At 39.3% G+C, this 72,089-nt stretch overlaps 2 protein-coding genes across 3 annotated transcripts in view; both read right to left on the reverse strand.

Annotated features, from left to right (window-relative positions):
• Positions 1-1,193: 1,193 nt before the first annotated feature.
• On the reverse strand, positions 1,194-38,920 carry ptprb (protein tyrosine phosphatase receptor type b). The gene is made up of 32 exons (XM_042335186.1): positions 38,682-38,920; positions 37,948-38,224; positions 34,228-34,506; positions 33,032-33,289; positions 32,372-32,635; positions 31,136-31,405; positions 28,649-28,909; positions 27,834-28,100; positions 26,464-26,727; positions 25,690-25,953; positions 24,155-24,412; positions 22,678-22,941; positions 22,011-22,280; positions 19,154-19,420; positions 17,734-18,000; positions 14,012-14,296; positions 12,432-12,713; positions 11,288-11,437; positions 10,345-10,588; positions 10,123-10,229; positions 9,509-9,614; positions 8,549-8,623; positions 8,419-8,436; positions 8,213-8,294; positions 7,992-8,082; positions 6,701-6,777; positions 6,425-6,559; positions 6,138-6,260; positions 5,685-5,848; positions 4,446-4,581; positions 3,120-3,240; positions 1,194-2,979 (listed from the first exon to the last, which is right to left on the reverse strand). Exons 1-32 carry the CDS (start codon positions 38,736-38,738, stop codon positions 2,957-2,959), a joined length of 6,006 nt encoding a protein of 2,001 aa, XP_042191120.1. The 5' UTR covers positions 38,739-38,920; the 3' UTR covers positions 1,194-2,956.
• Positions 38,921-53,939: 15,019 nt separating this feature from the next.
• Positions 53,940-72,089, reverse strand: part of LOC103185322 (protein tyrosine phosphatase receptor type R) — a 71,327-nt gene continuing 53,177 nt past the window's right edge. The window contains exons 8-14 of one of the 2 annotated variants that reach the window (XM_007903754.2): positions 71,763-71,847; positions 65,835-65,917; positions 65,122-65,259; positions 61,452-61,562; positions 60,732-60,889; positions 58,729-58,842; positions 53,940-54,107 (exon numbers count right to left, since the gene is read on the reverse strand). In XM_007903754.2, coding sequence (XP_007901945.1) covers positions 54,014-54,107; positions 58,729-58,842; positions 60,732-60,889; positions 61,452-61,562; positions 65,122-65,259; positions 65,835-65,917; positions 71,763-71,847 — 783 coding nt within the window. In that variant the 3' untranslated portion in view covers positions 53,940-54,013. Of the gene's footprint in view, positions 54,108-58,728; positions 58,843-60,731; positions 60,890-61,435; positions 61,563-65,121; positions 65,260-65,834; positions 65,918-71,762; positions 71,848-72,089 lie in introns of those variants that run through there. The other variant, XM_042335965.1, reaches the window with a different exon arrangement.

Genomic DNA, 72,089 nt, shown 5'->3' on the forward strand with positions numbered 1-72,089 from the left:
AAGCTACAAATTAAGTTAACAATATTAAAAAGCTCATGCTGCCTTCCTTATAATTGTTTTTGATTTCATTTGAACAAAAGCAAAATGTTTCTTGGGTCTTGTTCTTTACTTCTTAAACCCTGGTGTGATGCTCAGTCTTGTGCTTTTATTAATAATAATAATCATCTTTGCTTTTGATACAGCACCTTATCACATCTTCGAGACGTCTCAAAGTGCTTCACAGAATAATAGCTACTCTCTGGAATGCCCCAAGTAAGCTCAATGAGGCCTGCTTCCTGGAAGAGTCTTAAAAGTTGTTTTACTTTGTCTTTGTTTTGCTGTCAAAATGGGAGATTGTAAGTTAATAGAAATGTCATCTTGTATAATAGCCCGTGTCCAAGCCCCATATATTTGGTTACAAAATAGGAAGGAATTTCATCCTAAAACTGCATGATGAGAAACAGCCTGATAGTTTTGTGTGTTTATTTATAGGAACATAGGAACAGGAGTAGGCTATTCAGCCTCTGAAGCGTGTTCCGCCATTCGATTAGATTGTTGCTGATCTGTACCTCAACTCCAAATTTCCTCCTTTGCCCTATATCCCTTGTTACCCCTACCTAACAAATATCTATCCACTTCAGTCTTGAAAACTTGAGTGGATTCAGCATGCATAGCCTTTTGGGGGAGAGTTTCAGATTTCCACTACCCTTTGCGGGAAAAAAATGCTTCCTGATTTCACTCCTAAATGGCCAAACTCTAATTTTAAGATTATGCCCTTTTGTTCTGGATTGCTCTACCAGAGGAAATAGTTTCTCATGGAAACTATTCAGTTGAGAGGCCTTGAATTGAAAGTCCAGCCAGATTGAAGTTCAGACACTCATCTATTTGCCAGAGGATTGTGCTGAGTCAAGGTCTTGGCAAGTCAACTGAGAGATAAAATAGCTTAGAGGATTCCTGTTATACTTTACAAAATGACAAAATTGACTTTAATTGACAGTAGATATGGAGAAATTGGCAACCCAGACTGATAACAAGAAACAGAACTGTGCATTTAGAAAGAACTTGCATTGTTATATTGCCTTATCCATTGAAAGATCTCAAAGCGCTTTAAAATAATTATTGCCAAGTGTAGTAGTGTCTGTTTTTGTAGACAAATGTGTGAGAATGAAAGATAGACGGATAAAGTGGTAAAGAAATACTGTCTTTTCAAACTATTTTAAACATGGTTAAACAATTATCCGTATTTTATTGAAACAACCTTTTGTAAATCTTAGTGGATGATATAAATATAACAGGTTAATTAATAAATCATGGAGAAATTCTAGGTTGGCCAGACAGGCTCTTGGCTGTGCGAACATGGATGGAATTAAAATGTAACACAGATTTATTCTTTATTCACCTATACTTCTAATCCTTTGCTAAAAATGTCATATCTCCTTCATCTAACACAGTCTTTCTTTTCAAGAAATGGTGGTTTATTTCAAATAGACTCAGTCAAAAGACATAAAAGCTGGACTACAAAAGGTAGTGAGGCTTGATAGGTGAGTAAGTTATCTTAGATCTGCCTGTCTGTCAATGGAGCTTTTAAAGAGGCTGTTTATTTTACGATTTAGCAGGAATGTAAGTGTGCAGTTTTTGGTGGCTTTGTGGATTAAACTCCGGCATGAATGTGCTTAATGACCAGTCTCATTAAAACCAACCAACTAAGCTTTAATTTTATTTTCTTCCCTTTAGATGACTCTCCCTACGCACCCATTCCCCCCACCCCCCAACCTGGGTTGATCTGTGGCTGTTTTTTCTGGGTCCATTCTCTAATAGCTCTCCAGGAGATATGTGCATCTGACTCCTATTTTCTGCCTGCTAATTTGCCATCTTTGACTGCTGGGAGGGGCAGTCTCACCTCTGCTCTGTGCCTCTCTAATGACTCCTAAGTGCTATCAAATTACTAGCAAACATTTTGTCCATCGTTATTCCTGATACATGTGGCAGTGATACATGTGGCATTGCAGTATCATAGAATCATAGAATTATACAGCACAGAAGGAGGCCATTTGGTCCATCGTGTCTGTGCCGGCTCTTTGAAAAGAGCTATCCAATTCAATCCCACTCCCCCACTCTCACCCCATAGCCCTGCAAACTTTTCCTCCCCGAATAATTATCTAGGGGTACTTTACAGTAGGTTTAATTTTACTTTCCTGGGTCAGGTTATCCTTTCTTAAATAAGACAATTACCACTGTGCACTGCACTTTCAGAACGGATCTAACATATCTGCTTCATATGACTGGCAGATGTGAAGCCAGGCAGTGCTGAGACTCTTAACACACAGCCACAGGAATGTGAGGTGAACGTTTCAATAACATCAATACTTGCCTCAAGGCAGATCTCACTTTAAAGAATGATTAAACTACTATCCTCAAAGGCTGATCAAAAGTGAAAGTGTCTGATATTACAGTAAATAATATTTTAAGTGAAACAACAACAAATTGCATTTATATAGCGCCTTTCACATCATAAATCTGATATTACCCTTTGAAGTACATACAGCTAACAATATCCCGTATAAAATATAATATATTAAAAGTAATAAGAAGAACATTTGGCATATAAAAACATTAAATGTAAATATATAAAATAAAATAAGATCATAAATATATATACAGATTATTGTTTTTTTTTACATACAATAAACATACTTCATTATAGGTAATAATAACTTTTTAGAAGAAAAAATAAAAATAAGTTTCCGGCATTTTTAAAAATACGAATACATATTTACATAATCTAGAGAATATTTATTTGACATATAAGTATATACAATAATCTTTGGTGTAGTTAAATTACAATAATTTCCACAAGGAATACCAGGCAAATAAATTATACACACCATGAAATGCTCTATCTGGTATTTATTTAGTGCATGTTTAGCAGTCCTGCAGATGACATTCCTTCCTACGGATGAATATTTGTCCATGTTCTTTAGTGTCTTCCGAAAAGAAAATCTACGGAATCAGCAAATGCAAAAGTTCATTAATTAACTACTGCAATTAACTACTGCATGACTTAACTTATATGTTACGTGACAGAATGAATCACCCAGAACGTTCCTTGGAAAAGCCACCTGTAGAGATTATTTGCTTACCTCTGTGATATTCTGGATTCACATTTTCGTATATGGGAAACAATGGGTTTTCTTGCTCACATCGGAGCTTCCTAGCTCTTAAAACATCTCTTATGCACAAATGTAAATAGGAATATTGACACTGAAAAACAAATTCAGGTAATTAATGATTGTTCAGAACCACAGTGAATCAATGGTGCAGAGACTGCATAAAGGCTGCAGCGTCCTTTACAACTACAGATTTTCTATTTAAAGCTTATAAAGTACAAAAGGCCATTCAGGTGGGTTCAGCTAGCCTTGCATTGTGCCTTTCACTCTGAGACAACCTCCTGAAGTGAAAGGTGATAAATAAGTGTAAACTGTACCATAAATTGTATTGTATTGTTCTGTAGTGGATAGCTCCTTTTCAGATCATTTATTGTATTCTCTTCTTCCTGCCTTATATATTAAATCTCAATTATTCAATCACATATTTAGGCAATAGTGAGTGAGAGAGGCATATCTTTTTAACTTTAGGGCATCGCATTTTAAGATTATTTTTGTTTGTACATTTAGTTTAGGGGATTAGGAGAGGTGGCGGAGGTGGGAGTATAATATAAGCAGCACTATAGATGAATTGGGCAAAATAGCCTGTTTCTGTGCTGTACCATTCTATGTAGTCAATTATTGTCTATTTTAAGATAAAAAGGTTGGGATTGATAAATTCTCCCCATCTCTTTAGGTTTTCCTGGGCCATGTCCCATTGCTTGATGAGACTTGGGTATGACTTACTCCCATGTCTGTAGCTGTGGTACTCCTGAAGAGAGGAGAGCACTACGGAGAAACCTGGAAATTTCAGCAAAAATGTAAGCCATTTGGCCCATCGTCCCTGTGAGAATTTTCATCCAACCACTTGAGAAACGCTTGAGATCTGATCAGCTCACCTCCTGCTGAGCTCTGATTAGAAACTTGTGTAATGTGAGGAATTATCAATCCATGAGTCATTGTGTTGGAGTACCAGTGTGCTCCACTTCTGAAGTGCCACCTACTCTGAGCTCCTTGTTCCCATTAGGCTGAGGTGGGTGTTAGGGGGAGGTATTATGACATCCATATAAACTGAAATGTTTCCATGTTTTTTCCAGTGTTGTTTGTGATCTCTAGATAGCAGCAGATGTTCTTACGTAGATCACTGAAATATTCTAATCCTGACTAAGACAGTGAATTTATCATTAGTTTTAAACAGTCGTTCTGATTGTTGCTTTATGCCTTCCCGCTGGTGTAGAGGTGTAATGCCTGTTTTATGTTAAATCTTCATTTTGACATTTATTAAACAGGAGAAACAATCCAAGAAATAAGAAATCTTATTACCTCAGTTTGGACCATATGAACCCTGTGAAGCCTCAGATCATAAAGGGTTCCGTAAATGTCGACAGAATCCTTGCTCTCCAACTGTTGAAGGACTCTGTCGAGAGCAATAAAAGTGCCTGTCCGGCCAACTCCAGCACTGAGTAAAAACAACAGAGCAAGGAAGTAAGACATCAAGGAGTTGAATTAAAGAATCAAAAGGTGATTTGCAAATCCATTCATAACTAAAACATCAGGGGGTTGGTTGGCTAGTGTGATGGTCCAACCTTTCATTTCTAGGAGCTGGATGCAAGTCTCAGGATACAGTATATAGTTTGGGACACGACATGTCAAGCAACTGCCAGAATGGAGGAAGGTGAACTAAATGGACCTCGGTCTTTTTTCGCCTAGCAAATTCTTATGTTCAAGTCCATTCCAGTCTGAAACATATCTCCTCTCTGCTATTTAATAGGAGTCTGTGCCAATCTCAAATCGATTCCTATTCGATGTTTCAACAATTGACCATTTCAGTGTCACTCTCAGACATCGTAAGAGTGGAAGTTCACACTGGTACAGTAAGCAATCAGGAGCTCTACTTATTCTCCTTTTGAGATTTGAGTTAATGCTGTTGGAAGCAGTGTTGCTCATCCTTAACCAGCTTTATTATGTGCTTCATGTGTTGTTGTTCAAATGCACCTGAGCTGGGGGTGTTTGATGCTGACAAGTACTTGACCCACCACTGATATCCTTCATCTTCATACACACCAAGGAAGTCAGGAAAGAACTAATCAGTAAAATAGCTAGGAACAAATTATAAAACCTGGATCAGATGATGCACCATTGATGATGCCGTGGTGTGAAAGGTATTGAAGTCACAAGTGCCTCATTCCTTCTCACACCAACAATGATGTGCAGTTGTCCTTATTCTCTATGTGTTGCATTACATATAAAGGTATAAATACGGCATATATAAATATGCCCACAAATATACGGTCAATTCACTTTATAGCATATTCTGTGAAGCGCTTTGAGACGTCTAGAAGACGTGAAAAGCGCTATATCAAATGCAAGGATTATTATTACATATAATTATGTTTCATACTGTGTATATCATATAATTACCCTATTTAGTGAGACATTAGTCTTTTTGCTGCAGGTATTAATTCCTGTTCCTGTTGATCAATAAATCTATAACGTCTCTAGATTAAAGTTCTAAGTGTAAAATCTTAATGCAAGATAACTGCACAGTTGAATGGTTTGTACCTGCAATGTACCACTGTGGGTCCAGAGTTTGGCGATCTGTTAATATAATCTCTGACGGTTTTAACAAACTGTATTAGAGACTGTGTTGTTTCTGGCACGCCATGATCCGGCCAAACCGTGTAGTGAAAGTGACGAACAATTCGAGCACAGTCAAGCTGGTCCTCCTGAATAACAAGATCATAACTTAATAACAATAGCCAAAAAAGTATCTGCGTGCATTCCTTTATTACGAGGGGCTGCGAATGAAAGCCCTGCATGCAAATTTACATAGAGAACTGTTTAATTTGATTTAACAAGAATTTTGCTTTGCCAAATGAAAGCAACACAAGTGGATCTTTCTACATGGTTGAGGAATGGTTTGTACAAGTAAACCATTCCTCAACCACTTATAGAGATGCACATTATTTTTTAAAAGCAACTTAAAGAGAAATAATAAAAAATGTGCATCTTTACATTGCAAATTTTAAACTCTCTGATGGTCCATTCTGGTAACACGGATTCTGACAGCAACTGAACTATGAGATCTCCATAATATAAGGCATCGTGGTCAAAAGGCCAGTAATGATCGCATTTTACCTGTTTGTGAGAGAGCACAAAGGAAACTTTGAAGCTTGAACATCTGAATGAATCTTTACATAATGCAAAGTTTTATTTTACAAACAGATTCTAATCGTTCAGCACTTAAAATTATTTATCAATATCACAATTGATAAAATGGGACAGTAATGTTAAATACTTACCCTTCCCTTTTCTACACATTGCGTTACCATCACAATATTGTGAATGTTTTGCTCCCAAGCCATTTTCCAGAAGTCATCTTTGGTGCCAGGCAAAGGACCCTGAGTGGCAATGTATTCCCTGCGAAAGCTGCAACCCTAAAATTCCCCCAAAAAGCAGGTTATTTCAAAGGTTACACAAAACTGTGGCATCTTGAATCAATAAATTCAGGGAATAACGTCACTGAATTAAATAAATATACAAATATAGTGACTATGGAAAAAAGTGACAGGACATACTGGAATGTAACTGGCATTGATGTAGTCTGAGCAAGGGTCATCATCAATGTAAGATAACTTCACTCGGGTTGGATCATCTGGTGGGAAGCAATAACAGACCAGAATCACTTTATATTGCTTACTACAAAGATCTTCAAAGAATATACAACACAGAAACAGGCCCCTTGGCCCAACCAGTCCGTGCCAGTGTTTATACACCACATGAGTCTTCATCCATTCCTTAATCCCTCCCGCACTTTAGGAAAGATGTTAGGGGATTGGAGAGGGTACCAAGGAGGTTTACCAGGATGATACCAGAAATGAAAGACCTTAGTTATGAGTTATTAGTTATTAGCTTAGTTATTAGCGAAACTAGGATTATACTCCCTAGAGCAGAGAAGATTATGAGGGGATTTAATAGAGGTTTTCAAGATCATGAGAAAATTTGATAGGTTGAAACAGTAAAACTGTTTCCACTGGCACGTGGGTCAGTAACCCGAGGATACCGATTTAAGATAGTTGTTAAAAGAAACAGAGGGGAGGTTAGGAATTTTTTTNCACCAGCGAGTTGTTCGGATCGGGAATGCATTAACTGAAAGGGTAGTGGAAGCCGATTCAATAACAACTTTTAAGAGAGAAGTAGATGGGTATTTGGGGAGGATAGGATTGCAGGGCTATGGAGAGAAAGCGGGCCAGTGGGATTGAGTTGGATTGCTCTTTTAGGAGCCAGCGCAGACGCTATGGGCCGAATGGCCTCTTTCTGTGCTGTATGATTCTATGATTCTATGATATCCTTTTATTCCCCTCTCCCTCCTGAATACATCTATACTATCTGATTAAATCACCGCTTCAGGCAGTGAGTTCCACAATCTCATTACCCTCTGTGTGAAGTAGTTCTTCCTAAATTCTATTTTAGATCCCCTAGCCGTTACCTTATACCTGTATTCCCTGGTTACAGACTCCTCTAACAGTGGAAACAACTTATTTATGTTAACCTTGAACCATTTTATAATCTTATAGTTTAAGAAGCAGCACAGCAGTCTCTACCTTCCTCAAACTTGTTAAAAATTATTGAGTTCTCAACTGGACTTATAGCCAAACCCACCTCCAATTATTTAAAAGTAGATGGCAAGTTGAAAGTATCATTTTAAAGTCTAAGCTATAGACATGGCAAGTTTAGTGTCAGAATGTGTCATTTAACCTGTGGTGGCAAAAATAACTTACAGGTGATATTTTAGAAATAGTTCTATCAGTTTCTATTAATCATTGACTAACAGTCTGCTCAGATTTACTGAAATGATATTATACTTACAAGGCAGAATATTGTTGTATCGATTTTTCCCTCTATTCTCAGGTAAAAGTGCTGTGTCAAAAGGCTGGTTTCGTCCAATTTCTTTTAAATCCTTTTAAATGAGCAAAGAGAAATAATTTAGAATAATATATACAGGCAGATTTCAATTAGAACTCTCAGCATAACCAGAATAGAAAAATTGTTTTTCAGCAATTCCAAATACATAAGTCGTTCAGTCGTACCTCATATTCCTCTGACAAGAGATAACTGGAATCTGCTTGCAGTTTGGTAAAATGAGTTTCAAACTGGTTTGCCTTTATTTCTCTGAAATGAATTTGAAAGTATTAAATCAACAGTATAGATTTGGAAGCAAATGAGAAATCATAATCTTTTCAAATAACTATCCAATGATATATATGTATCATTGATAAGCAACATTGAAACTAACCTGGTGATTGGTGGTTTTCTGTAAAAGAGACAGAAAAAATGTCCCAGTGAGTACTCTTGCGGGAGCCTTAATTCAAAATGTACTTGCCTAAATAAAATATTCTTGTACAGTGTTTTAACCTCAGTCTTACCTTCCCTGTACAAGAGGGACATTAACTGATGAGGGTCTGTCCTTTGGTTTGGATTGGCTTCTGGCTTGAATGTTCCTAGAATCACAACGAGATTGGAAATTTACGAAACATAATTGAAAAGTGCTAAAATTTATATTTAACCTGTTGGATCCCAGTAATAAAATAAAGCTAGTTGTGTAAGACACTGCACTCTAGATAAAAGTCAGTGTCTTGCTCTCCTCGCTTCTTGGTTACAATATGGTTACAATATGGTACATTTATTTTCTGGTTCCTATCTGCCACTTGAAGGAATTGCCAGAATCCAATCCATGGGATTCTGAGCAAATAGTGATCTCACATGAAATAGACTGGAGTGTAATTTCTGTCATTCACTGTGTCCACAAAGAGCGTGTATTCTCAGATGTATTGCAACTGATCTGACTTAAGCTGAACTGCACCAGCATTTTATATTTATGTAACAGCTTCTCTCCCCACAGTGACACACTTTAATAATGACTGGTGTGCATTATCTAGTTTTTTGAGCTTTTTAAACATTTGTACATTGATAACACTTTTCTTTTATAGAAGTGTACATATAACCATATTTATTTTAATCATATTCTTGCATTGTTATGTGCGATCTCTGAATCTAATAGTGTGTAGGGAGCTTGATTGTCGCAAATCAAATGTAATAATAATAATAATAATAATCCTTGCATTTGATATAGCGCTTTTCACGTCGGGAGGACGTCCCAAAGCGCTTCACAGAATATACTGTAAAGTGAGTTGACTGTATATTTGTGGGCGAACGCGGCAGCCAATTGCGCACAGCAATGTCCCACAAACAGTCATAGATTGAAAATGACCAATTTAATTATTGTTTTTGGTTTTGGAGGGATTATTATTAGGCGTGTGGAGTAAGGAAACTTGCCCAAGGTTTCGCCCTGCCTGGAAACTGCAACAATGGATGTAAATACTCACGCTGGCTCCACATTTCTTCTGCACACTATTATAGCCGTAACCAAAATGAGCACAACAATCAGCAAAACTCCAGCACTTGCTCCTTCTATGACACCGAAGAGGGGTTCTAAGGATGGGATACATAACTCTGTGAGACACTGAAAGAATCATAAAGATCCTGTCACATCTGATCCAATTTCTACTGAGGATCCAGGAAAGTCATCTCTCTACATTCTAAAATGCAGTGATTAACAATGAGATTCCTTATTAGAGAATATGAATCAGAATTCCTTCTGGTAAGTGGAAGTATGGGAATGCTGGCATATGGGAATTTGGCTCTTAGAGAAGAGTGTATTGGGAGTGGAGTTCCCACAGGTCAGGATGGCATACTTCCGTTTTCTGTATTAAAAAGTCCCACTACAAATGATCTTTAAAATAATGTAAGAACATCGGGAAATACACATATTACAAAGGTAGAATAATTTGAACATTCTCAGAAATTGAAAAGGGAAAACACCAATATAGAGGAATGATATAATGTAAAGACTGTTAAATTAATGAAAGACAAGGATAAAAGGATCTGCCCACTAGATATGTTAGGGTTTTGAATCAAGATATCAGAAGGAATGGATTACCTGACTCGGTGGTTATAGGTAAGGAGAAATAAGTGTCTGAAAACAAAGGACTGGGGACCTCTGTTACGTCTTCATCAAACAGCTGGGTGAAAGCCCGTACGCTAATTCTAAAAGAATAACCCACATATTATTCCTATTGCATTGGACACAATAGAAAAAAAGACTTTCTGGTTAATACTGTGTGAGAACATGTCCGGAGACGATTCTTTCAAGAAGTCTGACCTGTATGATGTTCTGGGTTTCAATGGTCCATCGCAGAATGTCTCATGGTCCTTTTCGCACTTCCCTCCGAGTTTCTCCATCTCATCTCCAATTTTTATTTCAAAGGTTTGAAATGTGCCGTCAGGGTTCTCTCCACATCTACTTGAAAAATAATCTGTCTGATAGATTTGAATTGAGTTGTTGTGTTTGTATTCCAGATAGGATGGCAATGGGTGTTTCCTTTCTGGTTTTGAACTGTCAATGCCTAAAATAGTATTAAAAGAGTTGGTGTTAACGTAAAATTCAGTACTATATAACATCTATACAAGCTGCTACACCCTTGTAGGTTCTTCATTGGCCACACTTCTTGCTCCACATAGTAAATGTGGCTGTATGACACTAAGTGTCAGAATCTCAGAGTATAAGAATCAGATTTTTTGGTATTTTATCGGTTATTTTCAATGATTGTCTTGTGAGGAATTATGCATGAAATCTTGGTTGCACTGAAGTTTTATAATACAGAAAATTGAAAGTTGACTTTTGTATCAGGAATATGATGTTGTAGGAATAGGACAGGACGGTGCGTGAAGGATCCATGGAGAGCGGCTAATGTTAATGTGAAGGAAAACACAGGTGGGAGTGGGCAGTGGGAACACTTCCCAAAGCCCACAAAGATGGTTTCAACAACAGCAACTTTATATTTATACTGTGCCCTTCACTCAGGACAGCATCTCAGAGTGCTGCGCAGTACTTAGGTTTGATGTTGAGCAAAGCAGAAAGCGCAGGTGACCATAAGCGTGGTTGAAGGTGTGTTAAGGTACATTCTCATCAAAGCAAACTCCATGAAAATCCTCTCCAATATGTCTGTGTATGTCACCAATGATACCATATGTGTACATTTATTGGATCTTATTCGTTAGAGTGTCTATAGAATCACACAGTAAAAATTGGGATGAACACTTACCGTCTGATTCACACATTATCACAGTGAAGTATTTTATGGCTCCGTTTATATCACTGAACCAGCTACAATTAAAATTGAAATATATGGTTGATGTGGTAATGGAAGCTGCTTTGTCATTGACTCGAATGTATTGAGGTGGAGTAGGTGGACCTGGGGGAAAAGGAAAAAATTATAATACTTTTTATTAACTTTTATAAGAAACTTTAACATTGGCACTGAATGAAAATGATCAGCCAGAGAGCTACTCTGATCAGCTGTAGAGCTATTCTGCTGCAATATGTTTGTTCAAATTATGGTGTCTGGAAATCACAGTTTGTAATGATTTTCAACTACCGATTCAGATGTACAAAATGAAAACCCTGCTTGTCACTGACAATACCTCAGTGCAGTCTTGTGGAGTGCCATTTCAAAAATGCTAGAAATAGTTCACTGGGTTTCTGTAAGTTAGCCATAATGTACTGCCAGATCCCCTGGTCGTGAATCTGAGCTGTTATTAGTGAATCCTGTTAACCACCTCTTTTTAGACCCTATCCCCCCAAACAAAAACGCTTAAAGACTCTTTATTCAAACATTCCACAAAAAACAATGGGTGAACTTCTGATAAAACTTTCAGTTGAATTATTTGCCTACAAACACACAGTCACTACACGTTGTACTAATTCCTGTAGTGATTTCATGTGTCCTCCCGATGTGAAAAATGCTATACCAAATGCATGTATTATTGATTATTATTTGTGCGTTCAGAGACCAAGTATGACTCCACAAGCATCTTGACCTCAAACCAATAATGTAGCTCTCTTAAGAGGGTACTACAAGTGCCATGTTTCAACTCAAACTAGCTGTTTGAAATAGGTCAGTTGAGAATCAGTTTGATAATGGTGTTTCAATAAACAATTGGCTAAGCAAAAGGAATATTTGACCATTTCAGTTCATCTATCTTTACAACCTTAATCTGAAGCCTGAAATTTCCCACTGTCATAGTCTTAAAACCATTGTGTTAAATGTACAATCATTCAGAATTTTGAAAACATTTTTAAATCTTTTTTTTACAATATTAAGATGTGGTTTTACAGCTCAGGTCATGAGATATTTTGAATCTCAGATCATAACGTTTTATAAAACAAGACAATAATGGGATACATACTGTCAATCATGGTAATAACACTGTCCTCTACAGCGTCACTGGCCATTTTATCAGAGACAACCTTTATAGCTACTAAATATTTCTTGTGTGGCTCCAAATCCTCAATGATGTGCTGAACTGATTCCTTCTCGATTCTTCTTGAATACACAATGTCTTGATTATTGCTATCATGGTAGCACTCGATGTTATAGCTGTCATAGTCTGAATCAGGGTTCGCCCAAGAGCAGGAGACGGCAGTTGAGCTCTGCGGTCGACAGCGGATATGCTGCACTTTGTCCGGCTCTGCAATTTTAAAGGAAATTGTAAAATTAACTTTGATATAGCATGGAATACAATTTACATGGATAGCTATTTACCAAAAGGGAATGTTACATTCTGGAGAGGTGCATCCAATATATCATTTTGACTCTGTCATTGAAAACGTAGTATTGCTTGAGGCTTGAATTATGATGAGAACCAAGTCTTGAATGGTTTGGAGTTTTTATTTTGCATTGAAGAAACAAGATCTGCATCAAATGCAGAGAGGATACTGATCACTATTCATCTCCTTGCACAATAATCCTTGCATTTGATATAGCACCTTATCACGTCTTCGAAATGTCTCAAAGCGCTTCACGGAATATGGGCAGTAAATGAGAGACCATTAGTCAACAAGACTTTGGATTGCTGACAGTAATATCCAAGATTCAAGCCTTTTTTTAATATAGTTTTTCAATGAGAAATTACACTGAAAGAATGACTCTCCTGTGCTCTCGCTGACTAACACATCTGACTATATAAGTAATCCTACATTTACACTACAAATTTGCAGTTGGTAACAGGGGTAAACTGATAATGTAAATGAAGCAACATGTGACATGCCTGACATCCAAAGAAGTGATTTTCATTGTTTATGAAGGTTTGAAGGTTTTCAAATCTATGTGAGATTTCCTGGCTAAAAACACCCAGGAAAAAGGTGAGATAGAAAATGAGACTTGCTACTGGAAAAGGAGGTATCCATATACATATATTCTGCCAGTTGTATATTCTTGTAGTGTGTATTGTATTCAATCAACTTATTAACGTATTCATTTGCATTTCTAAATCTCTCTTTCATTTTAATTTCTCTTCAGTACTATGTATCCCTCGTGCGTCAATTTTAATTACTTGACTTTTTATTTTTGGCTTTCCTTCACTCTTTTAACACTGCAAATATTGCTGGCAGGTTGATGATAACAACAAGAGTGCTGTTCTGGTGCATGTTTGGCACTGCGTACAGAAATACAGAAGATTCACATAAAACAATCCACATTTCTTTAATCCAGCTTTCAATAATCTGACAAATTCTATCTCTGGGAAGGTTTATCCAAAAATCATTACAATAATCCAGCAATTCATTAATCCAGTAAAAGAAAAACAATGATGCAACAAATGTTTTGACTTAGAAATGCATTTGACCTAGATTTGAGTTGCTGGTGAAAAGGTTTCATTGAGTAGATCTGCTTCAAATATAAATGTTCCAGAGGGGAATGTTCAAGGCATTTAAAGGTATAGCTGCAATTTAACCAGGGGAGTTGAAAAGATTTTGTGATATTACTTACTTGTTCTAATATCTGCTAGAACAGATTCACTGAAAGATTTCAATATCGTCCCACTGACAGTACGGAGACTGAAGGTGTAGTGGCGGCCAGGATGGAGCTTCTGTACTATGCGCCCTTTTGATTTAACCGTGTTGTAAGGATTAAAAACGACAACTCCAGCATCTCTCGGGGTCCATTGTAGCTCGAAGTCATCGTAATCTGTCTGCTCTGGAGGACCAAGCCATGTGATAACCAGTGAAGTATTTGTAACATCAGCAAAGGACATTGTTCCTGGAGGGTTTGGAGCTTTAAGAGAATCGGAGATTAGCAGCACACGTTAGTCAAAACCATTAAGTAAGGCATTAAAAACTTATTAGATCAACAACAACAATTTGCATTTATTGAGTGTCTTTCATGTTGGGAGGATCTTTCGAGGTGTTTTACGCAGCTGACTGTGCACCTGAGTGCAAAATGGGTGGGGGTCGGAGTGAGGTAGAGCAACTAGTGGATGGAGTTCCAGAGAAGGGAGACAGAATGACATTTTCAATTTTTTGGTAATTAAATATTGGGGTTCACACTCCAAGTGTATTTAGGAGCCAGCCGGAATTGTAACCACGTGTGTCATAATGAGGGTTCAGCTATATAATGTACAGTCAGATCCTTAAACCGTGATTGAAATAGAAAAGCATTATCTGATCAGGGGATAGTCATCACCGATTTTGTAAAGAAATGCTGACTTTTGTTCCATTTATTGTGCTGTATATTGAATCTGATCAGGATAGTGAACAGAAGCAATTCTGTATGATTTGCGGTTAGGCACTTTGGAATTCACAATAAAGTACCACAATAACAAAACTGTAGCTCACAAAAAGGATTTGTGACCAGTGAATCCTTCAGGTACAAGGTCAATCCTCCAATGTGGAGTGTTATTTATAAGTCAAAATGCTATTGAAGTAATTTATAAAGGTGCAGGCATCAATTTGTGAAAATTACTGAATGGAGCAGGATAGCACATAGCGCACGGCAGTGAATTTACATTTTGAGAGCAGGGATCCAAATAAACCCAATTATAAGTGTAGATATCATTCTGATCTCTGCAAGTTTTTCAATGCATTCAAAATCCATTAATTTGTTTGCTAAATATAACATTTTCTTTGCAACTTGCAAACAATTAGCAGATTTTCTTGTAAGACTGTGGTTTTGTTTGGTAGAAGCTATTCTGCCTGAGGCAGTGAAATCTGTTTCCATCCTCATTAACAATGACTGTTTCCCTTTAAGTCTATAGCTGTTTCTGACTTGCTCTAAATCTGCTGCTGCACTTAACTGAGCTACCATGGAAATGGAATGCCTTTACACCAAGGCAATGTTATTGGGATAAGGTTGAATCTCCATGTGTGGAAGGAGGGCCTTTTTTGATTAAAAAAAAATCCTTATTATCTTAATCTGCAACAACATTGATTCTTATGAGAATATTGGTAAGGATAAAATCATAAAATCAATTATCTAGCCTGCTCCTTCAATAGACCGCTCACAATCTGCCTTATTGTCAAGTGTATTTAATATCTCGAAGAATGTTCTGCATTAATTATACTGAAGGTATAGATATCCAATAAATCTCCAAAATACCAATTCATCCAATATGTTCCATGAAGTATTTGATTGTGTATTTACTTAACTGTGGTGTAAGGCAAAGAAAGTGATGCTATTGCCTCCAGAAGTACAAAGTGGGAAGGCTAAATTAGCCTTGACCTTCCCGGTATGTGAGATTTCAACTGAGTTCAAGCACCTAACAAAGATGCCTAGACTCAACTGATGAATTTCTCAGTAGTTCAAGCATTAAATGACTAGTTGAGTCCAAGTTGGAACATCAGTCTCGACTAACCTGCTCTCTATAAAAGAGTATCACCAGCTCCTGCTTGGATTAGCAGAAGGAACACTCTGTGGTTGTGGACTGCTCTGTTAATCAGGGAGGGCACAACAGGGAAGAAGTGCAGAAGTGCACCCCTCCCAGTCTACCATGATCTGGACTCCATGATGGGGATTTGCTGCTGCTAATTACAATAATAATCCTTTCCTTTGTTATAGTAATCTTCACACTGGAAAGGTGACTCAAAGAGTTTCACAGAATTTATTGTAAAGTGTAGTGACTGTAAATTTTGTAGCTGAACTGCATCAGCTAATTTGTGCATAGCAATACCCAAGAGCAATAGGACGAAAGCAAATTCACATAAATGGAGGAGAGTTAAAGGGAATAAAATATAAATTTTATGTATAATAGAGCCATTTTCTATTTGTGAGATTTTCTGATTTTTTCCTGGAATTAAGTGCAGTACTACACTGAGCAATACTGTATAAAGAATATAGAATGTGTTTATATGCTGTTGTGGTTGCTGCTTTTATCCTGAGTGATACCAGCTACTAACATCTGAACTTTAAATAACCATGAAATTGAAATTTAGTTTCACAGATTATAGCTTTTACTGTCCAATTATAGTGATGCAGAATTCAATAAATAGTTGATGCAGTACAGATTACTAACTGAAATTTTTAAAAAAATCTCTGATTTAACATATGAATGAAAGCAGTGCAATTTATTTCCAGGTCTTCAATTCCCTGCTAAGTACATTTTTTGTTGAAACATTTAAGAAATACCAGGAGAAATGTCATTTCAGCGAATCATTTTGTCTGCTATTCTGTAGTTTCCACTCCTACAATCCTGTCCACAGAAGTTGAAAGGAGATTGAAATTTGAGAGAAGAGCGAGTGAAGCGATTACAGGAGTCGTGGGCTCAGCTCCATTGTAAAACGTATTCAAATGGAGCAACCGGTCTTAATTTAGCCTTCTCCTCTAGTTTTTTTTCTCTGTCATTATTGATTTGTAAAATTTATCAGTACCATTTAGTCTTTTTAAATAAACCGGAGAGTTATTAATTTTTCATTATATCATCAGCTATCGATTACTGCTCTACTGTCTGTGGATAGTTTAAACTTTCTACGCTCGCAACCAAAAGATCCAATATGCAATGTAGATTTACACACAGACAGACATTTTGTCTTTATCTAGTATATATTCTTCTCCATCCATCCATCCATCCATCCATCCATCCATCCATCCATCCATCCATCCATCCATCCATCCATCCATCCATCCATCCATCCATCCATCCATCCATCCATCCATCCATCCATCCATCCATCTTCTTATCTATATACTAATAAAACGACAATGTCTGTCTGCACTTCAAGAAGGATCTCAATAACCCATTGACATGATTTATACCTCATTGAAAGATCTTGCATCTGGGAGTGACATGGGCATATTTGTTTTTGGGTATCTCCTATCATCCATGAGTTATGCATTTTACACTGCAGTTACAGTGGGAGGACTTGGTGCTTTAAAAATGTAATTTTGTTGTTGTTGCCATGGCTTAGCTTCATCTGTGCTCTTTATTTTATTTCTGCCACTTGACTACGTGTGCGCTCTGTGATGCAAAATGCCACAGTGCTGTTTGACTCGGCAGCCACCAGGTGTAACTGCAGCATAAAACTCAAAACTAAAAATAACTCATGAATGATAGGAGATACACATATGCCCATGTCACTACCAGGTGCAAGCCATTTCCGATGAAGTATAAATCATGTCTCTACATCAATCGGTTATTGAGATCCTTCTTGAAGCACAGACAAACATTGTTGTTTTATTAGTACATAATAGATATATATGAAGAAAAAGTCAGTCTTTACCTGTTCTGCCTTCTATAGATGCTTCGTTGCTTAGTTCTCCACTTTGTGTCACAATGACCATGTGATAAATCCTACCGGGTATTAAACCTTCAAAATGGCATTCTTTGAGTTCTTTTGTCCCAAATCTTTTGTCCCGCATGGTGCTGTTAGGATTATAAAGTGATATGTTGTAGGAATCAAATTCCCCATCTGATGGGGTCCAGGTGAACCTCAGGCTGTCTGTCAAGTTTATGTTCATCCACTGCAGTTGAGTCACCTGAGCTGGAACTAAACATATCAGAATTGGTTTAATTTTGCTAAATTAATAGGATAAAACAGCACAAAGAGTAAAGTCATTAAAGAGCTACTTGTATACTTTCTGAAATTTGTAATCATAAATCTACGAACAAAGCATTGCAGTGACAGCTTTTAATATCCTCTCCCATTTGATCAAAGCTCTTTTGTCTTTGCTCTATCTTATATATGATCTGGGTTAGCAATTTTGAATCATTTGCTGGGGTGTGAGGGAGTATTCTATTTGAACAGCCCACAGCAGCTAACACAGTATGTGTGGCCTAAAATTCCAGGGGTCATGTGTATCAGCTTTGGCGATGCATGATTATAATGGGGAAAATCCGGTTAGCAACTGACATTATCAAAATACAATGCATAAAGCCTTCTGGGTTTCAGGACAAATGTCATGTAATGGCTTTTTAGCTTCAAAGGTGCTACTAACTGGCTTTAGAATCCCTGAATTTGAGAGGAAAATTCAGATAGTACTATCCCACCTCCCCCACCTTCACATTCCGTTGAAAAGGGCAGCACAGGCTGTCTCAGCTGCGATATTGGTGCCATCGCTCACTATGTGAGCTTTATAGAATAGCAGAGGTACCAGGGGTCTGCTGATGCCTGTGAAACTGTACCAGGCCTTTAGAAGAGAAAGAGTGAGGGAAAAGATCTGGATGTACTGGTGCTCGGCACACCCCCCCTCTGCGTGGAAGGGAGATTAATTCAGATTTGTCCTTGTTCCATCTACCCTGGGAGCCATTATGACAGGATATAAAATTTTCAGGAGTGGGGAGGGAAAGCTTTGGGCATCTAAACGCTGACGTTATTCCTGTCTGATTAATAATAATAATAATCCTTGCATTTTATATAACGCTTTTCATGTCTTCTAAACGTCTCAAAGGGCTTCACAGAGTATGCTGTAAAGTGAATTGAATGTATATTTGTGGGCGAAACGTGGCAGCCAGTTGCACACAGCGGTGTCTCACAAACAGACTTAGATTGAGTGACCAATTTATTATTTTCTTACACTATGAATGTATCAGTGCAACATATCATTAATAACTTGGAACTAGCAGAATGATAATGAATATATCATCATGCTGCTAAAGCCTTTGACAAACAGATTGGTATATTTAATGAAGTATTGTTTTACCTGTCCTTGCAAAAACCGAAGATTCATTTGTTAAGTCTCCACTATGAGTGACTATCACCAGCTTATACATTTTGCCTGGTGTCAGACTCTGGAATGAGCATTTCTCAAGGCTCTGTTTGCCATGAGACTTCCTGTCATGAAGGGTTTTATCTATATTATACAGGAATATTTCGTAAAAGTCACATTCGCCTTCTGCTATAGTCCAGCTGAATGAGAGCGTGTCCGTGTTGCTCTTTTGTACCTTCAGATCCGTGACTGATGCTGGAACTGAACACACAAACACATAATGAGCACATCTTTTATACGAGAGAAAAAACCAATGGAACAAGAATGACAACAGTTGTACATCTTCAACATTTCACGTTTCTGTAATAATCCCTTTTCAGTTCAACTTGTACTTTCCAGAGGGATTTGATTTTAACACCTTTCTCTGGGATTTTGATAGTACAGGCTCAGTACTAAAATGAAATGTTTCAGAAATTGCTCAAAGATTAATAGACTTGTAATTATGTTTAGAAAGCATTACATTTTGAAATGTCTGAATTCAGAAATTCGATCAGGAAATAATCACAATTGAGAATTGGATAAGAATGATAGCATTGACTTTAATTGTAAGCAACATTCAGTTTAGTCTCACAATTGCAATTTAATGTGCTTTATTTATCATGCAGTGTTTAATTCAGCATCATAATGGTGTCTAATATCCAACAATTCCTGCCAGTTACTGAAAATACATCATACTAGCCCATTCTATAGCACATCACATAGGAGTAGAATTCCCGATTTGATGCACTTCCAATCACCAGAAGGAGATTGTATTTGCAACTCCTGTTATGAATGATTACATAATATGTATATATTGCTTTAATTAATATACTTCTGATTTGAGGGCATCTTACTGTTGAAAGAATCATTTCGAGTTATGTTAACTCAGTCTACATATTTGATATAGTTACAATGGAAATATTGGTATTCTGTGTTTTTTTACTACCGCGCTTCAATGAATTTCTCGTGTTCTAGAGATGGGCAACAACGTTTCTCAAGGCTTAGTGGAGACCAAGTGGAGCTAATTGTCTGGCTTAATCTCAAAGATAAGCATTTCATATATATTTGCGGTATATCACAAATAATTTTTATTTACATATAAATAAGAATATCAAAAATATATTTATTATAATAATACTCCTTGCATTTGATATAACGCTTTTCACGTCTTCTAGACGTCTCAAAGTGCTTTACAGAATATACTATAAAGTAAATATTAAAGTATATTTGTGGGCAAAACGCGGCAACCAGTTGCGCACAGCAGTGTCCCACAAACAGTCGTGGATTGAGTGATCAAATTGTTATTTTATTTATTTCCTTGAGGGATTATTATCAGGCATGTGGAGTAAGGAAATTTGCCCAAGGTTTCGCTTTGCCGGGAATTGAATCCAGGTCTCTCACTTGCGAGGTGAGTGCTCTAACCACTGAGCTACAGACTCCATAATGGGGATGGGGAGCTAGTGGAGCTGGGCGAGGGTGGTGTGATGGAGTCACAGAGCCTGGTGCGGGAGAGGACACAAGATGCAGAGTTCTGGATAATCTGCAGCTTGTGGAGGGAGGAGTTGGGAAGGCTGACAAGCAAGGATTTGATGTAGTCAAGCCTACAGAGAGTGAGAGAGACCGAGGGAGAGAGAGAGAGACAGAGAGACAGACTAAGAGTGACTGAGAGAGACACTGAGAGAGAGAGAGAGAGAGAGAAAGAGTTTCAGAGTGACTGAGAGAGCGAGAGACAGAGAGACTGAGACAGAGAGACTGTAAGAGCAAATATATTAAAGGAATCCTCCCACTGAGTCCTCCCAAAAGGAGTCCTCCCACAGGTCTGCCTTTGTGTCTGACTGAGGGAGAGACTAAGAGAGTGAGAGAGAGAGACTGAGAGAGACAGAGAGATTGAGAAAACGAGATAGAGAGACTAAGAGAGACTGTGAGAGAAAATATATTAAAGGAGTCCTCGCACAGGAGTCCTCCCAGCTGAGTATAGATAAAGATGAAATGTCTGTCTGTGTGTCAATCTACATTCCATATTGGATTTTATGGTTGCAAGAGAAGGTGAAATGGATATAGCTAGTTTATATGTATCTATAAAATCTCTGCAACTATTGTATCTGAAAACACAACAGGAACAAAGTATTGTAACCTTAATGCAAAAATAAATGCTCCTGATTCTGGTTTTGGTTAAAGTAATGAACTCTGTAATATATTCCCTTTTTGAGTTGCTGTACTCTTACAAGTACATTAGTTGTGGAGGCTGCCTTGTAGTGATATGTACAGAATACTGCTTTGGGTGAGGAAGCTTACTTATGAGGTTATAGCCCATGTGGTTCATCTTAATTTATTGGAGATTATGATATGAAGGCAGGAGGGGAAACAATATTTTCTTTTTCACTGACATGACCTGTGCTTCTGAATATTTGATTTCCCTTTCATCTCATCCAACATTCAATGCATGATGCCTGGAAATAAGAAGCATCAGCAGCGGGCAGTAGGCAACTTGACTTTGATGTGTGTCGTTCAAACTAATGTCATTTGAACTGTAACGTACATAAGTGTAAAGCCTTGTACTGAGATGTTGGCATGCCTATTTGCAGACTGTGACCCAATTATGGCTGTTGAGCGGCCAGGCTGGACTCGATGTGTCAAAGACTCCAGTGAAATCTAATTTTTATTTCAGCAAAAAAGTAGATATAAGAGATCTTGGAATCTTGGATTCAATTTGCTTGCACACCATGGGAGCTGCTTTATAAACTCAACGGCCATTGTAACCTGTGGAATCTTTCTGTTAAAAAAAACTTTTACCATTAAATATGAGTTATACCTGTTCTCCCCTCGATGGTTGCTTCAGTGCTACTCAGCCCTCCGCTGACAGTATAAACACTGATTTTATACTTTTTCCCAGGGATCAGGTCTTCGAACTTGTGCCCCCTGATGGATGGCAACACAGATACGTTTGTGATCAGAGTTCTCTGCTCACTGAGGAGTTGCAGGCTGTAACCTTCTGAAACACCAGTGGCTGTTTGCCAGGACACCACCAGGGTAGAGGTTGTGTGTTTGTTATCAACAGTCAAACCTGTGACTGAAGCAGGGGCTAGACAAGAAAGAGAAATGAAACAAATCAGCAGGAATTTTAATGTTACATAAAATGTTGGGTTTATTGGTAAATTTACCAATTTGTTTATTAATAGATATAAAGTGTCAGGTAACCTATGGATTTGATTACTAATAGGTGTAAAGCGATAGGTATATTTATCTAGTAGGTGTAAAGTGTTGGATACATTTATCTTTTAATAGATATATAGTCTTTGGTATATTTATCTATTGATAGGTGTACAGTAATGGATATTTTTATCCATTAATAGGTCTAAAGTATTGGGTATACTTATCTATTAATGGATATAAAGTGTTGGGTAAGTGTATCAACTTGATATATTTTGTACACCAGAGAAGATAAGCTAATTACAGGAGACCTGTGAGCATTGTCTTACCAGTGCGTCCAAATGCTGTTGAATTATTGTGGAGGTTACCACTGTTTGACTGAACGGTAATTTGATACAGGTCTCCAGCCTCAAGGTCATTGAAGATGTACTCGTACACATGTTTCAGAACGCTGTGGGTAGAGATCTGGCGACCATGGTGAAACAGAATCACAGTGTAGCTGTCCACGTCACCTCCTCCGTGAGACCAGTTTACCTTCAGGTTCTTGGTCATTCCATTGTTGGAAACGTGGATGTCTTTGACTGCACTGGGTACTGTAAGAATCAGTTGCAGAGGATTTTAGTAGTTACACAAATACATGATACACTAACACATATCCAAATAATAAAACATGTTTTGTGTTGGCATTTTTCTAACTTTGTTTCCTGAAAGTGCAAATTCTTGCTGAGGTAGTTTCATGATTTTGGTAAATCTCACTTAAATAATTATCCTTTGTGTGTGAGCACAGTCAATCGACATCAAAAGACTACAACAACAACAACTTGCATTTATATAACGCACTTCACATGGGGTAGCTTCTCGGAGTGCTTAACAGTGGTGGAATGGAAACATGATAAAGGTCTCCAGCCTCAAGGTCATTGAAGGTGTACTCAAACACATGTTTCAAAACCCTGTGAGCCGACATTTGGTGACCCTGGTGAGATAGGATCACAGTGTAGCTTTCTGCATCACCTTCTCTGTGAGACCAAACTATTGGAAATGTGGAGGACATCAAGACTGAGGTCATTTCCACTCTCACCCGACCTCTACACATGTACTTTGCAACAGGAATTCACAGATGATGATCAGTTATGGGAAATTTGGCAGGTCCTAGATATTACTGTCTGCCAAATTTCGACTGATCTCCTTTGAAGTAATTGCACCTCCAATGTCTCTTTTGTACTACATGCTTTTCAGCAATTGTGCAAATTGAAATGAACCATCATGAAAAACACAGCGTTAATCAGGTTCGAGACTCATAATTTGCACTGGTCTCAGCAGGGCATCAGTTCATAACTGCTCCAGTAAAAATGCAGGTCATGCAAATCACTTCAGCCTCTGCTAGACGAATTTTTAAGAGACCACTGTTAATTACTATCAAAGAGCCAGTTGTACAACTGGTTCCTTAATAACATTAAAAACTCACCAGTTCTAGTTAGCAGAGTTCTGAGCTGCATTTAGTTGTGCAGAAAGCAGAAATTTTCTCTGCCCTTGGCCAATTTGATTTCAGAGTGAAGCATAAATCAAGCTTCTCACTCTGAATCAATGTGTTTTTGGAAGTGATAACAAATCACACCAGCAGTATAAATTGAACATAATTTGGAAAACAAATCCCCTGCCAATAGACCTACCATAGCATGCCATTACTGCTAACACATGAGACAGAATCACTCTGTTGCAAAATTAACACAGTTCCTACAGTTTACATTTATATAAGGTAGAGATACAGTTTTACGTTAGCATAGGGTGTCTGTGCATTCTTTTTACCTGTCCGTCCTTTTGTAAAGGAAGCAACGTGCAGATCCCCAATCAGGGTCAAGACTAAGATTTTGTAGAGACGCCCAGGAGTTAAGGAAGTAAACTGGTGTGCTGTGCCGCTGAGTGTTATCGTAGGGAAAACCTTCATGTCATTGAAGAGCAGTTCAATCACGTAGCGATCCACATCCCCAGCGGCTGCCTCCCAGGTAACGTTGAGAGTGTCAGTGCTCCTGTCAGCCACAGTGAGGCTCTCAACAGCGACTGGAACTGCTCAAACAACATAACATTTTCATTGTGGACGTCAACACTCTTAAAGTTACATAATTAAAAAGGCACTTTAGAAGCACCAAACACCAAAGGCTAATCACTTTAAAGGAACATTAATTCAAGGACTTGTACGAGGTGCAAACAAATTAGATTGAATTTAAACTTGACAAGTACAGGGTGACCAAAATGTCGTGATAATTGCCCTATTATCCAAAAAAACTCCCCAAAATATCATTTCTTGAAGACTTATTAGACACTGTAATGGTATCATGACTTTTTGGTCACCCTGTATTAAGCTGCTGAAGGGAAAGGGGAGGATCAATATGCTGGTGGCTTAACCAACTGGGTAGCAAATGCACGTCATACCAGCAATTCCCCACCTGCTCAATTTCAAACAGTGAGGCCAATTCACTCCAGCCACTCTCACTGGATGAACGCAACTCAATCGCCAACGGACAGCAGCAGAGATTAAGATGCTCTCACCCGCCAAGATTGATACATTAACACAGAAGAGAATCACCTCTCCTCCCCCACCCAACCCCCCCCCCCCACACCCGATGGCAAGCCCGAAGCAGGATTGCCTAAATGCTTGACTAGGAAATAATACAACGCATGAGATGGGCTCCTTAGAGAAGGTAAAACATATTTTTTTTTAAAATGAAGTGGTAAAGGAAGCATTAAAATAAAATGTATGGTGATGTCATTGAGATTTGCCATTAGAACCTTTCCTTACTTTCAAAACTGTTGCAGTTGAATCGTAGGTGAAACATTGCATAGAGTGGCTATTATTTTCTCTGCAGGAACGCCATCAGCACGGCAGTTACTGATAGTCTTCACGTTTGTGTAAATTGGATAATGCACCTTTATAAAAGTGGTGCTAGAATATCTCTCAGTGTGCACTGAGAACTATAAGCATCTGCTTTCCATGAATGTAGGTTTCGAAATAAATAGATGAGATGATGATGGACTCTAATTTAGGTAATAAAAAAGGTAAATGTTTGGGGGTTCTCTAGTGTATCTTTTCTAAGGCTGATGTCATATGAAGGTAGGAATATGTCATCTCTGCCCAGGGTCATACAAAGCCTGTTGACATTTTTTAGTTTTTGTGCGTGTGTTTCTGCTCTACCTCTTCAAAAATGCAAACAAAAACCAACCATTACGTGAAATTGAAATAATCTTATAGCAAAATGATTCCAAGGATAAACTGAACTTGAACATTTAATATTCTTGAAAGCTGATGGTTCTGTCGATGGACTACAGGGGGATTTCATACTTACATGTCTGCGAGGTGGTTGAGTCATGTGCTTCGTATTCCCCACTCTTAGTGCTGACTGTGATGCTGTAAACCCGTCCTGGAGTTAAGTTGAAGAATATGCATTCCTTTTCAGACTTGGGCACAATTAAACTTTTGCTGTAGTTGTAACTGTTCTTGATTGTTGCTATGTATTTGTCCAAATCTCCCGTTGCGTCCAACCAAGACACCTTCAGGTAATCGCTCCTCCCGGAATTGCTGACGGTGATTCTTTGCACAGCCGCAGGTTCTGCATAAATCAGAAGATTTTACAAGGCCACTTGCTAACATCCATAAGTGAGAGTCATATAGGCTGCTCTCTTGCACCTCCTCGTAATAGTTTTACACAGCAACATATGCAGAGGCCTAGAAATGGTGCAGGGAGATTTAAAGGGAAAGTACCACATAATCTATCAACATAATAGGGTAGTACTAAAGTGCAGTGGGAGCACTAGGGGCTGTGACTTGACAATACAATACAAAGTTACTTTTGTATAGTGCCTTTCATTTTGGGAGTACATCCCAAGGCGCTGGGGCAGACACATACCTTCCTTCCTGCACCCTTTGGAACAGTGACAACCCAAAAGAGCCCAATAAATACTTAGAAAGGAATTGACGAGAAAAGATTATCCAATGCCTCGATTCCTCCCCCTTGCCCCCCACGCCATATGTTGGAGCTTTACAGTTTCTAATAATAGATAACATCTGAGCATTTTGAAATTGATTTCCGAGTGCACTCAACAGTGGAGTAGCTACCTACTTGTGCGCTCCTGTGTAACTGTGTAGTTGTCGTACTTCCCAATTCTGGTGGTGACGTTCACATCGTACAGCCTTCCCGGGATAAGGGAGCTGAATGAAGACTCAGAACTGGTTTTGGAGACAGTGTGAGACTGGACAACATTACCGTTGTGGGACAATGTCACTAAATAATTGTCAACATCCCCAATTGCCGACAACCAGGACACGTGAAGGTAATCACTGCTTCCACGGTTACTCACTCTCACCATGGACACACTTGAAGGAACTGTGCAGAGATGCAAAGGAAAAGGACAGAAAGATCAGCAAGCACCATTATAAGCTGTAATGGAATTTAACATAATAACAATACAATAACATGCCTTTGTAATTCTCACACATGGGGGAAAAATCTGATGTTTCATAACATTACAGATACAATGTGATTATCACATATATTCTGAAGCATCACCTTGTTAAATTTTTCCTCTCTAGAATTATAATTATTAATATATCTTAGAATAAAGAGGGATTTTAGTGAACTGTAGAATAATTATACTACCACGCGTTTGAGTGCATTACTCTAGTTTGCCTCAATTCGGTGTAAGAAATTCAATGGAAAGATAACACCATTTTGCTTTAAACATTACGCTATGTTTACTTGATTCAATGAAAATGAATTTAGGTCATTTTGTGACCAAGACATCCTTCACTGAGCACTGTGCCCTCTGGTGGTGGTAATTGTGAGTTTTAGCTTAAGCATTTTGAAGAATCTGGATGGTATTTATTTTATTTTCTCTTAAGGAATTGATTTTGAAATGTGGCAGGAACATTAATATTCTAGCTGACCACTACTAATCTGTCACATCAAAGATATAATTAAAACATGTTTTATTTCAAGTGGTATTGTATTTCTGCCACCCTAAAAGGGCTGTTATTGGCATTGTGGACAGGCTGATGAAACAACCACTTCATCTTCCCGCCCACCTATAACCCTAGTCTGTTTCAGAGACAGCCCTGCACCAGTGACATACGTCTTGGGAGGACGTCCCAAGACACTGGACAGTCAAGGATTTGCACTCAAGCTGGGGCTTGGTATCAGGAGCGGTGGAGGGCAGGGAAGGTGCGGGTAGGAGGGTGACCGAAGGTACGGTCGAAGAGGAAGGTCTTGAGATAGGCCTTGAAGGAGGCCCCGGGATTAAATAGCTTGGAATAACAGTCAAACTGAACAATTGTTACATTTTATTTAAGAAAAAGGCACAAGGCTTCAGTAAGACCCTAATTTAAAAATAAATGCACATGAGCCAGATGATTCAAAGCAGCTCACTGCCCCTTCACACAGATATGGTTTATCGAGAACAGTTCATTTCCAGAGTCACAATCCCTGTTTCATACCTGTTCGTTCTTCAGCGAGCGATTGCCTTGAAGCAATGCCTCCACTGACTGTAGTAACAACCACTGAGTACAAGCCCCCGGATTTCAGCGAGTGAAACAGGTACTCATCCGTTACATTCGAAACGGTTTCGTTTTTGATGACTATCTTTTCATGAATGAGATGGATCTGGTAATAGTCAAGGTCTCCAACGGCCCTGGTCCAACTGGTGTGTAAGCTGTTGATTGTGCCCTGGTTTGTCACATGGAGGCTAGATACTTGGGCTGGGACTGAAACAATCAAGATCAAAACTGGGTTAGAGAATCAATGAAAAAGTTTCTTATGTCATCAGTTAATTTTATGTGGTTATGTGTGTGTATGTGTGAGTGTGTGTTGTTTGCCTTAAATGTTTTGTGTTGTTCTGATGATGATGATGAAATTCTAATTAAAAAAAGCCAACTGCAAAAGAAAAACCACATGCTTAGCAAGTTTAAAAGGAAAGGCCTTGCTCAATTACAGTGTCTTTATACTATGGTAAATTCTGCTAAACTGCTGGTGAAACCTGCAGGTGTTACATCAATTGATTACCGAAATCATTCCATTGCACCAGCGTGTAAATTGCACCACAAGCTTTGTTGATCATGTAGATTTGAATGAAGGAACGTAATTTTTCAATTACAAGCTGATGAAATTCTTCAAATGGTAGGTTGTATTCTGTGCATCTAATACTATTTTATACCATAATCAGTTGTTTACTGTTGTATTTGAGGAATCAGTTATTGTTCATGTAAATGTTAAAGAAAAGGCCATGCATTTGCACAATCTGGCTTTTGTTTACCTGTTCTTCCTTCTACTGAGGCAGATGTGTTAAGATCGCCACTAATGGTGGTAACAATGACTCTGTACTTGCGCCCAGGCACCAGATCAGAAAAGGTGCACTCTTTAACGTCTTTTGCTAGAGTTTTATTCCTGACTGTCATTTCTCTGTCCTTTAAGGATATAAGGTAACTTTGCCATTCAGCCACCGGGGTTGCCCACACGACACTGAGTGTGGATTCATCTGTCTGCTTTATTCGAAGGTCAAGCACTGGTTGAGGAGCTGTTCAGTAACATAAGGCGAAAAAAGTAAAGTCCAAATATTGTGGAATTTCAAAAAGGAAATGTTGTCAAGTGAAAACATTTATAATTACAATAATCTTTGCATTTGACATAGCGCCTCATCACATGATCGATAGGTCTCAAAACATTTCACTGGCTATACTGTAAGTTAGTTTAACAATGTATTTTGTGGGCGAAACAGTTGCATACAGCAATGTTCCACAAACAGCCATGGAGTGAGTGACCAATTTTATTTGAAGGATTGTTAAAGAAGGAGCACAGGGGCAGTAGATAGGATATAATACAGTGAGCTGCAGAGCCAGGAGGAACCAGCCGATGAAGAAGGCTGACCCTATTGGTGTCAAAGCTGGTCCCAGTTTGCAGTGGCATGGCTCTGAACCAATGCTTATATGGAATTAGCTCCTGAAGTAAATCTGTTTTGGCATAGCACCAATTTAGCACCAGTGAATCAAATGGATTACAATGAACCCCGGATGTCAAATTGTGTCCAATTTTCAACACTGCTTCAGCCTCAATTGTTACTATAAACAGGCTATAAACTATACATCCTCCAAGTCAGAAGTCAGACATATCCTGCACTGTATTAACCAGCTATTCAGTATAGACCCTGCCAATATCATGTGGAATGAGCACGATCTGGGACTTCAAACAAGCCTGCTTGAATTGATTCTACATTTCAAACACTTTGTATCTCAGAACCCAAAGGTTTCTCTATTAAAACTCTATTCACTTCTGCCTGGTTCTGTCATAAGCATCATGAATTTGCTGTAAACACTGTAGCAAATTCCTTCATGCACTTTAACATGATTTAAAACAACAGATCTAAAGTGACAGCTGGAGCGAAACAGGGTCTAGAGTCAGGGTCAGGCTGTACTGTCTATCTTAGCTTTGAGCTGCATCCTGCCAAGTGACCTGGTTAGGAACCTGGTTAGACCTTGCATATATTCACCAGGTAGCTCAGGGCCATTTGGGATTTGAAATTGATAAAATGGCGAGCCTGAACTTTAGTTAATCTCTCCTGCTTTCCTATTTATCACAGCTGGAGACCTATGGGCATAAAATAATAATACTGATATTTGATAGAACCCTCATCACACTGTCGTGTCTTGTCTCTAAGTGCTTCATACATTGTACTTTGACATTTAGTGACTGTTATGTAGGCCTGGATGAGTTAAATAATAAACGACTCGTAGAGGGAGTTATTGAATATCTCGTACACAAATCCAAATTTCTTAAGAAGGAAAAACTAGCTATTTAACTTATTACAGAGATTTTAAATTACATCAAAAACAAAGATTGCTATAATCCATCACCTTTACCTTTATGAAGGAACATCGCCATTTGCTATTGGGAAGAAAATAATATTGGGCATAAAGCTACATGGGATCTCGTGTTATTAATTTAAGCAAACTCTGACTGTGGCAGAAACATCAGATACAGGCTGGATTTTTAGAATAATGATGCTTGGACATGGGGTAACCGTATCATGTATCTATAGGTTGTCATCCTCAGCAACATATGAGAAAAATGATTTAATCAACTGTGGAGCAGTGGATACAAATATAATGTTACACATGTTTTACATCTTTGGCTTTGAAGAGTATCTGTTCACACAGGGGGTTGTGAGATGTAGAATATTCAGTCTCAGAAAGCTGTAGAGGCAGAATCATTCACAATGCTTAAACGAGGGATTGAGGGATAGTTGAGTAGTAGAGGTATTAAGGGGTATGGAGGAAGATCTAATTCAACAGAACAGGCTCAATGGGCTCAGTGGCCTCCTCCTGGTCCTGTTTATCAATATTGAAATTTTCATGGGTTGGATGGAGTCCACGGATCCTAGGTTGCCCTGCTATGTGGAATGAGTGGACCTGATGGGCTGAGTAACCTTTGCTCATTCAATGCATTCTATTTTTGTTCACCTGAGTCTAACCTGCTATTGCTGACAGCAGGTGCTGTGCTGACATCACTGACATCATTTACTTTGATGAGTCATAAAGTTTACGCCACCAAAATAGTGTAAAAACTGCAGCATTACAAATGTTATCTAAGTGGAACAAATCTCTTATACATTAGATTGTACAGAGAAAGTACTCATCCTGTATTGGTAAAGCACTCAAAATAGTACTATTCATATCATTGCAACAAATGGAGCAAATATATATATATATATATAAAAAAGATGTTTTGGTCGCTATATACTTCTTACCAGTTCTCCCTTTGCAATAAGCTTTGTTTTGATGTGTTCCACTCTCCACAATGACTGCAGCCTCATACAGTCGTCCTGGGATGAGTCCTATGCCCTTGATCGTGTATTCTCTGATCTGTTTCTTCAACGAATCAGTCAGAATAATGAAGGAGTGATTGAGGAGCTGGAAGCGGTAACTATCCCAGTCTCCAGCAGGGGGCAGCCAGCTCACTTTCAGAGAACTCATTGAGCCGTTGCTCGTCATGATCAAGTTTGAAACAGGGTTGGGAACTAAAGAGTTGAAAGATGTTCAGATTAAATGATTTAATATGCAAGCTTTAATTTTCATCCAATAACAAAGAATTACGCAAATATGTTTTTTTTCTCCCAAAAATAAAAATCCTCAAATGTGGCTTTAACATTTGCTAAATAAAGGATTACTGTCGAATTTTCCTTTCTTAATGATTCTTTTTCTACATGTTAAACAAAATCAGCGCATAAACAAGTCTGCTTTACACACTCAAATCAAATCAGATGTTTTTAAATGTTTTTGTTGCTGATATGTTTCCTCATTGTAATAATACAATGAATACTCTTAAAATGATTGGGATGATGGGGTGAAGGGGAGTGGGGGGGGGGGGGAGTCAGTAACAAACTTTGAGAGTACCAGTAAATCTCAAGTGGTTTACAACTGTCATCAGATCGCTGCAGGAAACCATTCCACAGTACGGTATTTATATATAAAATACTGTACAATTTTATAAGTTGGTTACATTCAGTGCTCCATCTGTTAATTTTGGCAACAGCTTTCTGTTCGGATGTTGACAGCTGGTATGTTCCAGGCAATTGATGTTGTTTACACTGAAGGATTAACTGTTACAATATTATTACTTCAAGTCTATCATTAAAGAAATAGTCTGAAGATCATTATTGGGAACATCTATGTTCTAGATGACCATAGAAAACAAACTGGTAACCTTAGATGTTAATCCTGATGTGAAAAATGCAACCTTAGTATTGAAACACGACTTTCTGTTCTACTTTTATTGCTAGTTTGGTTGCTCTCTCTTGAGACAGATTACATCTTGTTTCATTAAAGAACTAAGCTATTTCAATATGTTGTTATATCACAAGTTATCCCTGTCAGAATTAGTGATATTGAAAGACAAATATTTTGTGTCATTTACAAATACAGATCATCTTATGATACGAAAGTATCCTGGTTCTGGGCAATTTTACTTCCAATTAAATTCTTACCTGTCCTGGCACTGCATGAGGCGCTCGCCTGTAGCTTGCCTCTGATGGTGGTAACAGTGATGTTGTATAACCGGCCCGCGGTTAACCCTTCAAAGAGAGTCTGTGATATGCTCGGCAGCAAGGCCTTGTTTTTGATCACTGCTCCGAGATAAAATAGTTTAACAGCATATGAATCTACATCACCCTCCGCTGGCTTCCAGGACACCAGGAGGCTATCCAGGCTGCTGTTGTTTGATGCTGTCAGAGATGTAACTTTTGCTGCAGCTGAAATGGGAAAATACCGTTAAATACACTAAACAGGAAAATACATGTTATTAGTAATTTTGATGATCAGATTGATTCAGGATGCACACGCACAAATAGGACCATACATACTAGTGAGGGAGAACTGATAATAACAAGTCACTTCCAAAGGACTTTCGAAATATAAAATAATGTCCTCTATCCCACGCGAATCACATGTGAACTCTTTGTGAAACATCTGAGTTATTCACATTACAAATATTATTTGACCTTTGTTCAGTGGAAAAACTCCTGTAATGAGGCTTTCTACTTCAATCTCATTCATTTATGTTTCACTCTCATAGGAAACGGACAGACTACAACCATTACGCCAAAGTTAATGTTAAGTGTAAACTCAGCACTGATTCTCTGAGTTACCTGTCTGGACGGTTTGGGAGCTAGGATTTTCTTTGTCTGCCGCCACACTTGTCACACTGAGATTGTAGAGTCTTCCAGGTGTCAATCCAGTGAAAGTGTGGCTCTTTGTCAGGTTTGAGACAATGTTCTGCTGAACCACACTTCTTTCATGGTTCAGTAAAAGCTTGTAACTATCCACCTTCCCTGGACCTGGGATCCAAACTGCGTTGACACTATCCTTCTTTGCAGAAATCTGCACATCCTGCACCTTGGATGGAACTGAAAGACCAAACCTGAATAAATAATTCTGTATCATTGTTTGTCCATACCATTTCATTCTGAAGTAGTTTACTACATTGTACAGTATTATATTTAATTTGTATGGTTAAATGTTTTTTTAATTGCTTAGCTTTGTAAAGAATCTATAGAAATGATAGACCAAAGTTAGCATTTAATTAAGGGATCTGAGAGAATTCATGAATTTGGAAAATTAAGTTCTAAAAGCTTTTATATGAACCTGAAGAAAGCCTTTTTTATTTATTTTCTATTGATGACATGTAAAAAATAGATGTAGAGCTGCAATTCCATTGAAAAAAAGATGTTAATAGGATATTGTGATCCCATTTCTCATAGAATTGAATTGATGGTTCGTACCCTCTACAAATTCTAGGCTGATCAGGTATTTGGTAATACAACTAGAAATCCTATATTCAATACAATGCCCTAGGTTTACTACAATTGTGTTACTTTTGTTTATCAGAAAAGTGACCAAGGTGATTTGTTACTCAAATAATTGACCGCTAAGCACTACCTACTTCTTTTAATAGTAGTTTAAAAAACAAAAGTTATTATTATTTGATACCTCAGTATGTGTAGCTGAAAACCAGAAAAATATAGAGATCTCGATATGGTGTAAGTAACAGGTTGTGCTCAATTAATGTGTCCTCCAAGTTACTCCTTAAGATTATTATCAAATTGAAGAGTGGAGCTAACCTTTGCACATTTTGATCCCTGATACCCCTAATGTCATAGGAGATGCTGACACAGTATATGAATACACAGTGCACAGCAAAAAGATTCAATGTCAACTCACCACTCAAAGTAGACCAGATGATTAGCTCTCAGTAACTAGTTAACCTCACTCACAGTTATGACATCTCTTACTCGTTTGCTCTGTCAGAGAAACAGATGCCTTTTCTTGCAATTTTACAACTTACCGGTGGATCCGGAGGTTTGGAGTTCATCACAACTCCTGCTCCCAGCGAGTGTCTTTATGGCAAAACTGTATCTACTTCCCGGTGTCAGCTTTAGGAACGTGGCTTCTTTCCTGGAAGAGCTTCCTGGAATCTGGAGATTCTGAATTTCTCCAGTGTCCTTCCCAAACAGGCTGATATCATAAAAATCGACATTTCCTGGAGGTGGAGTCCAAGAAACATGGAGACTGGTGGAAGTTGTCTCACTTTCAATTATATGAAAGTTTTGGGGTTTTTTAGGATCTAAAACAAAACCAGTAAAGATAAGATGAATATATACGTATATATATTTCACCCTCATTCCAAGGACACAAAACTGCCTTCTATTTGTCTGTTTCTTGCCATTTCAAAACAATTTTTACTCTGTTTCTTAACAGTTATTTTCCCAAACGCTTGCCAGATGGACAGGTTGTGTCAAGTAAGTGCTTGGTTGTTACATCTAAAACCATGGTATGCGTAAGCTCTCCAGTGCACTGTGTGCTGATAATTGAGACTAGGCCTGAGATTTCAGAAGAGATCAGTTCAACTGCAATAACTGACACATATTCAGCAGGTGGGATTGATCTTATCAAATCACTGTAGCTAGGTAACTGAACTAACAAAATACAATGCAGGGGTTATTGCCGATCAATTGGTGCACATCATGGGGTGTAATAGAAACCCAGCAAACAGATAACCAGCTAAACATGAACCAAAAATGTACTCCAGATTGCAGCTATCTGGGAATCCACAACATTTGGTCATTGGCCTATTTCATCGGCTGTGCAAGGACACGGAAAATGAGTATAATATAGCAATAACCGTTCTGCCCATATCTACTTACTGTCTAGCAACCAATTTATTTTTGTGCCTATTTGCTTTTTGTCCGTCTTTCTTGTCAAGTTTGTGAGATGCAGATGTTCTTGAACACCCAACAAGCTTAGATGATACTCAAGTGATCCTTGAAGAGGATCTGTAAAGTTGATTGACCATGTATTTCGTACACAATCTCCCCCCGTCCCCACGATAACAACAACAACAACAACAAATTACACTTGTATAGCGCCCTTCACGTCGGAAAGACGTCCCAGGGCGCTGGAACACACACACACATACACTTATAGGTATCAGAGTTGCAGCAGAATTGCGCCCCCTTTTAATTTAGTTAATGGTAAGGATGTTCTAGACTAAGTTTGAGAAATAACTTTTTGCATTCAGCCTCGTCTTTGATCTCAGATCAGAGGAAACTGTTTGAGGAGTGGTGACCTTTGAAGCAAATCAGATCTCTCCAGATCCAAGTCAGATTCATTGAAATCTTTCAATACTTTTCGCCTCCATATTTGTGAATAAGCGCTGATTCACTGATGGGTGAATCATTTCTCCAGCAGTTACATTGTTGTGAGTTAGTGAAATGGGCCCCAGCGACAACAAATAAAAAGCTTCCGTAACAAAATCAGGAAGGTGATTCAATTAAATCATTATACAAATAGACTAAAAGAAGTGAGGGAATGTAATGTGCCTATCGCTAATAACATTTTCTTAAAGTAATCAGTACCTAAAGAGGCCTTAATTCAACGATGCTGAGCAAAGCACATTTATCAGCACATTTTCGCTCACAAACTATCAATTCACTTTACTGTGAAATACTTTGAGACATCTTGGCAACGTCATAAGACTCTATATTAAATGCAAGGATTATTATTATTATTACCACTATGATATTATCTTCACTTGTTGGACAGATATATTCAGAGTCCAAAATATGTTAATTTCTATTGCTTTTGATTAAAATTTGCTGAAATATAAACCACCTTACTTGAAGCATGCACATGAACTGTATATTTGGCCCACAAAATATACAGTGAATTCACTTTACAGTATATTCCATGAAGCGCTTTGAGACGTTTCGAAGATGTGATAAGGCGCAATATCAAACGCAAGGATTATTGTTATTATTTACTAAGAATAACAGAGCACGTTGCTACAGTATACATCTTCTACCAAATAGAAAAAAAGCACAGTGATAACCCCCGAGCAATACAGTTCATGTGGGTACACCAGTTCAGCAAAGTTTGCGTGCCTTCGAAGGTACATTTCGGAAGCACATTAGTTACTTATCTAATCAATTAGGCCACGAAAATAAAACACTTGGTTTTGCTAACAACTGCTAGAACAAAGGAACAATGTGCTTAGGAACTGGTGGGGTTCAGACGCCATTGGCCTGAACCAACTTGAAGCCATTTACATTGTTGCATGTTTAGGTTTGGGCATCTCTCCAACACGACCGCCACGATTCTATTCTGCCTTGCCTTTAACATCTGTATGCATGTGCACGCTCCAAATAAAAGTCTATTGTTGCAACAAGATTGTGTGTAAAACAAAATACATTCCCAAAGGGGAATATTGGGATTCAAAATCACGCTCTCTTCGAAAACAGTGTTCCCTCTTGGGGGCTGGGATTAACACAGTCCACAATATCTAGGTATTTATTAGAGAGCGAAACAACGAGCCTGATCTGGCAAGCCATGTATTCTGTAAAATATATATTATGTTTTTATGTACGCTTTTTGAATAATAAGATATTGGAATTTCTTTTCTCTTTCACTGGAGTGAGTGTAGTTCTATGTATTTATACATAAAACAGACCTAATACTGTATCTATGACTCATGAAAAGTCTAAATGTTTGAAAATAACTCTGTATATGTGTATATATTTGGTACAAATGGAGCCCTATATATACCAACCTAAACAACACAGTGAATACACAGTTGCCTTTTCTGGGAAACAACACTAATATATATATGCATATATATATATACACACACACACACATTTGTATAAAACTGTCGATCCCAGCCTACCCTTTCAGTTCGGATCAAGAGTCATATCTCAAACGTTAATCTAACTTGCTCTTTTCGGATTTGCATTGCCAGCATTTTAAGTTCAGACTTTTACCAGTCGTGGTTTTTCTTTCCAACAAATAGGAAGCTCGTGTGCCCCCCCCCCACCCCCCCCCCCCCCCAGCCCATCCCAATACAAAATCCAGGTGACAGAATGGTTATTGAGGGACTGGTTGTTGCCAGTCGTCCGAATGCGGGTATTTGGGTACTTCACACCACCGATATGGGTAGGAAGATGGATTGAGCTGAGGATGGGGTGGCAGTGGGGTGGCAGAAGCCCACAGCTGGTTGAAGGGCATTAAACATGCCACCCCTAGTGGCCTCCCAAGAATTCACTGGTGCCCACAATATCTCCCCTTTGGGAGAGGGTTTGTGTGTGTAAGGAGGGATGAATTTTCTTTCTTTCTTTCTGTGCCACAAACTATTCAAGTGAATAATTGCAGAATGCAAAAAAAAAGGCATCCAGTGGTGGTGGAGGAGGGGTGGGGGGTGGGGGTGGGGGGGAGAGGAGGGGGTATTCGAACGGCAAGCAAATGCGACGTGCAGTTTCACGGTGAAACAAAGTGCATTTGATTTGAAAGAAAAGTGAGAAAGGAATTGCCCAAAGCATGTCTACAAACTCCCATCAAAATACCCCGAGATGTCCAGCAGTGAACTCACCAACGATTGCTGAATCCTGAAATGAAAAAGAGTAGGACATGCAAACAGATCTCTGCCTAAGCTTTGGGTTTGCTCGTCCCTTTCTCAAAAAAAAAAATGGGTGGGGGGGGGTCTTGATGTGAGATGTGGCTTCATCAGCCTTACCTGTCTGCAGGGATAAGTTTGCCGACAACCCGTCTGTAAGTGAGCAAATCCGCAGCTGGTACAGCGTCCCCGCCTGCAGTCCCTTCAGCTCGCACTCGCAGTGGTCCTGCCAGTCACAGGCAGGGCTGCAAGTCTGGGTCCGGCTCTGGTTAAAGTTGTAGGACACACTGTAGTTACAAGGACTCCCCGCGCTGGTCCATTGCACGTAAATAAAATCCCAGGACTGTCTGGTCTCCGTTACGTTAATGCTGCATTTCACCGCTTCCACAGTCCCATACTGCAGCCATAAAACAAGGGATGGGTGGGGGGGGGGGGGGGGGGGGGGGGGGGGGGGAAGGGGGGAAGGGGATGGGGTGGGGGGGGGTAAACAACAACAGCTCATTGAATCGACAAAGCCTTCTTTCCAGCCTCCGAGGAGGAAATCTACTGCATGTGAGTCGCAAATACATCCTCAACTCGACTTTGGGTGAAAAAAACACACGAAGTGATTCTTTAACGGCTTCCAGACGCGAAAATAACACGACAGACAACAAATCAGCAATGCGGGGGGGGGTTAAAAAAAAAACGGGTGCATTAGTTGTCAGGGGTGTGGGGGGGGGAGAGAAAGCAGCGTTAGTTGGCATTGGTTTGGTGGATGTTGGCTGCGAAGCTGCAGCGTTAATTGAAGCAAAACCACGAGCCCCGGTTAAAGCCCCGCACAGGGAGCGGAGGCGCAGGGTTTTGCTGGAGCTCACCTTGACGAGAGAGGACGCCATCCACCATAACATGAGCCCCGTTTCACATCCCAGCATTGCGTTTGCGGTTCTTATCCAGCGACCCCCACGGGCTCAATAGAAAATAACGCACATGGCCAGAATATGGCACGAAATCCCTCGAATGAAAAAAACTCTGCACCTCTCCGGGCTCCACTTCTCTTATCAATCCAAACAACTTGGGGAGACCAGTATGGCAGAAATCTTCACCCACCCCCCCCCCCCCCCTCCCCCACCCCCAACCACCCAAAAAAAAAAAAATAATTCTTTCCTTCCCTTGATTTGTTTTGGGGTTTTTTTTCTCCTCCTCCTCCTCGGCTGGATCAAGCGAACAGACCACTGGAGTTATCCATGTGTGTGGTAACAGCGAGAGAGAGAGAATAGCCGGTGGGAAGGGGATGTTGATGGAGACGTGCGGTGAGATGTTGCAGAGAGATGGTTTGGAGTGCGCTCTGCGGTTCCCACGCTGCCATTCTGACCCGGTGACTCGACTGAACCGTTTCCATCGACTTCCTCAATCAAGAGTGAATTTCCTCGCCTCTTTCCAAAGTATTAATCCAGACCCCGAGACCCAAGACTTCAGTCTGTGCCTGACACCAAGAAACAAATACCCCCTGGACTACTTGGTACAGTGTGTGGCTCAGAGGGAGGTGGGAGGTGGGAGGGGGTTGGGGGGGGAGGGCGAGTCGCAGCGATTTCTCTTCCAAATGATTTCCCCTTTCCCTCTGGTTTCACTGTTCCTGCCCAAACTCTTTCACGTCTCCCTTTCTCCACTTTCTCTTCTGAGATCTCTTTTATCTTGACTTTTCGGGCACACCCTCCCCCTTTCTCCCCCTTCGCTGTCTCTCTCCTTCAAACTTTCTTGGCTTTCCAACTTTCTCCATCTGTTCACTCTCTCTCCCCTCCCATTTTGTCTTCGTCTATTTTAACTCTTCCATCATCCCCGATTGGCTTCTTGTTTGTACCTTCTCCCCTCTCTTCTCCCTTTCTTATACTCCCACCTCAGATTTTTAAAAAAAATCTTTTTATTCCTTTAAACCCATTTCTCTCTCTGTCTCTATCTCCGTGAATCTCATCTCTGATTTTTTTTCTGCTACATATTAAATCTATTTTCTCCGCTTTCCTTTTGGTCTTTTCGTTTTTTTTAACGAAAAACTCTACACTCTTAACTTCCCTCTGTTCTTCGCACTTCTACTATTTCTCTGAGTTTAGCATCTTTCGCTTTCTGTTGCCAACCTGTTTCACAATTGGTTTCCCAATCTTATTTTGCAGATTGTCTATATAAATCTGCAATGAAACCCTCCACTATATTCACACACACACACACACACACGATCCTCGATGCAGTTGATATTGCAGTCAGCGATTCAAAGCGAAAAGTTTTATTGGGACATTTAATTCATTGCATTCTTTGCTTCTCCCTCAGCCAAGCAAACACTTAACAAAATGCTCAGAATTTAAATCGTGGGACTTGAGAAACTGCACCGTGCAGCAAGCAATCATCCCCTGAGCTCGTCAATCGGGATGTTATGCTAAGGTTGATAAAGTAAATTGTTTAGATATTTTACCAAACTTACTTGTTCTCAGTGGAAAGCCAAACAATAGAGTGGGGGGATTTGTTGAGCTCTGAAATAGGAAAGTGCGGATGTCAGGCTGAGGGAGTGGCGGGATGTGCTTTAATAGTCTGGATGGTTTCGCCCATACACTTACCCAGAGTTTCCTGTCATTTTTCTAACCTTGATTTGAGTTTTTNATCAAGAGGAAAGGGCTTTGCGGAACATTTGTCTGGCAAAGCTCTGAACTTGCACATTATCCCGCCCGTCGAGTTATTTACAACTGAACCAGACGACCAAAGGCAAACAATGAGGTCAATGTGGCGCGTTGCCTTTTTTTTTGTCTAACTTCAAAACTTTTTACAAACTATTTGCAGACACAACGTGTTGTGCTCTGTACTGCGCCCATTGTGTTGGAACAGCGCACCCCACACCCCCTTTTAAAACGAGACAAATTATTTAACTACCATAACATCAGACTCGTTTCTGGTTTAAAGTATGTTAAAACCAATTTGCCAATCAACTTTTTTCCCCCCTTAAATACTTAATTCATTCCCCAAACAGCTCGGGAAGCAGTCATGACCAAAATTCGCTCAATTCATCTTTGTGCAATATGTGAATCCTTAAATCCTCTCTCACATTGCGACTATATTACTGCAATAATAACCCCGACAAGACTTCTCAAAGCACCTCACGGGATTCACTGGAAGGTCTAGTGACTGTGCTTTGTAAGCAAAATATCTGATGCTATCTGAACACCCTATTCACCCCACAACTGGTGGTGGCGTGTTATATGTAGTATTGCGATCGCTGTATTCATGCACCGGGATCTCTGAGTTTTCACATCAATTTGGACAGTTCCACGAAGTTATCGTTAATCCAATAGGTGTTCAACGAGTAAGTAACTATCCCGCCACCCTTTGACTTTAACATACAACTTATTACCACCACCACATCCAACCACAAGGATAATGTGCTTTGACCGTTCTCTGTCGTTTGCGGTTTTTTGCAGATTTCTCCAACAGAAGGGAAATCAATCACTCCACTGAATGAGCCTAAACTAAACAAACTGCCGATGTGAGAGGGATCGCTTTGGTAGCTCTGCAGCTATTGGGGAAGAAACCCCCTCACTGCGAGCGAACTCATCTTCGCTGCACTGTCCACAGTGCTCGGGATTTCACTGACTGTTGTTCACTGACTCCCGGGAGAATAGTTGCTGTCAGAAAACAACGGAGGGTTTGAGAGAGAGAGAGAGAGAGAGAGAGAAAAAACAGCAACAATGACTGAACTCTCACAACCTTTCTCGAGGATATGCGGCGGACGCATCGCATTGCTGTCAAGAGTCTGGTCCGTGACATTTCCACACTGCCAATAGGAGTCCTCATTGGGAGTCTCTATCATCCGCGTAAATTGGCCAAACGTACCAGAGAGATGACCTGTAGACGTGATTCTGCCCCCACCCACTCCCCCGCACACGTGGAGGAACATAATACGACGGAGTCTCGATGTTATAAGCCTGAATGACAGAACATTCATTTTCTCTCAGGGTGGTTGTTTCCCCCCCCAAAAAAATAATAATAATAACACTTTCCATACAATCATCTGGAAACGCAGTGAACAGGAATTCTGGTCACTCGCACACACCGACTTGTCATTTGTTTCTCACACTGTAACACTTTGAGGCATTATTATCCCATTTTTTTTTAAAAAAAAATTCGTGTTGGGGGAAGGTCTGGTTTCACTTTATATCCACCAGTATTTTTTTGGGGATGTAATGCTGCTGCACTATAATTCCGTTTGGCTTTTTGAGCTTCAGTCACTAAATTACATTTCTTGTATCTTATACACTCGCTGCTTTACATCTTGTTATATGTCTAACTTCTGGAATCGCATTATTCCTCTTCAAAGGACACCGCTTCGTGCATCAAAACATTTCCAATTCCTGCTACTGACACTACCAATCTCAGGAGAACCTTTGAATAGATTTTTTAAAAAATGAAAATGTAATCCCTCATTGACAAATAAATATTATTGTCCAACAATCTCAACTCCCTGTCCTTTGGTATTCGAAAAACAATTGATAGTTTTTCTACCAATCTGTGCTCAATTGCGAAATGGGGGTGTATTGAAACTATCCGTCTCGATTCATTTGGAAAGCTTTATATAATTGAAAGAGCTCATACATTTTTGAGTGCTACTCGATTTAATCCAATACCAGGAACGCTGGTTGTACGTTTACGATCGCTGCAATACATTTGAAGTTATTTAAACCGTTGTCACCAGATGCTATACATATTTTCACATCAGCAAAATGTAATTTCCTTTTGATACGTGATCTGATAATATTCCAGATAACAATGATCAGCCTATATTCATTCTGTTCATTGATGCAATGAATGTTTTGATGCTTTGAAACTGCTAGGCTGGAATCACAAGCAAAGGCTTTCTACCATCAAAATGGAATTTTCCTTGGATGTTTAAAATACTTGTATAATATTCCAGATGGCAACCAGTGGCGCTTCCAATTTTTTCAAAGCTTTTTTTAAAAAAATCAAATGCATTATAAAAAGATCAAAACCCGAAATCCTAAATGGGGAAAACAGTCAATCTGTGTCTAGAATAAGATAAACAGATTAATAGTTAATTGGGCAAAATCTGCGTAAAGAAAAACTATATATATAATAGTGTATCGACACACCAGTGCAAATAGCAAGGTTGTTACTTGCATACAGTACTGGGGGTGGGGGTGGGGGTCTATCGTAAGATTCATGATTTATTCCACAATAATATTTTAATAAGTCTGGACCTTTGGACATACAGAAACTAAGCCTCTCCCGCTCTTGATCCTATTGGGTGCCCTGGTGGAATCCCACTCCTTTTGAGGCTAGTCCTTCCCCTAAGCCTCGGAAGGTGTTAAAACATTCTCCTTTAAATAGTGTTTATAAATATTAATAATAATAATCATTGCATTTGATATAATAATAATCCTTGCATTTGATATCGCGCTTTTTCACGTCTTCTAGACATTTCAAAGTGATTTACAGAATATACTGTAAAGTGAATTGACTGTATATTTGTGGTGAAACGTGGCAGCCAATTGCACACAGCAGTGTCCCACAAACAGTCGTGGATTGAGTGACCAAATTATTATTTATTTATTTATTGATTGATTGTTTTCTTGAGGGATTATTATCAGGCCATATGGAAGTAAGGAAACTTGCCCAAGGTTTCGCCCTGCAGGGAATCGAACCCAGGTTTCTTGATTGCGAGGCGAGCCTCTAACCACTGAGCTATAGGACTCCACTCCATAAAGCTTGCTTCCTCGATATACATGGCGGATTTAATGCCTTTATTTCAAAGGATTTATTTTAATGGCGCTGACAGCCTGATCCCAGGAACTCCACAGAGATCTCCAGTAAATTGAGATTAGCCTGCGCTACCCCTGTAGGTGCTCACTAGCTCTAGCTGCTGCAACTTTTCCCCTTTAACTTCAAAGAGTGGAAACTTCAACGCAATTGCTCTTGGTCAGTTTGGGTTGATGGAGGGTGAGTGCTCAAATGTGATGTGCTATTTCAATGCCGATGTTATGGGCAGATAGCTCAAAGAGATATCCAGGAATTATTGGACAAACAGTATATCACGTCTGAGCCTTCAGACTCTGCGATGTCTCTATATTTTCTCAATTTCTTTGTATATTGTTGACCCTTCAATTTCTCCATGAGTTCCTACAACCTCTGTTGTTCCAGAACATAAATTTTTATGGAGAATGTGTGCTTCCCATCTAGTGGATAAGACATTCTCTCTAATGAGGCTAAAGGCAAGCATCCAATGAGCCCTTCAACTTGACTATTCCAAGATGGTACCCCATGATCATAAAATGAAGGAATCTTGGGCTTAAATGCATTTAAGCCTAACATTCCTTCATCTTCTGATCATGGGCAGCCTTGTGCAGCAACCATATCTGAAAGAATCACTTTTAATTCAGCCAATAAATCCTGCATTCACATTGGCATACAAAGACCAGAGATCCTAGGTTTTGGTCTCTCGAGGAGTTGAAATCACAAGCTATTTTAGTGTAGACTGCAAGCTACTTATTGGCTACGTCTTTAGTTTGTTCAAAATGGGGTTAGGTTTCAGACAGATTGATTTATCTTCTTGTTGCCAAGGTTAGCAAGTGCCAGTGTCTGAAAGATACAGGTGAAATCTGGATAATAAACTCAAAAACTATCAAAGAGGAAGAGAAGGCACTGTAGTATTGCTCTTACATCTTACAATAAAAGTACCGAAAGTACTTGAAGAAGAAGGAATGTGCCCAAAATGTTGAGTACTATATAAATTGATACATTTCTTATTGACAGAGACTGGTGCGGGCGGCCCTTTTACATTGGGAAGCAGTCTTTATTTCCAATGGTAAGTTCAATGAAGCGACAGACACATGCTTTTTGCCATGCAGGAGTGCATATGGTTATTGAATGCATTCTTTGTTTTACCATTTCCACATTAATCATCAGTTAGTTACAGGTGTGACCTAATTTAACCCTACCTTCTCTGTTTGGTTATAAACATAAACTCCTGTAGAATAGGGATCTTCTGATGTCGGAGATAGTGAAGAACTGTAGGTGTCAACTGGTTGTTCAGTAACAATGCCTGGAAAAATGCCATTTCATTTAGAAGCAAAGGCTTTGACATTTCATTTCATGCTCCTGGTGTTAATTAAAATGCAATATGAAATGCTGCAAATGTTATCCCCATATTTGAATTAATACAGGACTTTATAAAAGTCCATATTTACAGAACAATAATACTGCAACAGGAAGGCACAATGTCATGAGGAAACTAAACCCCAAATAACACAATCTATAACATATTGCGTCAATCTGTAAAACAAATTAAAATGTAATGCACAAGTTTTAAGGTCTAGTGCTTTGGACAGGCTTGCATTGTACTGAAAAAGTTTGTACTTTCATTATCAGATTAGCTGTTTTGATTAGATAACACGACACATGATTTTGAAGTCTGAAAAGACTCTACAGTTGAACTAACCAAAGCACATTAGCCTGTGGATTATTCTACTTAGTATTGCACTAAATAACATATATATGAAAACTGTAGTTGTCTCCTCTACAGAAATATAACTTGCATTGTGAAAATTGTATTACATCATTGAATCACTTACTTGTGACGGAGTTGCGCCACTTAGCTTCTTCAGGCAGTTTGTGTCTCTCATTAGGCAATGATACCGTGTTTAAGGAATTGTCTTGAAAGTCTACTGCAGTGTGGAAAAAAGATAAAATCAATTGTTGTTTGTTATTTTCTATGGATTTCTGGCAAATTAAATTACATCTTAGTTGGGAAGAAAAAAATCTACCCAACTAATACAGCATTTATATAGTACCTTTGATGTAGGCCATTGCCAAGGATACTGGGCATATGAAGCTTGGTATTGGTAAGGGTGAGAGCAGTCGATTTTTAGGCAAGCTGGAGATTGTGGATTGATATGGCTGGAAAGGAAGGTTTTGGAGAAGTCCAGTGTGGAGGTAACAGAGGATCAGTGAGCAAAATTAGCCTCTATATGAAACCATATGACAGTGGTGCATGAAGCTGTGTAGCTCATCTTGGAATAATTAATATTATAGAGATAGCCTTATTCAGAGAAGCCATATGGATAAGGGGTTGAGAATGGAAATATTATGCTGGTGCAATAGGTGAAGATGAAAGGACATTGTTTGGTTAGAACAGGAAGACCTTTATCCTATACAATTTGTTGTTGTTGTTGCAGTTAACCTGAGCTTTACCTGAACTGCTTGCTGTGGTCACTGAAGGCAGTAAAGATAGAAAAAACATTATTTTGCCTTTCTACTGACATTTCTCACCCCAATGAGTACTGTTTCTGTTAGTAACAATAGACACATTTCAACAGTAGAGCTGTAAAGCTGAGCTTTACAAAAAATGTGTCTAATAAACTGCTATCAGGCTGCATAACTTACAGATCCAAATGATAAGTGGGTTCTAGATATGGATTTCATTGGTGACTTATTTATCAGATAGTATGCCAAAGAGAACAAGTTTCAGAGTCAGATGTCAGTAGACTTGAAAAGCCACCTATTTTGAGTGCATTTACTGAAACGGAAGTGACCTGGGTGGACTTCAATACATCCTGTGGGACTGAAATGCTGCTGTTTGAAATGGTGTACACTGACAAACTGCACAACTTCAGCACGTGTGGGAGAAAGTGAAGTCTGGTCAAGCTGTGAAAGCTGGAAACTTTAGGTAATAAGAACATGTTAACAACAACAACAACAAAATTACTTTTGTATAGTGCCTTTTAAGTCGGGAGGATGTCCCAAGGAGTCAGAGACCACAGAGAAGTAAGTGGATGGATATCTCCTTAACAGCCGTAAGTAGGGAAAGATTCAGAAAGAGAACTGAATCATAGCAGTTCATAGAAAAGATGAGAAAAATTGATTAACAGCAATACTACGGATTTTGACATGATTCAGAAGAAGAAAGCGACAAACAATATTCAAAGAAAGAAGAGGGGAAAGTGGTCACTAAGATACTGAAGCAGATACATTTTATTTGTAGCTCAGGAAGGTATTTTTTAAGATCACTGAGCAACAACAAAGGATGGAGATATGTTTGGTGAAGAATTTGCTGAGTAGCCTCAATTCCCTGATTAAACTTTACTTCAATTATGAAGAGCAAACTGATGCCTTGCCAATTGCAAAGTGCTGCTACTGAAACAAGTAAAACTAGAACTAAACCTCTGAATTTAAATTGTTGCTAGAATAATTTCAGGAATATTACAACAACTGATGTAGCATTTGCTAAACTAATGCCTCATGCCAGAGGCAGCCTTACGGCAGTGCACCTAATGTTAACTGAATTTCAGTCCAGTTTTAGATCTTAATATAATTTGCCAGTATTTTCCCCTTGGTATAAATGTAAAATCTGATTGAAGTTGAACTTGGACTCTAGAACATGCTTAACTAGTGTTAATGCTTTCTGCCCCTCTCTTTAATTTTCTAGCACCTCTAAACAGTTTTTGTACGATAAAGAGTGAAGAAGAAAACCTATAAGGTTTGCACTTTTTATATCACAATTCAAATCCGTATCTGTGTCTGAATTAAAGTATTGTTTCACTTCAACAATGATAAAATGACTGTCAACCGCAGATATTATGATGGATGACATGTTGGAAACACTGTTTAATATGAAGCACGTCTATCACGCAGCTTGAGACCGACTGGTGAAACATCCAGTCGAGGCTTTGGGAAGCAAACATATACTGCCAATCACAATTCCTCTCCTAGCTGAGGCGTGAAGCTAATGGTTTCTGATTGATTTATGTGATTTTGTTTCCATAGTTCTATCTGCCTTCTCTTCAGATTCACATCCTTATTTGTAAATTTCCATGTCACTTGCCAGATTTGCCAACCTGCTCAGGAAGCACAGATTGCTTGCGAAATTCCGGTTTAAGTGACATTTGAAATCTTCCCAAAGTGCTGCACTTTTACACAGATGGAAAACTACACAGCATTCAGCTGTACTTAAGTAACCTGATTCTACCTCATAACCGATAGGCTTCAGAGAAAACGATTGGTCTCCATCTTTGGCACCAACTTTCATGAGTGTTTAAATCAAAAACAATGTCAATATTTTAAATTTTCCTACAATGCCCCAAATTAGGTCAAACAGCATTTTCAGATGCAGAGAGTATGCTTAAAAAACAATAATCTATTTTTTGATGAGAACAAACTTTGAATCAACCCGTCAGGAGATAGAAGTGTTCTGTAGATAGCAAATTGCAAATCAACATCCCCCAGTTCATTAATGTGAAATAGCATTCAATGCAGGTCAAGGACTGGCTTACAGTCATATCCTTCCTGCCATCTGAGCTCTGGCTGTTCAGATCATCTCAGAAAGGAAGCACCACCCAGCAGCTCCTTTGGTTTAAGAGGTCGATGTCACAGAATGGTGTAATGTAGAGGAGATTAGAGCACAAATTCAGTGAAGTGTCCTCAGTTTGAGCTGAGGACCAGGGATACATGGAGCATGTAGCATCAGGAATCATCTGGACCAAATTTGGACTTTCCAGTGGTCATCAATCTTAACAAGCATCCTTTTCACTGGGGGATGTGTGGGGAATGTGATGTGACAATGCGATAAAAAGGATTATCACATTAGCACATCACATAACCCTTCTTACGTCATCCAGCTCCTCTGCTGGAGTCTTGAGTGAGAGAATTAACACTAATGTTAAATGACTGCTTGTGCATCTGCTGATACCTTGAGCTATAAACAATATTCCATTAACTCTTTTCTTTATGGTTATTCTTTAATTTTCTAGGACAGTATGGTTTCCAAGTATTACTCACGAGGTCACTGTGTTTCACTATAACTAGGGAATGGACCGAACACAAACCAGTGACATAAATGTCATAAAATAGTTACAATGATTCCTTTATCTCTTGTCAAGGTATTAAGAGCACCCTATCCCAGTGTTTTGTTTCTTGTAAAATCAAGCATTATAGGTACCACATTGAAGAGATCCATCATAGCTTTCTTAGTACAGGCATACACAGCAGAGGTGCAATACTGTATGATAATTATATTAACACCAATATTTTAATTCAAATTTAAATGCCCTCAGTGGGCCTCAGTTATAGTTTTATCTGTTTCAGTATTGAATCACTATCTCAGAATAGTGTGGACCCAACATTAGGACATAAGACATACATACTATGACCTTTGAAGTTCCTGTTCAAGTTCCCATCCTAGTTCGGGTACCAGCAGTGTTGAGCGCCTTTGCGATGTCCTCCCGGACATGAATAACAATCATCATCCTTGCATTTGATACAGGGCCTTATCAGGCGGTTGAGACATCTCGAAGAGCTTCACAGAATTACATTGAAAAGTGCATTGACTGCGTGTATTTTAAATTCACTTGAGAGTATATTCTGTGCAGCGCTTCGAGGCATCTTGAAGACGTGACAAAGCACTATATCGAATGCAAGGATCATGTTACATTATATTATTTTGTGGGCGAAATGAAAGGCTCTAGCTCAATGGAAATTGCAATGTGAATTGGCTGGATCTCTCTCTCTCTCTGTGTGTCTCTCTCTCACCTGGAGATGGGCAGATACTCTGCTGGATGGGTTTGCCGCCTTTCTCGATGTGATACCTTTGCCAGAGCTGATGGTACTTATTCTCGGCGCGCACCATCACCCTGTCACCCAGTTTCCTGAGAAACAGCTCCTGGTCGGCGAGCCCGAAGCGCTCCGTGGCGTTATCGTGGCATTTCCAGCGGGGCGCCTGGGCGCAGTCCAACAGCGTTACCCTGCGAGTGGGCGAGGCCGAGCTGCTGTGCAAAGCCATGCACTGGCCCCTCTGCACGTTGCGAAGCTTGCCCTGCTCGGTCCACTGCCACTGCTGCCAGGGGTTGGTGGCATTGCAGTTGCCCACATTCAGCGTCTCGCCATTGCCCAGCAAGCATTTCTTCTTCTGTGCATGTAGGATCAGGAATCCGTCTGTGAGGGAGAGGAGCAAATACACACACACATATATATATATATATATGTCCACTTCAGCCGACTTCAGGTCAGTTTCACACACACACTACACACACCCACCACACACGGTCCTGAGGTTAAACGCGAAGACGTGCGTCCATCCCAACATGCAACGCTGACAGTAAAATGCTTCAAATAAATGGTCAATCTCCTCTGCTGCTCTGGTTCCAATATTAACCCGTTACACGCCAACCAGCGAAGCAGGGCAGGGCTGAAATTCGGTCGGACACTTAACCTCAGTGCTAATTTTGATCTCTGACTGCTCGAAACCAACGCGAAACTGGGGCCAAATTCCTGTCCATTTATTTCACTCTGGTTTTCCCCCCTTTTGGATTGCCATTCAACACCCCCCACACACCCCCATCCCCCACCCACCTCCACAACCCCCCCACACCCACCCACACCCACAACCCCCACCCACCCCCACAACCCCCCCACACCCTCTTTGTTTTTTCTCCCCAACATTTCAACATCACAGACCGTTTTTCAAGCCTTCACTTACTGGCTTCCTGTTTGCGTTACATTCCACGAAGAGCTTAGATTTTTTTTCGCGGTGACTTTCCCAACAGTTTTGCTGAACTGCTGCGGGTTTCTGTCGTGATATCACGACAGTGTCCGACCGCACCACAGGCGGCCAAAGGCATAACGAGAACAACAACAACAACAAGATTCCATTTATAGAGCGCCTTTCACGTCAGGAGGACGTCCCAAGGCGCTGGACAGTTGGGTCAGGACCCGAGCAGGGGGGAAATGGTCAGGGTGAGGGGAGGGAAGGGAGGGAGCGAGGAGGGGGTAGAGAGTCGAGAGGGGAGCTGAAGGCACGGTCAAAGAGAAAGGTCTTGAGACCGGCCTTGAAGGAGGAAAGGGAGGAGAAGAAAGCGATGTGCTGCTGAAATCCGAAGATACCAGTGTTGTTGTCTTTTATATATATAATATATATATATATATATATAATGCATTAAAATCAAACTCAACAGCTTGGTTCCTGAAAGCCACACCAATTCCAAGAGAAAACGGCCCCTTTAAAACCCAAAGGCTTTGCAGATTGTTTTCTTGTGCGAACACACAGTTGGAGACAGAGCATTTCTTTCCCTTCTCTTTTTTTTGGGGAGGGAGGGGGGGAGAGAGAAAAAAAAATTTCGCCAAGAAAGTCAGGCTGTGTTATTAGCTGCAAGTCGGTCGCCTTTGCTCTGCTGCTGAGGGAGTGGAGGGGGAGGGAGAGAGAGAGAGAGGGAGAGAAAGAGAGTAGAGAGAAGAGAAGAGAGAGGAGAGAGAAGAGAAGAGAAGAGAGAGAGGAGAGAAAGAGAAGAGAGAGAGAGAAAGAGGAGAGAGAAGAGAAGAGAGAGAGAGAAGAGAGAGAGAAGAGGAGAGAGGAGAGAGAGAGAGAGAGAGAGAGAAGAGAGAGAGAGAGAGAGGTTTCGAGGTACAAATGAACACAAATCATCGCAGGGTTTTATGTAACGTGTCCTGAAAAAAAAAACAACAACTTTCCACTCACCAGATGAAGCCAGAGGGAGGAATGCGAAAGTCACAGCGAAGAGAAAAGGATCCATTTTTACTTGGGTACATGTAACCAACTTGACATGTTCCCCACACTCAGCACTGAGGCTGATCCTGGAGAGGAAATGTGCCTTGAGGGGAAAAGTCAATGACGAGCACTTCCTTCGATTCAATTGTTTTTTTGGGGGATGTTTCGAGGTTGGAATATCATGTCGGACGATTTCTCAGAAAATGGGAATAAGTGCTTTTTTTTTTGAAAAAAAATGCAATCATAAAATATTCCCCCTTTTCGTTGCAGAGATGTCATTCGGTGGATCCCACACACAAAGCCTATATAACAAAAACATTTGTGCAGCATCTGCCTCGGTTTGCGATGTGAATTCTTTTTTTCTCTCTCTCTTTCTCGTGCAGTCTGGATGGGATGGCGATTTTGCTACGATTTGGTGATTTTGGAAGCGTAGGGTCGCGCTTTTGCACCTCCCGACATCCACGTTATGTGGAATAAATCACAGGACGATCCCCGAAAAGGTTTTTCTTTTTGAAACCAAAGTTATACCCAATTTTTCTACGAATTCGAACTGTAGCCACACAAAAGGCGATGTGTTTTAATGAGCAGATCTGACTGATGGAATACATAAGAGAGTGAATACTCTTCTGGTAATGCTCTTCCACTGTATCTCACTGTATCTCCATCAGTATCTCACACTTAGAAATATGTCTTAAACATCTGGGGATCTCAACCTCAAACACTGAGACCAGCCAAATAATGGTTACCAAATAATTGTGTAATGTTTCACTTAAAAATGCACTGTCTGGTCTAAATGATTACACAGATGGGTATTGTATACTCTTTCACCTCTGGGATCTGGGTTTCAATCCAACCCCAATCTCTACCAGCTGTGTGTTTCACTTACAAAAACTCAGTCACTACATTCTGCAGTTCTATCCTGTGAAGCACTTTGAGACATTCTCCCAACGTAAGAGGTCCTGTATCAAATGCAAGGATTTGTATTATTATTTTATTATGAATAAAAACAGCACTACCAGAGAGCAATCAGTGTCAACCCAGTTCCTGATGGACGTAGATCCTTAGAACAACACTGCAAATTGCGATGAGAGAGGCCACAAGGACAAATTATTTGGGAAATGGAAAATTACACACTGGTGGAGTACAATTAGTGTTTTTCTGAATTCAGGTGAATTGAGATGTTTGGGACAAGTCCAGTAGGCTTTTTGCCTATATCTTGGCTGTCCAGTACCTAATCTGCAAGTGTTGGTTGAAGACATAAAGGACCCAATGTGAAAAGCATTCCAAACTTCACCTGGAATAGAAATATACAGAATTTTAGTACACCACGGCATAGATTAAAGGTATAAATTCTTGTATGGTACATTGATTGGAGAGAGGGAGGGAAGAGATGGAATTCAAAAAACTATGTTTCCAATTAAACACACACTCGAGAAGGAGATTTCAAAAAAATGTATCGTATTTATTGTCGTTTTACACAAACTTTAACAGTACTGAATAAAAACACACGTTTCCCCCCCCCCATTGTAGATGCTGCACTGCTTTCTGTAAACAACTTGTAAACAATTTCCTGCACAAGACAAAAAAGAATCTGGTACATGTCTGATCAACTGGTGCATATATTAAATACAGAACTGAAAATAAGACAACATTAATGTTTAGATTTTGGTACTTCCATCATTACATTAATATATCTATTGTCACAGGCATATACAATGCATTTCCTGTTTATCAAGACACAAAATGTTGACATTATTTCACAACATTCAATTTGATTAATATCTATTGATATATTTTAAATATACTATGCTTATATAATAGATCAAAAAATGTTACAAGACTTGCGTAATATCTATAAAGCTTTTACGTATGGACTTCAATAGATCATACAGAAACACTGTCAGAGACATACGCATACATAGTGATATTTTTAATATTGAGCGAGTCAACTGCTAGTTAAGATTATAAATATGCATACGATTTTATACTTTATCACAAATAAAAATCAACAGCTACATTACATACAAAACATTGAGTTTTTAAAAGTTTCCAGAAATAAACAGTCATTTAAAGTCCATGATTTAAAACACTTGTGCATTTTAGCAGCAAGATGGTTATGTGTGGTCAAGAAATAAAATCCACCACATTATTATAATAGCACTTTTAACGTGTAACTGTTGAGAAATCATATCAAAAGCTGTGCTACTTCCGAATACAGAAATACCCAATAAAGAGCTGAGCTTCACATTTCCACCATGACAACATCATGGCATCACATCAAAATTAATCTGCAGTACCATTGTGAGCCAGTTCTCAATAGACCATTGCATTTATAAATATTCATAAAATAAACAATAAAATTCTTCCTTTAGATATAAATAATATTCCATCCATTGGCATCAATCTTTTGTACCTTCTTATTTTTTGGAAAATATACACTACATTCTTTTAGGCACCCTCAATCAATCTGATCAACATATTTTTCCATTCAAACTACAACTACCTTTTGAGATTACTTTGCTTCCCCTTTCTGCAAGTGGTAATTACACCATTCGTTTACCAGGCAAACAATGTGGTGTTACCATAAAGAGATAATTTATCTTACTCCCATGTCGCTGAGCATTTAAAGCTGTTTTGTTTGAGATGTGCCACTTCGCAGATTCACTGGCCAGTCTCTGCTGACAGCCTGCTCTCATACAGACTCAGAGCGTGATGCACAAATCCATACTGTTGACTTGTCTGGATCATTCCTCCTCTGTAAAGAAAAAGCAATCAGACAAACAAATGTTGATCATATAAAAGTTACATAAAAATAATAAAAGTTACAGCACATAATCTTTGAAAAGTATCTCAAGTGTTCCCACGCTGATTCGAACTATTTTAGCTTTCCTTCATTTCTGTAGCTCTACTGAAACTTATTTTGCTCCATTACTCTGGGTATCCCTCGCTGTGCTACACATCAGTTGGACTAACTGAGCTGTTTGGTTACCTATTTTATGTTCTCTGCCAACGTTGCTGTTGTGCTTGTAATGAGGTTCTGGATCAATGACTTGCCTTCACATCTATATGCCGTTCCTCTTCATGGGGAAATACCTGATCTGATTCCAAGATCAAGTACTCAAGAGCATAAGCTTGACATTGCACAAGCAGAGACCAAAGCAAACATTGCTCAGTTCACTCAGCCATAATGTGCACAGCTCCTTGTTTCTGGGAAATGTAACCAGTTTAAGTTAAACCTCAATGATGCTCTGTAATTCCGAACAACAATATAAATGACTTCTGATAGTTCACTAAAAGATCTGGAGCCAGAAATTCTGCTTGGTTCAAAGTTCAAAACTATTTTCTTAACATTTCTGAGTCTGCAAATGTTGGCAATTTTTAAATTCATTCTTAATTTGGGATCTGTTTTTTTTCAGACCCAAGTCTGAATGGAGACTAAATGGGCATCTCACACAAAACTGGAATTTTGTGTGTATACATATAAAACAGTACAGATTTCACCTTTGACCCAATGCACAGCTGTTAGCTATGAAATTGTGTCCAACAAAGCAATTGAGTAATGCTAGCCCAAATATTGCTGGGTCACAGGAGTGACCCCTTTTGCAATAATACAGTTGATATCTCTCGCTACACCTGCATTCCACTGCAGCTGGTGGTTTGTTTGAGAGGTTAATTTACAGAAGTGCAATCAATAAACCAGGTTACAGTGTAGTCGCGTTATAACGCACTTGACGATAGTGCAAATTCACGTATAATGACCACACAGTGAACACTGTTCATTGTGCATGCACAAAGCTGAGCCATTCGGTCTCTTAAGTCATGTTAAAATGACTGATTTCTTGTCATTAGGCAACCTAAGCATGTACAGGAAGTGACACTGGAATTGATTTAATCACCCAGAAGTTGGCCATTTTGGTTTCCCGCTCAAACAAGAATAACTTGCATTTATATATCACCCTTTATGGAGCACTTAAAAAAAATTGCTAACCTTCTGTTTATTTGAGTACTGACAGCACTTGCTGATTTGCACATGTACAGAAAACAGGAAGTGACATTAGCAGTGACTCACTAAAACAGAAGTTGGCCATTTTTTGGGGGGATGCAGGAAGCAACTCAGACAACTATGCATGTGCACAATAAACCTGCAATTGGAATGCAATTTTATAGATCCCAAACATTGCATTACAATGAGGTTCCACGGCATCTGTCACTCTCTACTGAACTGCAAGTACAACATTTAATAAATGGTTCATTAAACATACATTACCATTTGCATTGATATGGTAACCGCAGATGTGTATTACCAAGGCAACAAAAAGAATCAGACTGGTAAACACCCAAATCATTCTTGCATTGCCTAGAGCATAATGAAGACTGAAAGCAGCCAGTTTACTGGCAAGTAGCATTCAGCTAAAATGAGTAATGTTCAGTAGTGAACTCAAGTCCTACAGATGCGATTCAAGGGAAGAAAGAAACTCCACCCAAGATTCTCATAATTACAGGTAGACCCATCCATTTCAGGATTCTCATTGAATTCAGGAGATTATGCACTCATAGAGGTTTGTACAGAATATTTTAGAAATGACAGATTTACTTCCCAAAGTACCGCTGCCCAAAGAAATCCTCAACCACAAAAAACAAAGAATTCACAAGAAAATATAAAAGTAGACTGGGCTCAAGTCCCAAATTAGGACATGGAATCAAATAGTCTAAGATGACTGGGGATGTGCTGCATTATTGGAGATGTCGTCCTTCTGATTGGACGTTAAACTGAGGTCCCATCTGCCTGTTCAGGGACATTAAAAATCCCACGGTACTTTTGAAAAGAGAAGGGAGTTTTTCCCAGTGTCCAGACCAACAATCCCCCCAATAAAATTGGTCCCTCACTCCATTACTGGCTGCCATGTTTCACCCACAAAATACAGTCAATCCACTTTACAGTATATCCTGTGAAGTGCTTTTAAGATGTCTCAATGACATGTAACGCAAGGATTATTATTATTTTCTGAATAAAGGGCGAGGTGGATGAAGATTGTCATATCATACAGTTCTAGCTGACTACCCTCAGCTGAGCAGTGCCTTAATTCTTGCATAGCTTGATATGTTATTAAAAGGCCTGGCAGCAAATCTCAGACATTGACAAACTATTAACCAATTCTGGAATTTCACAATTTCTGTACAGCCACAAAAATAGGAAGAAGCAATGACTAATGACGAACACAAAAGACTGTCAATTTGTCTAATAATCATTTCCTTTGTTTGGCAGCAACATGCAAACACAACGAGCCATTTTTAAACGGACAGAATGAATTGACAAATGTTCACAAGTGAGATTTGAATTAAAAAGGTTCTTAGATTTGATCTCATCCTTCTATAATACCCACTCAACCATCCTCCAATCACGGAATTAAGCTTCAAGTTTCTTAAGTAACTCCAGTGTCCTGACCTCAATCACCTTTCTTGATAATACGTTTTAGTTGTTAATTTCCCTCTGGAGGAAAGAAATACTTCCTGGTAACTGTCCTGAAACTGCCTTTCCGTACTCTGAATCTGTTAATTATTTTTTCTGCTGCTCTGGCATATCTGAAAGTATTATTTTGGGTTTACTTTCCCAATCCCATTTAAAAATCACATGTACCTCATAAGATCTGATCTGAGATGTCTCTTTTGAAGGCTGAAGAGCCCTAGTTTATTTCTCTAACATTGGAGATCATCCTATTTGCTCTCCTCTGCACTATCTGTTGGGTGCTGGCAACGCCTTACACTGGAGTGATTAGAACTGTATACAGTATTGAGGTGTCCCCTGCCCAGAGCACTGTACAACTTTTGAGTGACTTTGGGTATCAGAACGCAACTGATTTGGAACCCTCTGATAACCATCAAATGGGTTATTGACTCATCATAAAATGTGATTTTACTATCAACGGTGATTATTATCATAGCAATACAGTTTTGAATTGATACATACTCAACCAGTTTGTATTAGTTTTTATACTCCACACAAGTCTTCTCTCATTCCTTATTCCCTCCCATATCCGTCTATTCTCCTCTCCCTCGTGTGAAGGTCTATCTTCCTCTTGAACGCATCTATATAATTCAACCGCCACTTCAGACGGAAGTTGTACAATCTGATTATCCTCTGCAAGAATTGTTTGTTGTGCTAACCATGGAAAGATGCTGCTCATATCCTATCACAATCCATATTTCACATCATCAACAAAAACAAAATTACATTTGTTTTCACATCAGGAAGACATACCAAGGCAATGGACAGACAGAGCTTCAGACCCGAGCTGGGGGTTGGAATCGGGGAAGGTGGAGGGCAGTGGGGTGAAGCAGGGTGATTGAAAGCATGGTCGAAGATCAATCAATAAAATAAATAAAATGAAATAAACATCAATCCTTGTTTAGCAATTTTTTTCTAAGGTGCGTGTGTGTGAGAGATGAATTACAGTGTGTGATGTGATAAATATCATATCCCACAATGCAAACTTCCCCTAATTGTTTCCATAAACTGACTTTCAGCCGAGACCAATTCGAAAGCAGATCCATGTTTCATCGCGCAATGTAAATAAAATCTCGCAACCTGTCAATCATCATCTCTCTTTTTTCTATTAGGCTGTCCAAGTTTGCTCGCTGAAAGCAGGATTTAATCACATCCACTTCTCAAGGGAATAATCTCTCTCTGTAACAATGCCACTGACGTGGATTGACAGAGCAATTATCCTGAATACACAGCTGGCCAGTGACAAACCAAAGAAAACATTTCTTTGATGTACTAGCAGCTTCAGCTTCAAAGGTGTGGGGTGTACAGCATGCCTTAAATGGCCTCCTAGAGGCTTTGGTGAGCTAATAGTCTAGGCTGGCTCATAGTTAGGCTGACATTCGAGCACAGTACTAAGTGAGTGCTGTGTTATCAGAGGTGTCATCCTTCAGATGAGACATTAAATGAAGGGAACTGTGTCACTGAGTCTATCTTTCAAGTGGACATTAAAGATCCCATTGCATTATTGAAAAGAGAAGGGCATTTGTCCTGGTTTTCTGGTCAATGGCTACTCCAGATTAATTGGTCATTGATCTCAGAAGTGACACGGCTACTAACTCAACATGGGAAGGACAGGAGTGACACAGCACACAGTGAAATCAAGTGTGGAAATGGAATCACAGGGAGTTGCAGTATAAAAGTATCAGCCCAGCAGACAGCTCGTGTGCCAGGGCTATGTTAACAGAACTTTCAGAGAGTGGTCTTTTTCAGATATGGAGCATCAACCTGTTTAACAGTGCATCCTGCTGGAGGTCCAATAGCAGCTGTGCTGTGGATCAAAGGTTTGATCTTTACCAACTATTATGTACTTCGGAGGCAATCTGGGTCTTACCTGTCCACCCGCAGCTGGCAAACAATGCTAAGGATATCCACTAACCCCTCCTTTTTCAACTGATGGCATCCGATAGTGGTAGCAATAAAGCAGCCTGTCCTGCCTATCCCGGCACTGGAAAGAAATAGAAAGCAGCTGTAGTAACATCCAAATAACAGACATTGTTGGCAATGATGGAGGCCAGTGTATCTGTGCCACTGTGATCTAAAAATCTATATAAAGCTATCAAAATAACAGTGAATTTGATAAAACTCCATAATTAACTTAAACATTATTGATTTTGCTTCTTGTGAGGTCTGCAACCCCAGGCTTTAAGATGATGGAGCAGTGTGAGAGTGGGGTCAGCTGACAAAAAGAAAACATTGCTTTAGAGCATGTAACTCTTCCCCATCCACTGATTTATACCACAGTGAGACCTGCTATTAACTGTACTATTAACCATTGATGTCCGCACTTTAAGCCACTATGCCCTGAAACTCTGGAACATTCTTCTTCTATCCCTCTGCCTTGCCCTTCCTTCCGCTTCTTCAGGTCATCCCTGAAGACCTTCCTATTCGACTGAGCCTATAGTCACCTCCCACTCTCCCCAGCTCGGTGTCATGCTCCGCCGTTGTCAAGCGCTCTGGGCAGCTACCCTGTGTGAACCTCTCACACAAACTGTTTCTCCTCTAGCCCCCACACCGTCTTTTGCGGCATTCCTCAGGGCTCTTCCTTGGTCGTCCCCTGCTCTCCCCAATCCCAACCTCCAGCTCAGGTCCAAAACACTGATTGTCCAGCACCTTGGGATGTTCTCCCCACGTAATTATTATTATTATTAAAAGGTGCTATACAAATGTAATTGTGTTGTTGCTGTCGTTGTTCCCATCCTCACCTCACTCTGCACTCCCCACTCCCACGCTATGCACTTCCTACCCCCACCATTGTTTTTCTGTACTCTCCACCTTCACCTCACTCTGAATTTGCTCCCATACTTCTTCCATCTCTCCATACTCGGTATTCTTACAATCCTATATTCGTACAGCACAAAAGAAAGTCATGCCCATGTTCGCTCTCTGGGGGAGCTATCATTTCAGTCCCACTCCCCTTACCTTCATCCTCCACTCCAATTAACACCATGCCTGTTCCCTCGGCACACTCTAATTAGGCAATTAGGATTAAAAAAAATCTCTGGCGCACTAAAGCACTATTGTACCAGGCTAATCACACTCAGTTCTTGCACACTAACAAAGTGGGCTGAGTTTTGGACTTTAATCAGTGGTGAAGCTTCTCTCAGGCCTTTGATGAAAATGTGGCGATTTTTCAGAGGAAGTTACTTTAATTCGGAAGCTCTTTCATCAGAAGGGCCAGGAGCACAGTCCAGTCCCTCCCTTAGGCTTGTCTCAGTGTGTGAAAATCCGAGGCAAGTATTCCTCTGGGATGTGGAGTGGTCGCCAAAAGCTGATTCATTAATGACAGTTCAAGAAGCAGACTCTGGGGACAAGAAGGTCTGAAAATGCTGCTTCCTGTTCGGAACCTCCCGCACAAAGTGACGGTATTTGGAATATGACGTACTAGGGTGTGGGTGAACGGTCAGATAAATGTCATTGTACCACTTTATCACAGCCTGATGGTTCGCCAGCTCTTCAACATAGAACACATTAGTTTTCATGTTGCACTTCTTTAAATGATAAGTAACATTCAACAAGGCTGGACTATAGTTCATGAGGGAGTCAGTTTTGTGATACTGTATTTCTTAATGAAGTGGGAAGCCTTTCAGGTAACAGGAAGTATGTCACACACCTCACACAAGCGCTAGGGTACCCAGCTCTGAAAATGGATCAAGTTGGAGTGTTCTCATGAGTCAACATAGTGGAATTCCAGATCAAGAAATCCCATTGAGAAATGCTGCAAAATTGACCCTAGATTACCACACAAAATGGATTAATTGCTGGTTTTTGGATGTAACTCTGAAGTTTTTCTTGCAGAGACCGAATGGTGGTGACGATGATGATGAATTGTCCTACCTGCAATGTACAACGACAGGGCCTCGGCCTGGTGACTTCTGCCTGGTCTCCTCCACATCCAGCATGAGTTGCAGTAGAGGCTGGGCACTATCTGGGGTCTTGTGGTCAGGCCAGGACTTGTACCAGTAGTGCTTCACGCTTTGACATTTCCCCCCATGCTGATTAGGAAAGACAAGGAAATCTTCATTAGCAATTTTCCACTGCCAACACTATGTGATGCAGAGACAATTATAGAATAAGGAGTTAAGATTTTGGTATTCTTTAATACACTTGTTGTCTTAATCACAATAGGGAAATAATACGTTCTGGTTCTGGGAGAGCTCAATTTTCTCTGCTCTTCAGCGGACCAAACCCAGTAAACTACTTTTCAAACAAATAAATACAACACTGATTAGAGTCTACCACATGGGGCTTTAACCTACAACTTCTGATTCAGAGGCAAGAGTGCTACCAACATAGCCAGGCTGACAGCAACATAGCACAGCTGCACATAGTATTTTTTTAGACTAAGTTAAAGAATGCAACGACTGAAGCACTGAAAATGAAAGCACTAACTACAGTATATTAAACGAAAATATTATTCACAAACGCTCCATTGTTTAACGTTCTTCCTCCAAATGCTAGCTTGGCATTAACTTCTTAATAGCTGTATTTAAACTGAACTATTTCAAATAAATTTTATTGCAGTCACATCACAACAATACCTTTCTAATCTTTTACCTTCAGAGTAAGATCCCGGACAGTGCAATGTTCCCACTCATCGACACAGTTCACAAGAACTTCAACCCTCCCATATATGCCCCTCTTCTCTGGCCAGTATAGAACACATTTCTGTGAAAAGTCAAACAAGTTTGATGTAAGCACTCGTCATAAAGATCAATAAACATGAAGCTGACATGGTCACAATGTGAGGCAAGAACACAACCACATTCAGCCAAATTCATTTTTCCTTCTCATAGATTATTATATTATCATTATGGTTCCGTGGATACCAGGCACCCTCCATGTAGCAAATAAAAATCATTTAATACAACAAAATATATGATTTCCAAATCAATTATGCTTTGTTTAAAGGGAGTACTTCTCTATGCGTTACAGTTATAGTTTTGTTGACAAGATCATAAGACTTAAGTGAAGAAGACTCTTTAACCCATCTGATCTTTCCAGGATACCCACCCTACTATCTTCCCATTATAGCGCCAAGTTGTTTTGTAATTGAATGCAGGATCCTGACCTCAACCACCCTTCCTGGTAACCTGCTCCAGTTGTTAATTCTGGTTTAATTTATATGTTGGATTAGTAATTTGTAAATTGGGTTAACGATTTGCAAACACACGTGTGTATAGGGATTTCATTACATAGTTAACAAATGAATAAGATCACAGGTAATTTTCTAATCCTTTACATTGGTTGTTAAGTACTTAACTAAGGGCAAATGTGTGCATTTCCACATGGTTAACACAAACTGTAAATTTTGCAATTGGGATATTAACCTAACCCATAAACTGGCTGTCATATTTCTGCTATTGTATAGTCTGGTGATGCCTACTGGGATGGTTCACATGTGAATGATGGGTGCTCTGGTGATGTCCTGAGGGTGACGAGCACATCTATAGAACCATATTTGTGCACCCAGTAGTATGCTCTTATCTTGAAATAATCATAAAAGAATGAGAACTCAGTGGAAACTTCAGAAACACACAGTAAATAAAACAATAAACGGCAGCATTTAAAGTTACTTCTGGACAGACAAGGGTACATCTGCCTATGCTCAATTAGAAAATGTTTGACCATGGTTGCTAAATAAATACCTAAAATGAACACAGAGCAAAAAGAAATAGTGACGTGATTATTCGATGCTTCCTCGCAAGTCATGACTGCTATGCGCTCTGAGTCTGCTTCAGAAAATACCAGGGTCACACGGTAGGGTTGAGACAGTGTGAAAAACGTTTCAACAGAATTAAATTCTCAGGAATAAATAGTTTTGGTGCATTACATCCAGAACCAATATACAAGACTTTGTTGTACCACATAATAGCTATGCAATAGTTCAACACAAGTCAAAGTAATCCTGTAATATACATACACTTCACTTTCAAAGGCAGTTATGTATTACGACTGTAACGTTAACATTCTATCTATGTTTTACAACAGCAGATTTGAAGGCATCTCTACTGCATGAATAACCCATCAGATAAGTAATACGTCTCTCACTTACCTTACAGCCTCAAAGTGATGTTTGGTATCTTCTGAGATTTGATTCTATGCTCAGTGTGTGTTCATTGTGAGATATTATGCGTTTTATCAGCTGACAGATCAAAACGATCATATGACATGCTCCTCCCTCTGTGGTTGTGATTTATTTTGAACAGTACAAAGTGAGAAAATACAAAGCAAATACAAATGTCAGCTCCAGGACATTATTGCACTATCCCACTTCTGAGACATAAAGATAAAAGAGCTGGGTTGTTCTCCAAAGCTTTTAGCAATCTCAAGAGTGTTATTCTTGATCCTGGACCAAACTAAGCTATCGGCGGTCAAAACTGGGCGGACAATGCACTGAAAGTTATTCATATAAACACGTCCTAACTATTATCTCATCCAATGTTAGCCAAACGTTAATGAGCTATTTATAGGACTCGTATGTCTGGCCAGTCTGAAATGTATTGTTAAACTCTGCACTTGTGCCAACATTTCAGGTTTTAAAGAAATACAGGATAAAGGAATTTGACTTCTCTACAGGTGACAACTCAGATTACAGCAGTAAATCAGTTTCCTTAGGTCGAAGTTGCTCCTTTTCCCTTTATGAAAACTTTCTCTCTCTTGCTTCCGCAAAATACAAATTCATATGTGGGGTGGGATTCTTTTGGGAAGTTGGATGGAGACGATCAACTCCTGACTGAATTGCTCCAATGTTCCATACTGGCAGCTCTTTGACCTCACCCATGGACTTAGACTGTGAGGCGAGACAGCATTTCTCAAGGGACTATTAAGCGGAGAGTGGCATTAATAAACTTAAGAGAAGGTGCCAGTTTCTTTTTATTTCTGTCGGGACTTGAAGAGATCATAACAAATTGAAAATGTATTGGTAAAAGTGAATAGGCTTTCACACTACCATTTGATCATTAACAAAATATGTTCTTTTTAATTTTGTTTGTATTCTATTTTTGTGTATTTATTCCTCTTTATACATTTATTTTGTCCCAAGATGGCCAATATGCCTGATTATAATCCCTCAAGAAAAAAAACAATAATAAATTGATCACTTCAATCCACGAATGTTTGTGGGACACTGCTGTGCACAATTGGCTGCTGCATTTCACCCACAAATATACAGTCAGTTCACTTTACAGTCTATTCTGTGAAGCGCTTTGAGACGTCTAGAAGACGTGAAAAGCATTATATCAAATGCAAAGATTATTATTATTAAAGCTGATCTGGATGTAGGTCAATTATTGCATAGACCACAATCACCACCCAACTCGGATGAGCTCACTTAGCACAGACTTGGGCTTTAATCAATAGTCCATAATCATGGACAAATACACCACAGTATGTTTTCTATGCTGTTTGATGACAGGGGAAATGCTTTTCAGTCGAGGGAAGCTGGATAAGCATTTGAAGAAATACTATATAGTGCATGGGAGAGAGCAGGGAATTAGCATTAGACTACAATAGTGTCTATGTCTTCTCTTCAACCGTGCCTTCAGCTCCCCTCTCGACTCTCTACCCCCTCCTCGCTCCCTCCCTTCCCCCCCCTCACCCTGACCATTTCCCGCCTGCTCAAGTCCCGACCCAACTGTCCAGCGCCTTGGGACGTCCTCCCGATGTGAAAGGCGCTCTATAAATACAATCCTGTTGTTGTTATGTTGTATGTCTCCAGTTAAGGTGCTGACTCTAATATATACTAAATAGCTCGAATGTTCTGACATTTTCTAAAATTTGAGTTAAAAAAATCTATGTAACAATATAATGTAATAAATTCACAGGTGAATTTTTAACTTAGTGGCTAAAGATTGACCATTGTACGGACTTGCTGGTTCTGGGATGTTAATAACCTTTATACAATATTTTACTAACATTTTATAAAAGTTTTTTTTGAAAAGTATGTTTATTCCATGTTGTTATTTTAAAACTCATGAGGGAAATGGAAGACATGTGAAGTCTTTTCTTACGCATAATTTCAGAAGACTCTGACTTTGCCCTGATCGTTATGCACTCCACTTACAGGATAAAAACAGTACTGTACTCTGCACTTACACAATGAGGTTGTCCAGGTTTTTAAAGACACTTTTGTGTGCTGTTGCTGCCAATTCTAATGCACTCCTATTGACAGTAATGCTGCACGCTGTTTCTCACAATTATAACATTGTACTGCTAGCTTTCTTACCTCATTCTTTTCTTTCAGTTTAGTAATCATTACAATCGCTGGACTGTCCTCCTGCCAAACCATCTGCCAGAAATCGTTCACCGTATTTATCATAGGGCCCTGAGTTGCAATGTGTACCTTCTTCTCACCACCGTAACCCTACATGATGTAAGAGAAAACAGGTTTTAAATACAGTGTTGACTTGCTCGTTTAAAAAGAAATGGGAATCATGGTATCATATATAACTTAAGCCTGGCAATTTTTTTTAAGCTTTCCCATCGAAAGGATGTCTCAAAGCACTTTACTGGGTATACAGTAATGTAAAGTGCAATAACAGGGTATTTTGTAGACAAATGCAGCAGTCAATTGTGCACATCAATGTCCTACAAACAGCCATGAAGTGAATGACCAATATTAATTGGGGGATTGTTGGCCAGAACACCGAGAGAAACTCCCTGTTCAACAGTACTGTGGGATCTTTAATGTCCACCTGAACAGACAAATGGGACCTTGATTTAAGATCTCATCCAAAGAACAGCAACTCTGACAATGAACCTCACACCCAGCACTGCATTGGAGTTTCAGCCTATGGGACCTGAACCCACAGATGCTACCAACTGAGCAAGGACGTCATGGCTTTATGCCATCGCTACATCATGTGACACTTACAATAGATGAAGTTCAATGGAAATTTCAGCGAAATCACAATTACAGGAATGATACTGCATACTTACCCTAATATAGTTGGCATTGATGTAAGTACTACTGAGAGATTCATCTGAGCTCTTTGGTTTCAAACAAACTCTGCTATGTGGATCTAAAGGTAGAACAAAAATGTTAGGAAGTAAAATAAAATTACAGTCTCTTTTTCTTTCCTTCCATTAAGAATCTGGCACATTGTAAAGTGGATAAAGGGTTTATTTAACTGAAATAAAATAGTGTGAACAATTAGGAATTGAATTCCTAACATCTACAATAGTATTTATATGATAGATTTTGCATTATATAGTATTTATATTATGGAATTATTTAATAGGCTATTGGCAGGAAAACAATTAATTAAATAATTGCTTGAAGTTTATACTCTCTATAACATCTACCTCAACAGGCAAAATCAGTTTTGATTTTAGCCCACTTTTCAATTGCATCTTTCCAAATATACACATTTTCTAAAAACACATTTGTTTGAACTTCCAAAAGCAGAAAGGCAAAATGTTTCAATAGTTTCAAATGTAACTAACTATAGAATGGATTTTCATTCATTGTGTTGTTTGATTAAACATAAACAAATAAACGTTATGTTCGTTTCTGGAGGAACACTATATCACAGCATTTTTCAGTTAAAACTCAACCGATTGTTCGAGCATTGAAATTGTAGCCAATGATTTCCATTGAAGAAACGTATGCAGAAAATATTCTTCAGGAGAGGGGTAAAGCATTGCACTCAGCAGATGGAACAATTGGACTTGCAAGGTCAGGAGAGTGTGACAGACATCTGAGAAGCAACCCTTTGATATCCCGTTTGTGTGAAAACGTGTGTGTAGTACTGCACATGAAGTGTTCCTGTGGTGAATGGAGGATCCTCAAAAGCAAATTAATGGGAGGAATTCCTTTGTATGGCTATCATTTATTTGATTTCCTCCTTTGTTCGTGGGAAACGTAGCAATCAAAAGGGAGTTGGATAGCGTGCAGTAAGTCGTCTCTGTGCCAAAAGTTTGAGGGGAAATTTCATTTATGTAATAATTTGAGATACATTACCACCACGAACCAGTACTAAAACAAAGTAAAATCTAATCTTCAATGTGCCCTAGGCTGTGCCAAGCAGGATGGAAAATACACCTCATTTTGACACACAAATTAACCTTGAACTTAACCTTCGGTGATGACCACACATTTAAAGCTTTTCCTTCTGGTCTATCCACTCTGCATTCTCGAATAGTTAGTGTCTTACCAAAGAGAACAGGAAACTTCCTATTCCTTTAGAATGAACATAATTATTTGCAGTTTCCACCACTGTCCCTGGGCTATGTGACCTTGACACTTACCACACCCTTGTCTGATTGCTGCACAATGCTAAATAACCTGTAATTCTGTGTTGTGATCACTGGGTCATTGGCTACTATTAATAAACTACTGGAAAAAAGCATCACAATAGTTCATAACTGCAGCCAATCATTGTTACTCATTGGGAAATTTATTTTTGAAGAGTTCAGTTGATCTGTTGTTGCTGCTCAGTAAGTTGTTTATGGTAGAATCTGGGTTGTAGCAAGGTGTCTTGCTGCTCATCTTGACACTGTGATCAGCAGGGTAGCACTGTGGGACGCTACTCTACGTAAGGAGCACTATATAAATGCAAGTTGTTGTTGTGATGAGATCAGATGGGTTCAAAGACCTTCTTAATCTTGTGATCTGATGGAGCTGCTGTGCTAGCTTCACAGGTTTGACATTATGGGTTTGCTGAAAGTTCACTGTTGCCATCGTGGGCAGAATGCAATGATATAATAGTGTAACATGTTCTGCTGCGGCTCCAGGTAACTGAAAGCACAGCAATGCCAGATTCTCATTCCGTGCATGTGTGCTGCACATGAAGCCATCTGGTAAGCAATATGATTATGGTACATGCTTTACACATGCACGGAACTGTAGAGATATTTTTCTTTCCCATCACTGTTGCTCGAATAACTGCATTTAAACTAAGAAAAGGAAGCCAGGAGCAAAGTCAGCTGGTATTCACCCATGAAACTTCCCTACTCCAGCAACATGGGAAACGTTGTGTTCTGTAAGGTATTTGACTATAGTATTAGTATACCTAACCCTTTAACTCGCAGTCCTACATCCACCAAATTTTTATCCAACTTATGCAGAAGTTAAGTGAGTTAGCTTCAGATGTGTTTGCGTACTTACTACACGGTGGAGAAACGAAAGTCGCTACTAAACTCTGATCTTCCCTGAGGCAAGAGTACCTTTTATTTCAGGGCTCACAGTCTAACCTTTGCACAGGTCCATCAGTCTTAATAAATACCACTCACAAAAAACAATAGGGGAAAGTTACTGTGTTGAAGAAGTTCAATTAGAAACTGGGAGGCCAGAGTTCAAATCTCAGATTCGCTGAACGTCTATGCTCAGTATACTGCATGAAGGTGGTTTTCAGGAGTTTAAGTGCAGCTGCACATGGAAGAAATATGGGAAGGTGTAAAAAAAAGCAGATGAGGAGACAATCTCTCAACCACTCCTCAGCTACTATACATGAAATCTATTAGGCCTAAACTTGCAGGCCTGCATTGTAGATTCCTTCAACTCAAACGTATATTACATTGCATCTTTACATAATCTTGGCAGAAAAGGAATCTACCATCCCAGGCTTGTGTTGTGGGGAGTCACACAGTAATCCCAGCTCCAGTGAATACTTTTATCAATCAGAGATTTTTTATTTGGTCCGTCGGGTGTCTGATCCATGTGGAAACCGTCACCATGCATAAGAGTATCCAAACCAGAGAGTTCCATGCATCCCACTTGCACCTGAAAACTTCTGTGTCTGAAATGGAAGGCACACATTCTCCCTAAAGGGAAGCACTCTGCTTATCTAATTCCTAGGTATTAGGCCCAGATTGGAACGAGCCAAGGCTTGGGGATCCCAGAGTGAGCGTTGCAGGTTTAGCTAGAGTTTACCGACTGAGGGAACCAACTGGCAAGCTTCCTGCTGCTCGTCCAGTTAGGACAACTTTACCCGTTAGGGCTTTGGCTTACAGGGTTAACAGAAGCTGAGTGGGAAGAATCTCTGTCCCCAATGTCTGCTCTGCCTCTCCAAGTCCTGCCGCTGAGCCAGGCTGTGTCTGTCATTGCAGTGGAATCCTGGAGTACTGCAGACCTGCCTGGCTCAGGAACTGGACACTGATATCTCCATAGAAGGTTAGCTCGATTCTGACAGTCCACTGCCCAGCATTGTCAACTTGGAGCCACATCAACTCCAACATGACCCTCTTACCTCCATCCATGCCCTCCCACCCCCCGGAGGATAGTCACTAGTTGGTTCAGAGAAGCGGAGTCCCTGATGCCAGCCTTATGACACACAGGCATCAAGGGCTTGACTTCATTTTATTAATTTATAGTTCCAATACTTATCTGCAGGGCACAAATAAACATGGGAGATAAACCCTATCAACTCAGGAGTCATTCCAAATACAAGTGTAAACAGGATATCATGACCTTTGACCTGCTCATAAGCGAAAACTACAATATCTGCCCTCCTGCTCAGTGAAAGAAAAATCTCAATATTAACAATCCAACTAACACTTCAGTTTTACTGCTGGAGTGAAGCAACATCTCCCAATCACAGTTTACGTGCACACACTGAGAGCTCTGCTAAATTGCAATTTAGCTTCAATTCTGATTATGGGCTAGTCACTATAAAACGATGCACTAAAAAAAACACAAGCACTTTTAAGTGACCATATTTGAACATCAGCTGAAACTATTTTGACCACTTGCATTTGTACTGTAGTAATGCAAAATGATGTTCTGTCAGAACCACATTCTGAATGTACTGTAAGCAACTGCATTCTACAACAAATCGCTTCAAGGTATTTTGCAGTGATTCATACTAAAAAGCAGATTGAAAACTGGCCATGAAAAAGAGAGAAGAACAAACCGGAAACTTCCACTTTATAATGAAATACGGGATGCATAGGAGATAAAGGGACAGATATTATACTGTCCCAGAGCACATTGAATCAGAACAAGCAGTTTCTAACTACGATATGAATGATTCCCTAACTCAATGTGTCACAGTCTGTATCACAATGATCCTTCTTTAGATGGCCTTACATTTAAGGCTGTGAGACCATTAGCAAAGAAGAGTTTTGTTTTAAAACAAAAGTCGACCCAACATAATAACTCAGCATGCCCTTCCTTTTAAACATCAGTACTCAGAAGCAGTTTGCAAATGCTTGGATAGAAACAGTCTTGCATCTCAGTGAAAGCAGTCTCACTTTCCCAGCCACAAAGCTCAGAATTGCACTCAAGAAAAATGAGTCTTAATTATAGTCCTGATTTAGGAAGTGTCTGAATGCCGGAGAGAGTTTAACTCAGTTGAATTATTGTGTAGAGTTATTGATAATATGGATATTGGAGTCAAATTTACAATACTGCAGAAAGTCACGGTCAATCTGAAAGGAGACCATGCACTCCGACCTCCTCTAAAGGGAATGTCATACTGTGCCTATTTTCCATTTAATGCATCACGCAAACCACCCACACGGCCCTACAGAGAAGGTCTCCAAAGAGCTTTTCTTTAAATAGATGGTTGGAAGCTACATTCTAGCTACCTGTGACATACACTACTTGATATTCAAAATAATTACTCCACCAGTCACCTTCTCTTTTAATTTAAGGGAGTTAAAAATAACACAAAATGTCAAGTTGTACGCAGCTTCTAAAAAGATTTTTCTCACTGCAGGGAGTTGCTTGATTTTTGTTTCAGGATATTACCAAGTGATTTGGATGCTAAAGTGTCATTGTTTGCCCTCAAAGATAGACTTATGAGATGATGCTATTCCATTCTATTTTCAGTATGGGAAACTACAGTGAATGAAACAATCACCGTATTTCCAAGTGGATAAAAGTTTTGAACCTTCACCTTCACTCACACTCATATTATTGCTGCGTGATTCCATGAAAGGCAAAACTTCACAGTGGACACATTCTTAATGGAACTCCCTGTGTTCATTGAAATAGTACCACAGGATATTTAACATCCAATTAAACCAGTAAATCAGGTGGGACCCTGGTTTAACATCTTGCCTGAAGCACGGCAACTCTGACAATTCAGCCTTTCCTTACATCTAGAGCAATACATTGGAATTGTTGGTAGACTTTTTACAATTTGAAAGCCTAGTGGGGTAACGCATGGTGCACTCAAACATTTTGTAATATAAGACATTTATATAAATCAACATAACCAATACACTAAATCTTTGCTGAAGGCAGAATCCAACAACACAATAGCCCCATATAATACATTCTGTTAACTGGCACATGCTGTGCTCAGCTGTAAACCAGAGTTATTGTTTGGATTTCCACTGCTTATTGCAAATAAACTCTTGGGTTCATATGTTTTTTTTCAGCTCTATCCAAATCTGGGAAGGAGCTATCTTAATAGAAATAATAAATCTTATATTGAAAATGATGCAGTCAAATGGTACTTTCCTATGTGTACAGTTCAACACTTATTTTGAATGGTATGAAGGTAATGATCTTTGCTCAACTGTTTTTGATGTAGTGGTGATTAATTTTGTAGAGAATTGAACTTTTCATAAAGAGCAAGTTGGGGCTCTTGTATTTAACTGGAATTGATCCTGCCTTTGGAGAATGAAAATTCAGGATCATACAACCTTGAAGGTCAAAACCATTGGACACGTTTTGAAAATGAGTTTGTTTTACTGCTGGTTTCCAAATGGTCAAAATTCTCCCCCTTCACCACTTTAATATGTATTGTACACATATATCTGAATGCCTGCCTGTGGTACACATTGCTTTAGCTAGTAACACACAACATTTACCTCAAGACTTGACTTATGTATCTAAAGAATAGAACAGATTGAACAAAATAAGTAGAAGAGATAATTTCACATTCATAGCAAAACTGGTTTATCAGATGCACTTACTTGGCAAAATTGTTTTGTATCTGTTCTTAGTTCCATGGCAGGGAATATTCAGCTCTTTGGGATTCACAAAATTCATGGGAATTTCCTGTTATTTCAAGAGATTAAAAAAAAGCAGCAGAAATTCCAATCTGCTTAGAACACCGTACATTACTTAATAATTAAAAAAACACACATACAACTGATTTCAGGTAAAAAATTTCAGAATATATTTTGGTTGGATATTATGTAATTTTCACCGAAATATGACGCCCAAGTTTATAATATGTCCCCCCCAATCTGCAACACAAACAGCCTTCTCTCCAGAGGAAGTAAATTGGTGATATTTAT

Source organism: Callorhinchus milii, unplaced genomic scaffold, assembly GCF_018977255.1.
Source record: "Callorhinchus milii isolate IMCB2004 unplaced genomic scaffold, IMCB_Cmil_1.0 Scaffold5, whole genome shotgun sequence".
In the NCBI taxonomy this organism is placed as follows: Eukaryota; Metazoa; Chordata; class Chondrichthyes; order Chimaeriformes; family Callorhinchidae; genus Callorhinchus; species Callorhinchus milii.

What these genes read in the sequence shown, in the direction of transcription:
- ptprb (XM_042335186.1), bottom strand. Translation starts at nt 38,738, where the DNA reads ATGCTGGGATGTGAAACGGGGCTCATGTTATGGTGGATGGCGTCCTCT. An exon ending in GCTCGCTGAAGAACGAACAG is followed by an intron (nt 26,728 to 27,833) that starts GTATGAAACAGG and finishes ATCTCTGCACAG; the next exon opens with TTCCTTCAAGTGTGTCCATG. An exon ending in AGAAGAAATGTGGAGCCAGC is followed by an intron (nt 8,624 to 9,508) that starts GTGAGTATTTAC and finishes TTGTGATTCTAG; the next exon opens with GAACATTCAAGCCAGAAGCC.